The sequence below is a fragment of the Camellia sinensis genome, chromosome 7 (assembly GCF_055761805.1).
Source record: "Camellia sinensis isolate YWXY chromosome 7, ASM5576180v1, whole genome shotgun sequence".
NCBI lineage: Eukaryota > Viridiplantae > Streptophyta > Magnoliopsida > Ericales > Theaceae > Camellia > Camellia sinensis.
In genome coordinates, this window is record NC_138967.1 from 3,264,061 (window position 1) to 3,336,149 (window position 72,089).

Here is a 72,089-nt window from a genome sequence, read left to right on the forward strand (position 1 = left end):
ATTCTTTAAATTTTTCAAAAGCATCACTTTTATTTTTTTAATAAATATACGTTTGTGTATTTTGAAAAATAATCAATAAAAGTGATAAAATATCGGTTACCACCACGAGTTAAAATTCCTTCAAACTCACACAAATTAGTATGAAATAATTTTAGCAATTCAGTATTTTTCTCAACACTTTTGTGAGGCCTCTTAGTAATTTTTGTTTTACTGCAAACTTCACATTTCTCAAATTTTTTGGTCACTTTAGGAATTAATCCTAAACTACTCATGATTCCTACATATTTACTATTAATATGACACAAGCGAGCATGCCAAAAATTAATAGAAGACAACATATAAACCGAATTGGTAGATGGTTTATTAATCTCAACATTCAATTTGAACATCCCATCACAAGCATAACCCTTACCCACAAAAATACCCTTCTTAGTAATCACATATTGATCAGATTTTATAGTTTGTTTAAAGCCAGGCTTATTCAACAAATAACTTGACATCAAATTCTTCCTCATGGACGGTGTATAAAGCACATCTTTTAAAGTAAGCACACGTCCAAAGGTGAACTTAAGTTTAACCTCACCACTCCCAAGTATCTTGGTTTGACTAGAGTCACCAAGAATAATTGTTTTCTCATCATCAAAGGCAGTATACACCTTGAACCAAGCTTTATCATAACAAACATGTCTATTAGCACCAGAATCTGCCCACTAACCATCCACATAATTAACCATGCAAACCCCTGTAATCATCATCACAAATGGCTCCTGGATAATATTAGCCTTTGGGGCAGGTGCACGTTTTTGGAATTTGCAAGTTCAAGCAATATTTCCACTTTTGCCACAGACAAAGCATGTAAAATTTTAAAAGAGTTAACTGTGAGTTAACTGTGAAAAAGAAAAAAAACAAAACAAAGCCGAAAAAAAAAGCTTAAAAGAGTTAACTGTGAAAAAAAAAAAAACCAAACTTTTTCAATGTAATCTAAGTCTAAATAATTGCACACATTTTATACTTCACAATTTTTTATATATATAAAAAAAAATTTGAATATAAACTTATACTATATGTTTTTTTTTTCCCCAAAGGAACATGGTTCAGAAACATTTCACAGAAATATAGAGAGATAAAATTATACTTTTTTTTAGAGAGAGAAGCAAAAATCACCCATACCCATAACTCAGCAATCAACGGTTTTGATGTCCACCGGTGTCGCCACCACCGCCAACGCCAGTCCCAGACTACACACCGCCGCCCATCGCCGCCACGTTGGAGATTTCATGGATTGTGAGGAATCATCAGATTGTTATTTGTTAAACGGAGTAGATTACGATTACGATTACGATTACGATTACGATTACGATTACGACCACAATGACCACCGGGTGATTTGGTACTTATGGTTGCTGAGGAGGATGGAGGTGATGAGGGGGTTAGCGATTGCACAGTGTTTGGTTTCGGGGAGGAATGTGGGCCGTACGATCTTCGCGGCGTTGATGATGATGGTGGTGGTTTCAGTGTTTGTGACAGGTCTCGGATGTGTGTGTATAATCCATACAAAAATTTCAATTTACAATGTAATGTATATATATAATCCATACAAAAAGTTCTCATACATACATGATTCGAAGAAATTTAAAGCATACTTCTCGCAAACAATTACATCAAACAGCCTAAACTTGTATTCCCTTGGGTACAAGCGCCATCGAGATTAAGATGGTGTGCTTCAACGGCCATGGAAACTGATTTCTTCTTCTTGGTTATCTCTACTCTTTCTTTTTCCCCTTTTCTCTTTTCTTTCTGTGTAGTTTGGGTTTGGAGACAGAGAAGAAGGGGAGGAGAGAAAGGAGTGAAGAGAGGGAAATGAACAAAAGCATGCAATAGAGGTGGCAAAGCGGTATGGTGGGGTTGAAAGAAGATGGAAGTTGAAAGAAGTTATTGAACATGGGAAGTTATATTTTGTGAGTTAATAATTTATGATTTTATCCTTAATTATACATTGATATGAGTTTAAAAATAGTATAATTATTGAAGAAGTTAAGGTTATTTTAGGAAAATTAGTAAAAAATTATGAGTGGATGGCTTCAAGACACCAAAGTAGTTGTTGGCTTTTAATAATAGTATAGATATATATTTGTTAGAAGAAGAAAAATATTTGTTCCCATGTTTGAATGTGTGGACATATATACATATATCTATTAAACAAATTTAGAAATTAATTTAATTGGATTTTTTTTTCTTTGTTAGAAATCAAAATATGTTTGCATGTGTTTATATATATATATATATATATGCATTTGTTCGTATATATGAGATTTGAAAAATCAATTGAACCGGATATTGCTTTGTTTGAATTTGGGTATTGCTTTTTCTCAACAAAACACTTGAGGACATTATGGGCATTTCAACATATATCCTTGATGACATCAGCAATTTCTATTAGTTGTGTGAACGCTAGTTAAAAAATGAAATTTTTTTGATATTGTCAGTTAAAGTAGGAGAGATTTCTGTAATTAATGAAATCACAGAGAAGACCCTTGTATTTGTTAGAAAACTTAGGAAGGTAAGTATAATTTACCCTTTTTTCTTGTAAATTAAACAACTCATTCCCTTCTTCCTCATCTTTTGTTCGTCTCTTTCTCTCTGCCCATGTCACTCAGTTTCATCTCTCTTAGATTGTTTTTCCTCTTAGTTTGTTTGTAACACAAATATTGAGTTTAGATGTGGGACTATTTAGGGTGAGGAGAGTTATAGATTTTATCAAATTTTACCTACCTTATTTTTTGGAATTTTAATGCGCATTCATTTAGAGATTTATGGAGCAATTTCAAATTATCAAAGTGATGGTGACGGAGGAGATTATTTTGAGGTAATTCTGGTGGAATATAATATGCTTCTCTAAATCTCTTTGCTTAGAGTTCTATTTTAATTATTCCCAACTTGCAATCCTTTTAATTATTGTGATCATTGATAAATTCTATGAAATTATTTATTATTGATTCGTTGATTATTCTGGTCATTCGATAAAATTCTGCGAAAATATTTTGTGTTAAAAATGGTGATTTGTTTGACCGAATGACGTGAAAATGCTTCGTATATGGATCGAGTGAACCCTACCAATAAGCTTGAACCAATATGCCTGGATAAGCGGTTGTGTTTGAGTGAGGTAGGTGAGGCCGGTCACTGATCATGTACTAAGTAGAACTGGGTATTTGGTTCTAGATTAATTATCATAAGTAAGATTATTTGTTTGAGTAGTTTGGTAAATTACTTGGTATTATCGAATCGTTGGTGCAATGTTATAAATTGTTGATTTATTTTATATTCGAGTCTTGTATTCCTGTCATATTGTATACTTTCACAATTAATTTATTTTTTAAGTGCGGAGCAAATTTTAGTGACAATTGAAACAATAAATGAATTATTGAGTTAGAGATTTTGGACCCCACCATTATTATTATATTTGGAGATTTGTATAAATTATATTTTGAGGACATTTGTGTGTAATTTGTTTTTTTTTTTTCTGTGGAGAAAATTTGTATGTTTTTTAGGGTTGATTTAATGTATTTAACAGCCCGAAAAGTAGGGCGTTACAAAATGGTATGAAAACGTAGGGGTTATATGGGTTTGTCAGGGTAGCTGATATTTGGAAGGGGAAAAAAAGTAGTCAGGTATTTCGAGATTAAAAAAAATGATTGGTATTAAAAAAAAAAAAATTATTGTTTATATTAGAGTGCTTAGTGAAAACATGTTATTCGAAGATTTAGTCGTTATCAAATTTTGGAAGTATTAAGATTTGGAATTTTGAGGACGAAATTAATTTAAAGGGGATAGATTGTAAAATTTTATATTTTTGAGATATTAATATTTTAGTAAGAAGAATTATTAGTTTGTTATAATAGTTTAGTGGTGAAATTTTTAAATGAAAATTTAATTTATTTCTTTATATATATTTGATCTTTTTATATTTATTTCATTGTTATTCATCTTTTTTAAAAATAAATTTGATCTCATTTTCCATCATTCTTTCGGTGGATAATAAATAATAAAAAATAAAAATAAAACATGGCCGACAACTGCCAGGCCAAATACCACCCATGTGCTCTATTCTTTTTATTTTTATTTTTATTTTATTTTTCTTCCTTGCTTTTCCTTTTACCATTTCCTTCTTTTCTATACTTTTTCTTCCCCTTTCAATTATTTTATTTATTTATTTGTTTTCTTTTATTTTGTAGACACATCCATGTACCATTTTCTTTCGTTTTTCTTTTTCAATTCTTTTCATTCTTTTCAAACCAAACCGAACTCATACACATGCCACATCCTTTCACCTACTCCATTTCTCTTCTTCCTTTTTCGTATAAATTGAACCACTCATTTCTTTCTTCCTCATCTTTTGTTCGGTTCTCTCTCTCTCTCTCTCTCTCTGTTACTCAGTTTCATCTCTCTCTCTCATATTGTTTTCCCTCTTAGTGTGTTTATAACACAAATATTGAGTTTAGATATGACAGTATTTAGAGTGAGAGTTTATAATTTTACAAAAGAGAAAATTTTTATATTTTATTAAATTTTACCTATCTTATGCCTTTAAATTTTAATCTACATTCATTTGGAGATTTATGGAGCAATTTCAAATTATCAAAGTGATGGTGACGGAAGATATTATTTTGAGATAATTCGGGTGGTATGTAATATACTTCCCTAAATCTCTTTGCAAAGTGTTCTATTTTAATTATTTCCAACTTGTAGTCATTTTGATTATTGTGATCATTAATAAATTCTATGAAATTATTTATTCTTGATTCATTGATTATTCTGGTCATTTGATAAAATTTTGTGAAGATATTTTATGCTAAAAATGATGATTTATTTGACTGAATGACGTGAAAATATTCAGTACATGGATTAAGTTAGTGGACCCTGCCAATAAGCTTGAATCAATATGCCCAGATAAATGGTTGGATGAAGTGGGTGAGGATGGTCACTGGTCATGTACTGAGTAGGACCGGAAATTTGACCTTGGATAAATTATCATAAGTGAGATTATTTGTTTGAGTAGTTTGGTAAATTACTTGGTGTTATCGAATCGTTGGTGCAATGTTATAAATTATTGATTTATTCTGTATCCGAGTTTTGTATTCTTGTTGTATTGTATACTTCCTTAATTAATTTATTTTTCAGGTGCGGAACAAATTTTAGTGGCGATTGAAGCAATAAATGAATTATTGAGTTAGAGATTTTGGGCCACACAACTATTATTATATTTAGAGATTTGTATAAATTATATTTTGGGGACATTTGTGTGTAATTTTTTTTTTTTGAGTGAAAATTTGTATATTTTTTAGGTTGATTTAATGTATTTAACGGCCCAAAAAATGGGGCGTTACACTTAGTCTTGCCAATAAAATTATACGAGGATTAGATATATTGAAGAAGTACTCGTAGAATTATAGAATTAGATAATTTAAATAATAGCACTTAAGCATAAATACTAATAGAACAAAATATTACATTAATTAAGTTATAAAAAGAAATTAGTGTTAAAACTCAACGACAATCAATTAGAAATTATAAACCAAATCCAACATATAATGAAAAATCTAAAAATTCCCTAGATGTTGATTTGTGATTATGTATCAATTTTAAGCAATAAATAACAATCTCAATCAAACAATCAAGACAAATCGACACAATGATTTTACGTGGGAAAATCACAATTGGAGCACCTCCAATTGTGATAAAAAAACCACAGGTAAAAGCCACAAAATAATCCATTAAGAAGACATAAAGGAATTACACAAATATACTTTCAATTACTTAGCGAATCCACGCCCGAAGCCCGTCTTCACCTTGGAATTATCTTATACAACGTTGAATCCACAACGCGAATCCACAATGATGAGCCACTCCGAAATCCACCAAAGCTTCTAGCCCAAATTCTTCGGAATTCACCGAAAAACAACTCTCTTTTGTATTGAACGAAACAAACAATCCTTTGATGTATGCTTTTCAAACCATGAGTTAAACTCAAATAAACATTAAAGAAACTAGGAAAGAAGCTCCAGATTAAAACCCTATTACCCAAGAACAAGATCTGAAAGCCGTACCCTAAAATCTTGCGCAAGTGAGTTGCGAACCCTAACATGGCATGGGAAGGTATTTCGGCTCTTATCGGTGTAGGCGATATAAGGTTGGTGGTGCGGGTGTCACAACATAGACCGTTCCCTTGGGGCAGACCGTGATATCACGACTCGGGTATGTAACCCTGGTGCATGGGCATCATTGGTGGTTATTGTAACAACCCTCACTCCATCTTGGTCATGCTCACATGCAATTATATGTTTTCGTCTTGTTAAACTTGCATTTCGAATCTTGTCTTGTTTTGCTTAAGTGCTGTTTGCTTTGCTTTGCTTTGCTTTGTTTGTTGCTTGGTGTGTGTAGCCGAGGTCATCCTAAGCCGAGGTCACCTTTGAGCCTCTTATGCCTAGGACCATCTTGGGATCACCTTGGCTGACCTTCACCTTCACCCTGGCATATTGGCTGAGATGTCATTATCTAGGCCGAGGTGTTCATCACCAAGGTCGAAATGTGTATTATCTAGGCCGAAACGTTATCCCGGCACCTAGTGATCTTGTCCCTGGATTAGTATGACCTAGACCGAGGTGTGGCACATCTAGGTCGAGGTATGGCACAGCCAAGTCAAGTGTTGTCCTTCCTAGCCGAGATCATTGTACTTGCCGAAGCTCTGTCCTTAGCCGAGATTGTTACTTGCCAGAGTACCCTTGCCATCTAGCTTGTTGAACACGCTTTGTCATAGTCTTGTCTTGTCTTTCAATCATCTTTTTGAGGAGAGCCAACCAACCGTTGCCACGTGTGCGAGCTGAGTGTTAAATCAGCCGGCAGAGAGAGAAATGTATCATTTGTTATATGTCTTTGTTCTTGAGGAGAGAGAAGCTCTAGAAGAGGGAGAAGGAGTTCTTAGAGAGGGAATAGATTTCCAAGCTTGATCTTTGGGTGCTTGAACCGTTAGATTTGAGTTTTGAGATTAGAATCTTAATCTACTCTTGTTGTTCTTATTGATCATCTAGCTGCACTGCATGATCGAACCTGATTAGCAAGCCATGCATCCATTTAAAGTTGGATTTAGAAAGAGAAAGTGGTATTCGTGTGTTCTTGAAGAAAAAGCCTTGTTTGATCCGGAAGTTTGCATTAAGATTCATGGTTTTGCATTTGTTTTCATAAAATCTTCGAGTATGGGTACCCAGGTCCATGTTTTTTGAATTCATAGCATGAAATCTCAGATTTTGTAATGATAAGTTATGATCTTTATATCCATGTTCTTCATGTTCTTCAAGAAAGGGAAACCCAGATTTTCCCGACTTCATTTCCTTGAATGTGGCCATCGGGGCCACACCTCGGCAAGGAGGTGTGGGACCTCGGCCAAGACCTGGTTGGTGCCCAGCAAGTTTTCCCCGGGATGAGAAACAGTGTTTTGTTTTGGTTCGACTTAGTTTTGAAGGAATGCCAAGATCATTTGCATTCATGTAAAGCTTGTTTGAAAGTGCATTCAATAGACTTTACCATGTGTTTGTAGGACTTGGACTCTCGCTTGACCTTGACATTTGAAGAACTATGTGAGTGGTATCTTTAATAAAGCTATGTTATAATGTTTTGATAAGCCTTGCTTTGCTTTATTTTGAAAAGTATTTAATCAAGCATGAATGATTATCCCTGTTTTGTGTACCAAGTATAAGTTTTGTATGCCAAGTATAAGTTTTGTTTGGATGACACTCTTGAAAGTCCGTACGTGCTAGAGGACTATAAGCATTTGTAGCACAACTTTTGAAAGTCCGTACGTGCTAGGGGACTATAAGCATTTGTAGCACAAGTCCTTACGTGCTAGAGGACTCTAAGCTTTTGTAGCACCTTTGTTAATTTCATCCCTTGAAACTTGAAAGTCTTGAAAGACTTTGATTGATGAAGCTTGAAAGATTTGTTAGATGAACTTGTTTTGTCTTTGATTTTATGCAAGATATAATGTGTATCGCTTTGATAAAGATCTCGGATATTATTCATGCAAACCCTTTATTACTTGTACCATTCACTGAGTATCCAAGCTCACCCTCTCTATATATATGTAGGTGATGAGCAGGACGGCGGTGGCGCCTAGATGTGCTTTGCAACTTGTTTTGGATTCGCATTTTGTAACATCTTGAAGATCATGCTTCTTAACTTGTAATTCATTGCGTTTTGTATATGATGGCTTGAGAAGCCTTTTGGTCAAGATGTGTTTTGTATTTCATTTTATTGTATCCAAGTTGTAAGACCTTGACAAGATGTATGACATTTCATTCAATCTATGCACAGCTCTTATGGACTAGTAGATTTAAATTTATTGCTTCTGCACATGTTAGCCCCATATGTATACTCTGATTGTGTGTGAATCCTTGTAAGTTGGCCTTTGGTAATCTCGGATTACTGGCCATCATGGCACCATTCTACTAGGGGCGGAATGGGGTCGTGACAGATTGGTATCAGAGCACAAGTTCCTTATAGTACGCTATTCACACACCTTGAGCCCTAAAGAGCATAGGATTTCCCTTAGAATGATGTTAGGATTGCATCATATTGCTTGCTACGTGACAAGGTGTGCATCATCTCGGAATGATCATTGTTGCTTGTATACATGTCTATTTGCCCATTTTGTTTTAAAGTCATATTTTGCATACTCTTAGCATCATGAGAAGAGGTAGACCTCCAGTTGGGCGAGATCATCCCGAGGACAGATTGGACAGACTAGAGAGATTGGTCGAAGGTTTGGTTCGAGAGTTGAGACAACCTAGACCACAAGACACTAGTACTACCTCTACTGAAGCCGAGCATACAAACGGCCGACATGCAGTTGCGCCTCCACCTCCTCCGGTACCACAAGTGCCCCCACAGCCAGCCTTGTATGGGGACGACATGATAGCTTTGATCAGAGAGTTTAAGAAAATGAAACCGCCGAGATTCTCTGGGGGCATAGAGCCGATGAAAGCCGAAGCGTGGGTCTTGGAAATGGAAAAACTGTTTGAGATTTTTCCTAGCACCGACGCCCAGAAGGTGTCATTGGCTGCGTTCACATTAGACGGCGATGCACGAAGATGGTAGATGATGACCCGAGAAAGCAATCTAGGTCTGACTTGGGCCAGATTTTTGGAGCTGTTTTACAACAAGCACTTTCCCCTTAGCGTTCGAGATCGCAAGACTACAGAGTTCCAGACTCTAACACAAGGCAACAGAACAGTGACAGAATATGACTGTGCTTTTACCGAGTTGGCGAGATATGCGCCTCACATGGTCGATGATGAATATAGAAAAGCCAGGAAGTTTGAAAGTGAGCTTCGTGGGCCGATACAAGATCGAGTTAACATGCTTAATATGCTGACCTACGCCGGAGTGTTGGACAAGGCCATCTTGGCAGAGGCCAACTTGAACCGATTTCAAAACTCGGGAGAAAATCCGAGAAAGAGGTAGAACTATGACAATCGCCGAGTACCGTTCAATGCCAAGAGGAAGGCAAGTATGGGTAACTCTAGCAACTCGAATTAGGAAGGTAATGCTAAGCCGACGTGTTCTAGCTGTGGGAAGCCACATTTCGGGGTTTGTCGTTGGGCGTCGGGGGCTTGTTTTGAATGTGGTGAAATAGGTCATCGTGTGAAAGACTGTCCCAAGGCAAAAACTAGTGATAACAAGAAAGATGGGAATACCTCGGGTTCCACATAAAAAGGTAATGTCGGGAAAGGACAGATGAGACAGGGCAAAGTTTTACATTGGTACCAGGGGACACTCAGAATGCTGAGACAGTAGTGTCAGGTACACTCTCGATTTGTTCTCAAGATGCATACATATTGATTGATTCGGGTTCTACACACTCATTTGTCTTTGTTAAGTTTGCTGAAAAGTTAAGTAGAGAACTAGAACCCCTTGATTATGTGTTATCTGTGTCTACTCCATCTGGAAGAACCATGATTGTTGCATCCATTTATAGAGCATGTGTTGTTGTAATTGACAATGTCGAACTGTTAGTTGATTTGATGCCGTTGAACATGACTCCTTTTGATGTTATACTGGGAATGGATTGGTTAGTAGCGAATCATGCATCCATTAATTGTGTTTCTAAGAGTGTAACATTGAGAGCCCCAAATCAAGCCGAGGTTACGTTTCAGGGTCAAGGAGTAGTATCCCCACCTTACTTGATCTCATCTATGAAAGCTTATAAGTTAATCCAAAAGGGGTGTCAAGGTTATTTGTGTAGTGTATTAGGTAATCGGGATGGAAATGTTAAATTGGCTGACGTCCCAATTGTTAATGAATTCCCTAACGTCTCTCCAAATGACTTGCTTGGCCACTTAGTTGATAGAGAAGTAGAATTTACTATCGACATTATGTCGGGAACCCAGCCTATCTCCAAAACACCCTATAGGATGGCCCCCGCCGAGCTTAAGGAATTGAAACTGCAATTACAAGAACTGTTGAATAAGGGTTTTATCAGGCCGAGCACTTCACCTTGGGGAGCGCCAGTTCTATTTGTTAAGAAGAAGGATGGTACACTTCGTCTTTGTATTGATTACCGAGAGCTGAACAAGGTGACCATCAAGAATAAGTACCCATTGCCGAGGATCGATGATTTGCTTGATCAACTCCAAGGAGCACAAGTCTTTTCTAAGGTTGATCTTAGGTCGGGCTACCATCAACTTAAGGTTAGAGCCGTGGATGTTGAGAAGACTGCTTTTCGAACAAGATATGGCCACTACGAATTCTTGGTAATGCCTTTTGGAGTGACTAATGCGCCTGCAGCGTTTATGGATTTGATGAACAGAATCTTTAAGTCGTACTTAGATGAGTTTGTAGTTGTTTTTATCGATGATATATTGATCTATTCTAAGAGTAAAAGTGAGCATGAGAATCATTTGAGACTTACCTTGCAAGTGTTGAGAGACCGGAAATTGTATGCTAAGTTCAACAAGTGTGAGTTTTGGCTTTCTAGTATCTCATTTCTGGGTCATGTAATTGATGAAAGGGGCATTTCAGTTGATCTTAGTAAGATTGAAGCCGTTGTGAATTGGCCGAGGCCGACCAATGTATCCGAGATTCGTAGTTTTCTGGGTTTGGCAGGTTATTACAGAAAGTTTGTAAAGGATTTCTCAAGGATTGCAATTCCATTGACACAGTTGACTAAGAAGGAAACGACATACGAATGGACTGAAGTTAGGGAATTAGCCTTCCAGGAATTGAAGACGAGGTTAGTTACAGCACCAGTCCTTGTACTACCGACAGGTAATGAGGAATTTCAAATCTATAGTGATGCTTCGCATAAGGGTTTGGGTTGTGTATTAATGCAAGGGGGTAAGGTTATAGCATATGCGTCTCGTCAGTTGAAACCTCATGAAAAGAATTATCCTACCCATGATTTAGAGCTAGCAGCCGTGGTGTTTGCTTTGAAGATTTGGCGTCATTACTTGTATGGGGCTTCTTGCCAAGTTTTCACAGATCATCAGAGTTTAAAGTACTTATTCATTCAAAAGGAGTTAAATTTGAGGCAGAGAAGATGGCTTGAGTTACTAAAAGACTACGACATGCAAATTCAGTATCACCCAGGTAAAGCAAACCCAGTAGTCGATGCACTGAGCAGGAAATCAGTTGGAAGTCTGGCATGCTTAGCCATGATTTCAGTGTAGCCGACCGTTATTGAGGAAGTGAAGGCCAGACAGATGGAAGACGGATTCTTCAAGAGAGTTGCCGATGAGATTATCAATAAGCCGAGGTCAGGGTACACTATTGAAAATCAAGTACTTAAGTTTGAAGGAAGATTGTACGTGGCTGACGTTCCAAAGTTGAAAAGGAAGATTCTGTAGCAATCTCATGGTTCCAGATTTGCTGTTCATCCAAGGAACACTAAGATGTATCAAGATGTGAAACAAACTTTTTGGTGGCCGAATATGAAAAGAGAAATAGCCGAGTTCGTATCCTAGTGTTTTCATTGTTAGCAAGTGAAAGTAGAACACCAGAGGCCAGCAGGACTACTTCGACCTTTGCCGATTCCTGAGTGGAAATGGGAACACATCTCCATGGACTTTGTGGTTGGTTTGCCGAAGACACAAAAAGGCATGGATTCAATTTGGGTGGTCATTGATAGATTAACTAAGTCAGCACACTTCTTGCCTGCTAAGACTACGTTTAATGCCGACCGACTTGCTGTGTTGTACGTGAATGAGATTGTTAGACTTCATGGAGTGTCGATATCCATCGTATCAGACCGAGATCCGAAGTTCGTTTCCAGATTTTGGCAGAGTTTGCAAAAAGCTTTAGGAGCCGAGTTGAGGTTTAGCACAACTTTTCATCCCCAGACCGATGGGCAAGCTGAGAGAACAATTCAGACGCTTGAAGATATGCTTAGACTATGTGTGTTAGACTTCAAAGGAGATTGGGAAGTACATTTGCCACTAGTGAAATTCGCCTACAACAACAGTTATCAAAGAAGCATTGGCATGGCGCCGTATGAAGCTTTGTATGGAAGGAAGTGCAGATCGCCGATATGTTGGACGAGGTAGGAGATAAAGCTTTGATTGGTCCCGAGTTAGTTCAAGTGACCACTGAGAAGATTAAGCTTATTCAACAGAGAATCAGAACTGCTCAGAGTTGACAAAAGAGTTATGCCAACCAGAGAAGAAAGCAGTTAGAATTTGAAGTAGGGGATCATGTATTCCTGAAGGTTTCGCCGATGAAAAGAGTTTCAAGATTTGGGAAGAAGGGTAAACTAGCATCTCGTTATATTGGGCCTTTTGAAATCCTTGAGAAGGTTAACCCCATGGCTTACAGACTTGCTTTGCCGCCAAAGTTAAGCCAAGTCCACAATGTGTTTCATATTTCGATGTTGAGAAAATATATTCGGGATCCACTGCACGTGATTGATCATTCTGGGATTGTGGTTAATGAAGAATTAGGCTATGAAGAGAAGCCGATGTGTATTATTGATAGGCAAGTGAAACGGTTGAGGAATAAATCAATATCGATGGTGAAAATTGAATGGAAAGAGCATTACAGCAAGGATGCTACATGGGAATTAGAGGACGAGATGAAAGTCCGATATCCGGAATTGTTTTCGGGACAAAGTAACTCAAGTTTGGGGACCAAACTTCTTTAAGGGGGGTAGGATGTAACAACCCTCCCTCCATCTTGGTCATGCTCACATGCAATTATATGTTTTCGTCTTGTTAAACTTGCATTTCGAATCTTGTCTTGTTTTGCTTAAGTGCTGTTTGCTTTGCTTTGTTTGTTGCTTGGTGTGTGTAGCCAAGGCCATCCTAAGTCTAGGTCACCTTTGAGCCTCTTATGCCTAGGACCATCTTGGGATCACCTTGGCTGACCTTCACCTTCACCCTGTCATGTTAGCCGAGATGTCATTATCTAGGCCGAGGTGTTCATCACCAAGGCCGAGATGTGTATTATCTAGGCCGAAATGTTATCCATGCACCTAGTGATCTTGTCCTTGGATTGGTATGACCTAGACCGAGGTATGGCACATCTAGGCCGAGGTGTGGCACAGCCAAGTCAAGTGTTGTCCTTCATAGTCGAGATCATTGTACTTGCCGACGCTTTGTCCTTAGCCGAGATTGTTACTTGCCGGAGTACCCTTGCCATCTAGCTTGTTGAACACGCTTTGTCATGTCTTGTCTTGTCTTTCAATCACCTTTTTGAGGAAAGCCAACCAACCGTTGCCACGTGTCCGAGCTGAGTGTTAAATCAGCCGGCAGAGAGAGAAATGTATCATTTGTTATATGTCTTTGTTCTTAAGGAGAGAGAAGCTCTAGAAGAGGGAGAAGGAGTTCTTAGAGAGGGAATAGATTTCCAAGCTTGATCTTTGGGTGCTTGAACCGTTAGATTTGAGTTTTGAGGTTAGAATCTTAATCTACTCTTGTTGTTCTTATTGATCATCTAGCTGCATTGCATGATCGAACCTGATTGGCAAGCCATGCATCGATGTAAAGTTGGATTTAGAAAGAGAAAGTGGTATTCATGTGTTCTTGAAGAAAAAGCCTTGTTTGATCCAGAAATTTGCATTAAGATTCATGTTTTTGCGTTTGTTTTCATAAAGTCTTCGAGTATGGGTACCCAGGTCCATGTTTTTTGAATTCATAGCATGAAATCTCAGATTTTGTAATGATAAGTTATGATCTTTACATCCATGTTCTTCATGTTCACGTTCTTCATGTTCTTCAAGAAAGAGAAATCCAGATTTTTCCGACTTCATTTCCTTGAATGTGGCCATCAGGGCCACACCTCGGCAAGGAGGTGTGGGACCTCGGCCAAGACCTGGTTGGTGCCCAGCAAGTTTTCCCCGAAATGAGAAACAGTGTTTTGTTTTGGTTCGACTTAGTTTTGAAGGAATGTCGAGATCATTTGCATTCATGTAAAGCTTGTTTGAAAGTGCATTCAATAGACTTTACCATGTGTTTGTAGGACTTGGACTCTCGCTTGACCTTGACGTTTGAAGAACTATGTGAGTGGTATCTTTAATAAAGCTATGTTATAATGTTTTGATAAGTCTTGCTTTGCTTTGTTTTGAAAAGTATTTAATCAAGCATGAATGATTATCCCTGTTTTGTGTGCCAAGTATAAGTTTTGTATGCCAAGTATAAGTTTTGTTTGGATGACACTCTTGAAAGTCCGTACGTGCTAGAGGACTATAAGCATTTGTAGCACAACCTTTGAAAGTCCGTACGTGCTAGGGGACTATAAGCATTTGTAGCACAACCTTTGAAAGACTGTTTGTGCTAGGGGACTATAAGCATTTGTAGCACAACCTTTGAAAGTCCGTACGTGCTAGGGGACTATAAGCATTTGTAGCACAAGTCCTTACGTGCTAGAGGACTCTAAGCTTTTGTAACACTTTTGTTAATGTCATCCCTTGAAACTTGAAAGCCTTGAAAGACTTTGATTGATGAAGCTTGAAAGATTTGTTAGATGAACTTGTTTTGTCTTTGATTTTATGCAAGATATAATGTGTATCGCTTTGATAAAGATCTCGGATATTATTCATGCAAACCCTTTATTACTTGTACCATTTACTGAGTATCCAAGCTCACCCTCTCTCTATATATATAGGTGATGAGCAGGACGGCGGTGACGCTTAGATGTGCTTTGCAACTTGTTTTGGATTCGCATTTTGTAGCATCTTGAAGATCATGCTTCTTAGCTTGTAATTCATTGTGTTTTGTATATGATGGCTTGAGAATCCTTTTGGTCAAGATGTGTTTTGTATTTCATTTTATTGTATCCAAGTTGTAAGACCTTGATAAGATGTATGACATTTCATTCGATCTATGCCCAGCTCTTATGGACTAGTAGATTTAAATTTATTGCTTCCGCACATGTTAGCCCCATATGTATACTCTGATTGTGTGTGAATCCTTATAAGTTGGCCTTTGGTAATCTCGGATTACTGGCCATCATGGCACCATCCTACTAGGGACGGATTGGGGTCGTGACAGTTATTGTAAGTAACATTTAAATATTTGACCAAGGGGGAGTCGGAATTGCCCGTGGCCATTGCTTAGCGGTTGGGTGGAAATAGTGCTCCGCGAGGAGTTACTTAAATTTATCCGATAGGCTAAATCTATGAAAATTTAAAAAGAAAGGTGGACATATTCCTTATGATGAAATACTGTTTCCCTTTGTTATATTTTTTTTATTTGATTTATTATTATCTATTGTTATTATTTCAACTGATAACATTCCTTTTGTGCTTACTAAATGTTACTTGTTATTTTGTTACTACACATTATTCATAAATTGTGAGTATTATTATCGGGGTGGGTATTTTGGGTTGTAGTATCTTATTGAGCTTGTCGCTCATTAGCATGCTCGTTGCCCTGGCGTTTCATGTCAGGTACCGAAGAAACCGAAAGAAACATCGAGGTGTTGGAAGGCAACATTCAGCCCTGATTAGCTTGAAGCGTGCCAAAGTTCCATGAACCATTTTTCTGAGTTTTCTAGTTTTTCTCTAGTTTTCTTTTTATATTTGTGTCATTTCGGTTATGTACTAAGACTAAGTTGTGATGTAAGAACTTTAAATTCTGGGTTGTTAGTTAATGGATGTTAGTAATATTGGTGGCAATATTGATTTTAAGTTTCTAAATCTTATTATGATGTCCTTAAATTCGGGGCGTCACAACATGGTATTAGAGCTTAGGTCTAGATACCTTTGAGTCCTTGGGTAGACTTAAGCACACGTCTCTTACTGCGTTTCGAGGAGTAGTGTCATGTGTTAGAAGGAATAGAATTATGTGACTCATAGTTTATGAGAGCTTTATGCTAATCATAGTAACTATCCTATATGTTCTCTCAAATTTAAAGAGAATCGTTACAAACGTTTGAATAATACCATCCTTTCTCAATTACCCTTGCCATTACTACGATATGGAGATTTTATAGTTTCAAATCGATCAAAAATTGATTTATGTATATGGTTTATTTTGAAAAGTAGATTACAAATTAATTTTTTGGTTTTATTTATTTATTTTTTTTAAAAAAGTAAAAAATAGAAAAAAATAATGTAATTTAAAAAGTTAAAAATCCAATAAGCTGTCTGTGTTCACAAGGAAGTCAGGGATAGGGATGGGGAAAGTGGTGGCATATTGGGTTCAGTAGTGGTGATTTTTGGTCATGTTCGTGGATTTTACTTGAGATTTATCAAATTTATATGGAGGGAGCGTTTTGTATATATTGAGATAAGCATAAAGTAATCCGAACATCCAATAAATAATAAAAAAATATTGTACATGTGAATGTAGATAAAAGTGCTTTTGGAAAGTTAGAAAAAAGCAATTTTTTGCTTTTTTATATTTTCATTGGAAGGGATAAATAAGCCGAATGTACAATTATCGAAATACCCCCACTTTTTAAGGATAAAATGGTAATTTCACAAATGTACATAAGGGTAATATGAGAATTTCATAATTTTCATTAGGATAAATCACAAATACACCCCATGAGGTTTGTTTAAAGTACAAATTGGTTCTTGTGATTTAGAAAATTACGAATATCCCTTTGTAAGAATTTTTTATTTAACAGAATTAATTGAAAAAATAAAATTCATAATTGCTCTCTTATGCAATAATAAAATTACCTAAATTATTAATTAAAACAAATTTCTAACATTATTAAAAACTGTTAATTGACTTGATAATTTATTAATAAAAGAAGTGATTTGGTATGAAATTAAAAACCTCAGGAGATGAAATATAATTTCCAGAACCACAAGAGGTGATTCGTATTTTAATCAAATCTTAGGAGATGTATTTGTAATTTACCCTTTTCGTTAATGATGTGACACCATATTATAATACTTTTCAAAAAAAAAAATCACAAATGCATTTTTTTTAAATCAAAAAAGAAACACAAAAAAAAAAAAAAACAAAAAACAAAAAACAAAACAAAACAAAAAAACAAAAAAGGAATTTTTTCCATCGTCCCAAAACAAGCAGGAAATTATGTTTCCGTACACTTTAACTCAATACGCATCTTTTCTTTAAATTTTTTAATTACATTTCTATCCTTCAATCAAATTACCAACTCACTCTTCCATTTCTCCCTTCATCTCTCTTTCTCAACTCAACCCTATCCTTTGCCATTTCCGATCACCAGCAGTCACCTCGCTCCTTTCGATCATCACCACCTTCATAGCATTCCTCTCCTCTTGCCTAGCATCCATTACATAGACCGTTTTGGAGTTATGCTGCTCAGATGCTGGTACCATGACTTTTAGAGAGAGAGAGATGAGAGAAAGAATTAAGAGTTTAGATAGAGAGAAACAGAGTGGTGAGCTGGGTTCTCTCTTTCTCTATCTCTCTCGCCATCACAATTCATTCCCCACCATCACGATTCATTCTAGCCAAGGGTTTTCAGATCTTCATTGGTGGCGGGGAAATGCAGCACGAGTTGTAGTGAGGAAATGCGACTTGTGGTGAGGTGGTCGATGGAGGAGTGGCTGTAACAACCCAAATTTTTAATTATTCTTTAAAATTTATACTAATATTATTTAATCACAGTTGGGAAAATATACGATTTATTATGTATTATTATGTGTAATTTTGTAAAACAATGTAATTAGTATGAAATTTTGGGGTCAAAGTGTAAATATAAAACGAAAATTGCTACCTTCAATTTGGAGAAGACATCTGGCCTTGCCAGATGTCACTCATGCATTAGTTTTTTTTTTTTTTTTTTGGTGAATAAGACATAAAATAAAACAGAAAAATTACAAAATTACAAATTTACAAGGGGCATGCCCCAAGCCCTACCATAACTATACAAACCACCAACACAAACAAAACAAATGAAAAACATAACTAACACACAGACTAAGGCTATGTACCCAACACTATGTAGCCAACAATAAGAAGCAATCACTAGCCATCCATATCAAAACAAGGCAGCCACGTAACAGCACCTGTACCCAAACAGCTGTTCAAACACCATGTCCACAGTGGATAAGAGACCTAAACAGGATTCAGCAACCAATTGCCAACACCACAAAAATCGGCAGCAGCAATTGGACATCAAATACATCAAAATATAACACAAAAACACTGCACCAGCAGCCCTATTCACCCTACCAACCCAAGCAAAAAGAAAATAAAACCCCCTACACAGCCTGTAGAAGTAGGAAATAGAGCAAAAAACTAGAGTAACAACGACACCATAAAACGGAAAGAAGTGAAGACAACTAGGAAAACCCATACAAGTTACTTGATAAGGCGCAAGTTACAGCCACCACCAAGTAACATGTTCAAATCCATGTGAATCAGTTGAAATAAACCTCATAGAAGGGCGCAACTTGCATCCACCATCACTCCACCAAACCTGAATCAAGTAACCATGACCAATAGTTGTCCATAGATAAGCAACATCAAGACAGTCCATGTAATTAGAAATCAACAGAAAAAGCAAGGAAACTATATAGAAGCTCTCAACACTCAACCCCATATAATGATATCACTCCACTCCAATATTATCCTCACTGCACTTAACCCACAACTCACAAGCTCTGTATTAATATAGTAAGCTCCCTTAACTTGCCTACCTATATATATAGGTGTGGTGGTGAGTCGTGGTAAAGGAAAAAGAAAGGTGGTATTGCCTTAGGCAAGCAACGTGGTAACCATCCTGCAACGTGGGAGGTCTACCAATAGGGTAATTATAGTAGCTACGGTAAGAAGCTTGGTATAAATGGGAGCAAGGAAAAAGAAGACTGATAAAGTAAAATAGGCCGAGGTGAAAAAGCCATAGCATAAGTAGAAGAAATTTATATTAGGGTGAGTTTTATTATACTTTGAGTTATCATAAAATGTTTATAAATTATATTAGTATTTTTAATTATGTTATTTATTTTATGAACTTTATTTTATATAATAAGGAAAACTCATGGATATAACTGTTTATTAAAATGTGTTTTGAATAATTATATTTTATAAGTATCACTACGGAGGTCCCACGCCTTGGGAGACTTAAATAACCATCGGCCCTCTAGTTAGTCACTTTGTGACCCTCTGTCTAACATGGATCCACTGACCCTCTGATTTCTGGTGTGGAGCAAAGTACTATACGGAGCTAAATGCTACACTATTTTGGGAGCCACCTCTAGAGTTCGTATGAGCCATCTCTTGAGTTCATACATCTATTCTATTCCGTTATGTACCGTAGTTATGATTATTTTGTTTATATGATTTCTGTATTATATGTCAAATGATTTCCGTATTATATATTATGTATTTTCATATCAAACTCTGTTCAGCGCAATAATTATCCATGGTGATTTTTATACCCTCATACTCTCAGTATAATATTTCTCACTCTACCATGTGCTTATAGTTGTTTACCACTTTCAGGTGATATGTCATGACCAGTGCGTGGAGTAGGCACAAAGCACTTTGTAGACATAATTCAATTCTGACAATTTAATTAAACAGAAGCTCCAATGTATATTTTTTTTATTATTAAATAAAATTTTGGGTACCTTTTATTTTACTCTACTACTCTATTAATTTTTCAGAATCTCAATTATTATCTTGTTGCGATGCCGAACCTTTGGGTACCGGGTTTGGGTCGTGACAGTGGCGGCGAGGGTGTGAAGGCTAAGATCAACTGGGTTCTTCGCAAATCCGATCTAAGGGTGGCGATGGAGAAGAGGAAGCAGTGACGGGAAGGAGAGAAGGTTGGGAAGGGGCGGCGACTGTGGAAGGTTGAGAGAGACTGAGAAGGGAACGACGCCGGTGGGAGGCAGTGGTTGCCGACAATGGTTAGGATTAGGATTTGTTGGAGAAGATGAGGGTAATTTAGTATTATCTAAAAATTATTGATATGTATTGAAACAAAATTAATAGTTTTAATTTGTGTATGGTGTAAACTGATTAAATGGTTTATATTAAAATAACTAGGTGAATGTATTTAGTAACAATATTATATGGGTAAATTGACAAAATTATTCATAGAATGGAAGGTAAAAGGACTAATTTATTCTTTCCCTGTTAGTGAATTTTGACAGATAAGTTGAATTGAAATCTATTTGAAAGTACAAAATTTAAAATGATAAAATTAAGAAACTGAAGTTTGATTTGTTATTGGATCAAACTCTAAGATCTTTTTCCTTCGTAATTTTGCGTAAACTTTTTGAATTGGTGAAAGCTAAAAAGCAAGGAAGTTTTTTTTTTTTGTCATTTCAAAATAACCACTAAAGCAAATAAACAACTTTTTTTATTTTTCTTAAAAAAGAAAAATCATTGCAGCTAAGGAAACTGCAACAATCCCCAATTTATTCAAAGCCGTTATGATTCGATATGTTGCCTTGCAAGTCACCTCATTTTCAAATCCTATTCAAAATGAGACATTCATGAATCATAGTTGTATAATATGTTATAAAATTTAGTGTAAATTATAAATGCACCTTCTGAGATTTATTTAAAATACGAATTGTCTTATTTGGTTTGAACAATTACAAATATCTTCATGTCATAATTTTTTATTTAACAGAATTAATTGAAAAAGTGAAATTTCTGACTGTTCACCTATACAATAATAAAATTATCTGAATTATTAATTGAAATAAAATTTTAATATTATTAAAAACTGTTAATTAACTTGATAATTTATTAATAAAATGACTTATTTGTTATGAAATTAAAAATCTTAGGAGATATAGTGTAATTTTTAGAACCACAGAGGTAATTTGTAATATAAGTAAACATCAAGGGGTGTATTTGTAATTTATCCTAAAATTTATTAATGGACTCACTTTTAAAAAGTAATTAGTTCATCCAACAATTTTGGAAAAAAAATATAAATAGATAGGAGTTTAAAAAAACTATTACAAATCAATGATAAATTTTATAAATATTAATAATAAATTTTTTTCATCAATTTGTAATTATTTTTTCAAACTCCCTTTGATCTGTATTTTCCCCAACTATTTTCAATCTTTAAATCCCTGTTTCTAAAATTACTTTTGAGTTTTTTTGGTCTTTAACGATTTTTTAATATTTTAATTAAGGGTAAATTACAAATACACCCCCTGAGGTTTCCTTAAAATACAAATTGCTCCCTATGGTTTGAAAAATTACAAATACTTCTCTGTCAGAATTTTTTGTTTAACAAAATTAATTGAAAAAGTGAAATTTCTGACTGTTCACCTATACGATAATAAAATTATTTGAATTACTAATTGAAATAAAATTTTAACATTATTAAAAACTATTAATTAACTTGTTGATTTATTAATAAAATGACCTATTTGTTATGAAATTAGAAACCTTAGGGGGCATAATGTAATTTCTAGAATCACAGGGGGTAATTTGTAATTTAAGTAAACCTCAGGGGGTGTGTTTGTATTTTACCCTTTAATTAAATATTTTATTTATATATCTAATTTAAATACTTAAAAAGTAAAATATTTGTAAAGAATTCTATAAAAAAAATTACTAATACAGAAATATTAGAATTTTTTTTTTGGTATTGTTTGTATTTTTTATATTTAGTGAATTTTTTTATAATTTTTTTCACAAATATTTTACTTTTCAGTAAATTACACTCACCTCCCCTGAAGTTGGGAGAAAATATAGTTAGCCCCACAATTTAACATAATTATAGCGATCTCTCTCGAAATTTTAATTCACATAACATTTAAGTTTTTTTTCATTATTAATTCATGAGTCGTATAGATTAAAATATGATGTTATCATATATTTTTTACTAAAATGAATTTTTACCTTTATTTATTTTTGTGTCTACTTACCATCTGCATTGGTTTTGATAATTTTAACTAGGATTGGGTAAACATCCAACCGCTCCGCTTAACTAGCCTAACCCGATTCAACCTGACTTTAAATGTTCAGTTTCAATACAACAGATGGATGAATGCGGGTCTAGAAATTTCATAAAAAATTGAGTTTTGGTTGAGTGGCGAATATACAACTTTCAATTCATCAAACCCAACCCGACTTGCATGGAAGTAAGAATTCTTCATAAATATTGGCCAACTAGGTAAGAATTCTTAGTTGGCCACCTTGCCTTCCTTAGGGCTTAGTCCCAAGAAGGTCATGGGTTCAATTCCCTTTAGGGGAGTTGAATTAGGATGGCGAGATTTTCTTCCATAGGTGCTAATCTAATAACTAACAATTAACATTTGTCGATCAAAAAAAAAAATAAAAAAAATATTGATATATTTACCTATTATTTATTTGTTCAATAAATAAAGTATTAAAACTTGAAAGAGATGTTTTTACTTTTCAGAAAAGTTGAACCCTCACTCCTCATTGTTCAGTTAAAAAAATTAAGATTTTTTGTAAAATAAGATTTGTTTAGTAAAAAAATTAGGATTTGTTCAGGTCACCAATTTGATCTGTATAGTCGTCAGATACTGATGGAATTTTCTCATCCCAAACCCCATTTAGTCAGGTAGCAGATGACATGCAACCCGCACAAATCAGACTTGCGAGCATCCCTAATTTTAACCTTACTAAAAAAATATCAATGTAATTATGTCAAACTTGTGAAGTTAATATTATTTTTGTCCAACCTCAGAGGAGGTGAGTATAATTTATTTTTTACTTTTTAAATGTATTAAACCCTAAAGGATCTAAAATAAATACTAAACATAAAACTAAAAAATAAAAAATAAAAAACTCAAAAAAAAAAAAAATTGTGAGTTTCAAAACTAAAGTGATTGGATTTTGAAAGGAAACTAGAGGTGAACCCATGGTATGTATGAGATGTGAAAAAATTAATAATGTATTTTTATATAAAATAATATAGATAGTTTTGTATGTAAATTACAAAAATAAAAAAGTTTGAGACTTATAGTTTAAGTCCCACAATTCTACAAGCCTCCTTGTTAGAGTTGCAAGCTTGTGCAGGTTAAATTTGAGCAACCCAATTTCAACCTGAATTTCTTTAAGGATTGAGCAACATATTTTTTAAATTTGGTGAGTATTTGGGCTTAGTTCTATAGAATGGCTATCAGATCAACGATGTTGTATGGGACGAAATGTTAGGTAACTAAGAAACAACATGTAGGTAGGATAAGTGTTGCAGAGATGAGGATGCAAAGGTATATGTGTTGCAAGACTAGAAAAAACAGAATCAAGAATGAATATATTCGAGAATGGATAGGAGTTACATTGATAGAAGAGAAGTTAAGGGAGAATAGGTTGAGATGATTTGGTCATATTCAACGGAGACCAATAGAGGTGGTAGTGAAGAGATATGATGTAGTGACGGTAGATGGAAAGGTTAGGGAACGGGGTATACCTAAATTGACGTTGGCTAGCGTAGTAAATGGAGATATGAATCTACTTAATTTGAATAACATAATGACCTTAGATAGAGTCGAGTAGAGGAAAATGATTCATGTATCCAACCCCCATTTAATGGGATTTAAGGCTTAGTCTGATTTGGTTTTGAGTATTTGGGCTTAAATTCATAAATCTGAATCAAATTTGAGCGGGTTTCAACAAAAAATATCAAACAACCTGAACAATTCAAAATCCCAATTATATATATGAACATAAAAAAAAAATTTAAATATAAATTATCATGTGGAACCATCAATTTTTTTAATAGAAAATTTAAGTTTTACCAATTATAACTTTTAATAAAAAAAAAAAAATCTTTATTTGGTTCTAACAAGTCACTTTTTAGCTATTTAAGTTAAAAAAATATTTTTACTTTTGATTTTAATTTGCTTAATTGACAAATGACAAAAAAATTCAACAAGATTTATCATGATTGGCAAGTGCTAAAAAACACAAATATATTCTTAATAGGATCATTTTCATGATGAGAGAGATAAATTTCGAGTATGAGTTAAACCATTACAAATTTATCAATGAGTTATAAGGGAAAATTGTAATTAATATTTATTGACAATAATTAAAAAAAATATTGAAAATGAAAGAAAAGTTTGTGAGGTGAAATTTTAATTTATATATTTGTTATTGTCAATAAATAATTTTTTTCAATTTCATAATTTTGGTTGAAATTTGAAGGAGATATCTTAAAGGGGAAAGATTAAGTGATAATTAATGAAAACTACTAACATATTTTAACAATATTTCGCAATTATATATAGTATAAATAAATTTAGAAATATGATTTAATTTTCTTATACATGTCAAGAATTAACAGATTTTAATATATTAATTAAACAATTAATAATTATATTTACAATAAAAGAATTAATAGTTACATGACATGTGTTTTTCATATTTTATAAATTTAAAAAATCTAAGAAAATAGAGCTTTTAGAGCTTAAAGACCCAATAATATTTTGCAATTATATGTCGTATAAATAGATAAGTTAGTCAATAGCGTTTTTTTTAAATTATTTTTTAATTAAAGAATTCACAAATTTAGGTGGAAGTCTTCACAATGCTTCCCACAAAAATTTAAAATATAGTATAGATATAGATATATTATAAATTTAATTTTTTATAATTAGAGCAATGACAATAGTTTCCTTAATTGTGTGGGTTTTTATTTTGGGAGGGGATGAGAGAGATTTCCTTATTAGATGTGTAAGTTTTTTTTTTTAAAAAGGAATGTAATAAATTATGGACATATATATTTGGTAAGAGTTTTAATATTTCAATTTCAATTTCAATTTTTATTAGTCAATGAAAAATATTCCTCACTCATAATATTTTCATTACTGCTATGCATTAATAGATTAGCATACTTATTTCAGCTATCACGGATAAGTGTAAAACAAATAAATGGAATAATAATAGGAAAAATAGTGCATGAATGGGCCCAAACAAAATTATGTGCATACTATTAAAATAGAAATGACAAATAAAAACTATATTAAATTAAAATAGAAATGATAAATAAAAACTATATTAAATTCAAACAAATCAACAAAAATAAAATCTAATGCATCCAAGACAAATAATATTAAACTAGGGTAAATTACACTAGTACTCTTGAAATTTGGTCCGATTACATTTCATTTCTTGATGTTTTGAAAATTACATTTCTATTCTTGTGATTAATAGTCTCATTTCACAACTCCCTGCTTATATAAAATGTAATAACTCCTGATAGAAAAATAGGAGAAATTACAATAAAAATAAAATAAAACAAATTAAAGGAAAAAAATAGAGAAAATAAAGCAAAGTAAGAAAATAGCGAGTGTTTGAGTTCAATATTTTCATTATGTTTAAATAATTATAATAACAGAGGATCAATATAATTTTTTAAACATCAAAAAATACTATATATTAAATCTAAACTTCAAAAGGTGTGAGTGTAATTTACCCATTAAACTGTGTGCATCTGTTATTAAAGTGGTGCATCCCTTTAAAATTCTAATCGACTTTTGCGATTGACACTGATGGATGCAAGCATATAGCATGCCTCACTACAACACTAACAAAAAAATTTAAATTTTAAAGACTAAAATTTGGAGATAAAATTACCTTTTAAAAATTAAATATTTTTATTATGAAAAGTGTCATTATATTTTTAGTAATAAAAATTAGATATTAGTAATAAATTATTATCCTTTTGGGAAGGAATTTTTTATCTCAAAAAATAAATCATTTTGAGATCAAATTATTTTGTCTCTAAAAGTCTATTTATTAATTACATTTTCAAAATTTTATCGCTAAAAATCTTATTTTTGACTTTTTGAAACGGCCTTTTAAAATACGAACAGATCATTCAGTAATCAAACAGATAGAAATGCAATTCAAATAATACACTCATGTAAACAGATTAGGATTTCATTCTAATCAATTACTTATCATGCTCAATCATAGTTTAATACTAATTAGAGGTGAGGGTTGTCACATTATATGTCTACTGTATATTTTGACGTCACACGTATCTTTATTAAAGTTTATGAATAACTGTTTCATGCATGTCTTCACAGCTCAATAGACTATGTATATTTCTATTTATTGCTTCCGCAGCCCCTAATTTCATGTTATTTTATTAAGAGGCCTTCGGTAATCCAAGGGTTACTGGCTGGTTACGACACTAAACCTATAGAGGCGGATTTGGGTTGTGACAATTATAAATACATTATTTGAGATTTACTTAAAATACGAATTGTCCTATGTGATTTGAAAAATTACAAATACCTTCTTATCAGAATTTTTTATTTAACAAAATTAATTGAAAAAAATGATATTTCTGACTTTTCACCTGGCAATAATAAAATTATCTGAATTATTAATTGAAATAAAATTTTAACATTATTAAAAACTGTTAATTAACTTGATGATTTATTAATAAAATGACCTATTTGTTATGAAATTAGAAACCTTAGGGCCATAATGTAATTTCTAGAACTACAAGGGATAATTTATAATATAAGTAAACCTTAAGGGGTGTATTCGTAATTTATCCTAAAATTTATTAATGGCCTCACTTTTAAAAAGTAATTAGTTCATCAAACTATAGAAACCTATCTTAGAAATTATTATTATTATTATTATTATTATTTTTTGATAAAACTTGTATCATAAATTAATTTTCTTACTTATAGATCACTATCTTAACAATTAAAATTATATAATGAAAAAACTTTAGCAAAAACAATAAAAACAAGCCAATTTTTGTAAGTTTTTTTTATTAATATAAAATTTGGCTTATTTTTATTTTAGTAAATTTTTTTTTTCCAAAATTAACTCTATTTTTTATTTTATTTTTTAGAATAATCTAGTCAAGACTACCTAAAAAAAAAATTGACTAAAAAATGAATAAATATGAATCAAGAAAGTTTTTTAGTTTCAATAATGATGAACTTCAATTTTTACAATGTGCATTGATTGTATTTATTGGTATAGATTGATGTTGCAGAGGCAAAGATGAAGGGTGAGATCGGCTCGAAGCAACGAGAAGGGCTAACAACACAAAATGCAGCGAAAATTGACGCAGAGACGAAGATTATAGCGACAAAGAGGCAAGGACAGCTGGGGAGGTGGAATCGGCTAAGGCGGTGGCATTGAGGGAGGCTGAGTTGCAGAGCGCGGTGGAAGAGAAGAACGCTTTGACTCAGTTGGAGAAGCTCAAGGCTGAGAATTTGAGCAAGGCTAGCGTGGAGTATGAAATTAAGGTAATTTAATTTAATGTTTTGATTTTATGTTTAATGCAGTTTAATGTTTGATTTGGTATGATTAATGTGATTTGATGCAATTTTATGTTAGGGGTTTTTAGAAAAAAATTTACAATTTTTTATGAGAGATTTATTGGAAAATCCTCTATTCCAAATCTTCTCCATAAATCTTCCCCAATTCCAAATCTTCTCCATAAAAATTCTTTTTCATACGCCTAACACTCTCTCTCTCATTTTTTCGTTCTCTCTGGAAATCAATCAAACCATGTATTTCATCGCCGGCCCATCAGAGGTCCTCGCCGTCACCGGCTGCGGAATCCCAGACATCAAGCTCGCCAAAAAGACGTGGATATGGCCGGGCCAAAAGTTCACCCGAGTCGACATCTCACCAGTCAACTACACCTTCGAAGTGCAGGCTATGAGCGCAGAGAAACTCCCATTCATATTTCCTGCTGTCTTCACGATTGGCCCCAGGGTCGACTGTGAAGAGAGCATGTTGAAGTACGTAAAGCTCATATCCCCACACGGCATGCACTCGAACCACGTCACGGAGCTTGTGCAGGGAGTCATCGAGGCCGAGACTCGAGTTCTTGCTGCCTCGATGACTATGGAGCAGATCTTTAAGGGGACTAAGGAGTTTAAGAAGGAGGTTTTTGATAAGGTTCAACTTGAACTTGATCAGTTTGGGCTTCATATCTATATTGCAAATGTTAAGCAGTTGGATGATGTGAGAGGACAAGAAAATGTTTCTTGTTATTATCCCTTCTAATTGAATAGTTGGGTTGGGATGCATGCCTTTTCATCAATAAATGCTTGTACTTGCTCTTTTTATTAATAAAAGTTTCCTTTTTTTTTTTTTTGATCAAAAAAAAAAATAAAAAAAATAAAAAAAAATAAATAGTTGAGTTGGAATGCATGCCTAATAATTTATTTTCAGTAATTACCAAATGCATTGTCAAAAAAAAAAAGCAGGTAAAAGATCAATTTCCAAAGGATAGCTATCAAATCAGCCAAATTACTTGAATTTTATTAATGTTGGAATCGTTAAAACTTGTTTAAAATTTAATTTCTTATATAAATAATTTAAAATTTGAATATATTTTGAAACACTTTTTAATTTGGCTTGTAAAATGACCTGAGCCTAAATATTATATATTTAGCTTTCTAAATTTATTAGTCTATTAATTTATAATTTTATATGTTTTTATGTATTTTTATATATTTTAGATGTTTGTATATAAATTAATGTAAGAAAATATATTTTAAATATTTTATACATTATTATATTAAAAAGTGCACACTAATTTACTGTACAGCAAAACTTCACCTACTCCATCACCCCTCTTATTTCGTTTTGTTTGTTTCTCCAGAGAATTGCCTATAAATGGAGGCAACAATCAAGGCAAAGTTACACAACAAACACAACAGCAACGAAAGGCTGAGGAAAAAGAAAGAAAGAAAAGATAAGAAAAGAAAATAAAAGAAAGAGAAAGGGAGGGTAGGAAAGTTTAGAGTGTATGTATTTTAGAGTGGTTGTTAAATTGGTATGAGGAACTAATTTCTTTATCTTAAAGTTAAGATAAAACTCGGATCAAGTAATTATGGTAGTTTATATTTAGTTTTGTAGAATTTTAATCGATTTGGGTACTGTTATATAATTTAAATTTTTGTGCAAATAATATTTTATCAAATTATGTGTTCACTGGTCATGGATACAATTGTTTTCACTGTTTGTGTATTGAAATTGTTAGATGAGTCATACCTAGTAAGACAGGTCATGCATCAGTAGTCTAGTTTAGTTTGGTGGTGACGGTCCATGTTAAGTGAAGATAATTCATGACTTTTTTATTTTAAAATACAAAATCTTTTAAGTGATATGTCCCAACCAAGACACATTGTAGTACCCATCTCAATAATTTTTTACAATTTAAATACAACAACCCCAATTACAAGGTTAGTAGTGGATTCTAAACCCTAAGGTTTCCTTTTTCTTACCTTCCATTTCCAAAACCAAAATCTTTAAATTAGAAACAACTTACCCAAGTCTTTGTGATTCAACACCCGTTCTCAACTGCTATTCTACTTAGTAGTAGTTGTTATCGGTTTTTATTCATTTTATTTTGATGTGCAAACAACACCTACCAATTTTTGGCGCCGTTGTCAGGACTGCTGGTAAGTTCTTTAATTCAGAGATTTCAATTAGTTTTTTTTTTTATTTATTTTTTATTTTTTTATGTAGGTGAATTAAAATTAAATAAATAATATAAAAAAACACCAAAAATAATAAAATAAACAAATATATATATAAATTTGCTACCGTGACACATAAAGGAGATACCCATGTTGGACATATAATTTATGGAATATTTACCTTTGCTCGACATTGGTGGATTACCTCAGCTGGACATGTAACTTGGAGGATATATATATATATATATATATAAAACCGCTAACTTCTAACAACTAACATTTACTTACTGCGATTTACTTTATCACATTTATTTATTTATTTTATTTTATTTTTGGGAGGTCTTATACCCTTTTTATTTTTATCGCACTTTAATTTACTGTAATTATCTTGTAAAGTTTTGTTCTATTTTTCTTACTAATTTGCAAGTTTTTGTGCGTTTTTGTATTTATTAAAATAAATAAATAAATAAAAAAGAGTCTGTGAGTGTGGTGTATGCATGGTCATCGTTCTTGTCTTCCAAAATTATGGTATGATCCTGAACTAGAGCAGACCCTTAGAAATCTTCAGAAATCTAAATCGACTTTGACAATAGTTGAAGCAGCAGTAGACCAACCAAGGTCACTGAAGGCACATTTTACCCCTACCACTAATGTCTCATCATCTTGCATCCAATTATCAATTACCGAAGCAACCCATTATGAGATTAAGCCTAGTAACATTTAAATGCTTTCATCCTTTCACGGACTTAGTAATGAGGATCCCTATAAACATCTTAGTGAGTTTTTAGAGACCTATTCTACAAAGAAACTTCAAAACTTTTCCGATGAGGCCCAAGTTGAGACTATTTGCCTTTTCACTTAAGGATAAGGCCAAACCAATTAGATAAGACATGCCATCAACAATTTCTCTCAAATTGATAGTGACCACTTCCATGAGACTTGGGAAAGGTTTCGGGATTTACTTCATTAGTGTCTTCATCATCAAATAGCCCAGTGGCAACTTGTTCACATTTTCTATTTTGGTTTGATAACTCAGCATGTGGTGGGACGTTTATGACTAAGAGTGATGTAGAGACATGGGAGTTGTTTGAAAATCTGAGAGAAAATTCCCTACACCATGCGTCTGCCTCTCGACATGAGAAGCTACCAACCCTTAATGGTACGAAGCAAGGTTGTAAGGCCCTTGAAAATTTTAATTTCTTAAAAGTCCCTTACTTTTAAATTATTTCCTTAAAGTCCCTCAGTTTCTTAATTAATTGTAACCCTAGGATCAAAATACATGCGCCAACAAAAAATCGCAAACCCTAATTGATTTCGGAAACTTAGAAATAATTTCTAATACTCTAATTAACTCCCTAAATATGAAATTACCACTTGGAAACCCTAGGCTTTTCCGGTCTTTATCACGTTCGTCGGTTGATCGCGTTTTTGTTCGAAACAAGAAATCCAAACCGAATTAGACTCTCTAACCCCAATTTAATTTAATTCTACACTAAAATAAATGTTCTAATTCAAAAATTTAACCCAATACCCTCATAGTTTTCTTAAATCACATTTTAACCCCAAACTAGTACCATTACACACACATATACATATATATACTTGTACCTTTCTTAAATAAATAATTTTATACACAAATATCTTCATATCTATATATAAAATCAACAAAAATCTCCCCAAATCTAGCACATGGCCAGCCACCCTAGCATATACACTTGTTGTGTACTTTTGGAGACAACATTGCATGATTCATGAAGGAAAATTTGACCTTGGTATCATAATTCAAGGAAAGTTGTCTTGTACTTGTAACTATCTTGGTTCTACTTAAGACTAACCCTAACTAGATCATGCCTTAATACATGATTAGGCTCCCAAATGATCCTTCATTCCATTACATTCCAACTAAATACATCTCAATTCCATTCCATTCCAACCAATGGGTATTTTGGACCTTTTACAACAATTTTATTATAAAAACATCACCACCCTCCACATGTTACACATCTCATACACTCACACAGCTACACATTCAGTTGAGAGAAAGAAAGAAGAGGAAGAGAGTGAACTTTAGTAGTAGAGAAGAGGAAAAGAAGAGACAATTGTGCAAACACTTCACTAGGCAATCAAGTAAGCCACAACACAACTCTCTCTTTCATTTTCCTTTTTCAAATACATGTTATCAAAAGTTTAAAATGGTATTTTCAGATGTGTTCTAATTGTATTCTTATTTTAAAAATGAAAGGAGTTGAGCCTTGATTTTACCCTTCTTGTATTTCTCTTAATCAGTATAAGACTACATTTTTCCATATCAAACTCTCAAAATTTCCAAAGGCACACCTTCACCTTAAATTTCTAAGTTTAATACATATTATTTAGCAAGTTTTCATCACAAGATGAAGGGTGAGATCGGTTTGAAGCAACGAGAAGGGCTAACAACACAAAATGCAGCGAAAATTGACGCAGAGATGAAGATTATAGCGACAAAGAGGCAAAGAGAAGGAAAGGAGGAAGTAAAAGTGAAGACAGAGGTACAAATATTTGAGAACCAAAAGGCGGCTGACGTGGCGGAGGCGAATGCTGAGTTGGCAATGAAGAAGGCGGGGTGGGCCCAGTTGGCCCAGCTGGCGGAGGTGGAATTGGCTAAGGCGGTGGCATTGAGGGAGGCTGAGTTGCAGAGGGCGGTGGAAGAGAAGAACGCTTTGACTCAGTTGGAGAAGCTCAAGGCTGAGAATTTGAGCAAGGCTAGTGTGGAGTATGAAATTAAGGTAATTTAATTTAATGTTTTAATTTTATGTTTAATGCAGTTTAATGTTTGATTTAGTATGATTAATGTGATTTGATGCAATTTTATGTTAGGGGTTTTTAGAAAAAAATTTGAAATTTTTTATGGGAGATTTATTGGTGTGGGAGCCGAATAATAGCAAAATCAGAAGGTGCGTACCTTAAAAGACTGATATTAATCGGTTGTATCCTACGAGAATGGGAAGACGAATATAATACATGTGCCGAATAAGTGTAGATCCTTAGAGCTGAATAAGAGAAAGGACAATGATTAAAAAGTAGGCCCTGGCCCCGAGGATCAAAAGGAACAGGTATAAATACAAGAACAATGGATTGAGAAAGGTATGTAAGAATCACTTCACTTAACTTAGTAAACAAGCTATCCTGACTGTCTGAACTGACTTGTCCGTCGGAGTGCTAATTCCGGCACCCCCGACCAGAGTGTTTGTATCTTTTTAGGTGACTAGCTGAGGATCACTAGCGTCTCCCAGGATTTGAAGAGTATTTTCAAACCACTTCTCCACAATTGGCGCCGTCTATGGGAATACTCAAATACATCCATGGCAGGCGTGACTGAAGATCCTCCGATAGCCACTGACGAGACCTCACAGAGAGATGACCTCACTCCAGCAAATATGCTCGAAAAGGAAACCATCGCTGCAAGACGCACCTTGAACTTCGACTCACCAACGACATCAGTGCAAAAAACAATGCAAGCGATCATGGAACAAGCAAAGCAGAATGAACAAAGGCTGGAGAACATGATCGCTGAAAATGAACGTCTCTGTCAAGATTTGGCCCTTGAAGTAGCAAAATCCAGAGAAGCTGTGCGCCAAGATCCCGAACGACCTCCGAGGGCAGGTGGACAACGACCTCGAGCCCGACCAAAGGATACCGATAGCGACTCCAACTCATTACCCACAGAGCTCAACAAGAAGGGACGATCCAAAACTTCCAGCTCCTCCGAAAAGAGTCTACATACAAGGAACAAGCGCAGAAGAAGCAGTTCAGACGAAGAGGACCAACACGATCCTTTTGTTCCACGGATTGCAAGGGCGGCCCTGCCGAAGAAGTTCAAAGCTCCGTCATTCACTCTTTACGACGAAAAATCAGACCCCACTGATCATATCCGTCACTACAAGTAGGCCATAACATTGCATGCAAACAGTGAAGCCCTCATGTGCCGAATATTCCCCAGTAGCCTGGGGCCATTAGCTGTCAGGTGGTATTACAAGCTGGAGTCGGCTTCGATCAAAAGCTTCCATCAATTACAGAAATCCTTCGGGGCCAGGTTTATCACCAACGAGGTACAGCCGAAATAGGCCGACTCTCTCTGGGCTATGCAGATCCAGTCAGGAGAAATGCTCAGAGCGTATTCGGCGTGCTATTAGGAGTGCTTCAACCTTGTCGGCGACGCTTGCAACGACTCCATGGCCATCACCGCCTTCAAAATGGGACTACATCCTGACAGTGCTCTTCGCAGTTCCCTGACCAGAAGACCCCCCAAAACAGTCTGGGCGTTGATGAAGAAAATTGAAGAGTATTGCAAAGTGGAAGATGATGCCTTGAGAATAAAAGATGGACAAATGTCCAACAAAACGGCCCCCCTTGAAATTGCTCAACCAATAAGTTCCGTGCCACCTCCGAGCCTTGAGCCACGGCAACATGCTAAATGAGACAAAAGGCGGGACTCTCACCGATCAAGCGATCAATGCTCCCACCAGATGAATGAACAACTGCAAGTCGACAGCAGGCGCTCGAGGCGTGCTGACAAAAAGTACACAGAGTTGTTAGAACCAATCATTGCAATAATGACCAAAGTCCAACACCTTCCATTCTTCAAATGGCCGTCAAAGATGGTGGGGCCACCCGACACACGAAGAAGGGATAGGCGGTGTGAGTATCACAAACATCACGACCACGAAACCGAGAGTTGTTACGCATTAAAGGATCACCTAGAAGAACTGGTGCAAGACGGCCGACTGCAACAGTACGTGAGAAAGGGAAAGCCAATCAAGGCATTAGCCTTGAGGCAGGACTCATCTTCACTTGGCGTGATCCATATAATCTACAGCCTGCTTGCATCCCCAACCGTGCACACAATTCAATCGCATCCAATCCCCCAAAAGCAACGTATTCTGACCGAATGGCCCAGAGAAGCTCCGACAATTACTTTCAATGACTCCGATCTTAGCGGCACAACAGCCTCCCACATCGATCCATTGGTCATCAAATTACGCGTAAATCGGTTCACCATTGCACGCATTCTCATAGACCCAGGGAGTACTTCAGAGGTTATGTATTACAAAACTTTCATCAAACTCAGCTTCAACGAGTCAGATCTGTCTCCGGCGCCTCACACATTGATCGGCTTTAATACGAATCCTGAGTACCCGTTAGGGAAGATCATACTACCTGTTTGAGCGGGCTCCAGAATGGTCGAAGTAGAATTCCTGGTCGTAAAGCTCCCTTCGCCGTATAATGTCATCATGGGGCGAACCTGGTTACATATTATGAAGGCAGTTCCAAGCACTTATCATCAGCTTGTGCGCTTCCCGACAGCCCATGGCATTGAAGAAATCCGTGGCTCCCCACAATCAGCACAAGCAGAGATTTTATGAAAACCCTATCACTGACCCGACCTGTGGGCTTTGATACTTGTATATATATCACTTCTGCAATGCAAATCATTTTTCTTCGTCGCTCAATTCATTTCTCAAACCCCATTGTAGCGCTCGTCATGTCGACGATTCAAAGCCCCCCTTTGGTGCATGACACCTTAGGGCCGATTAAGTCTCCGGATTCGGAGCGCCCTTCGTGGATATCACGATTGGCCACATTAAGTCTCTGGATTCGGAGCCCCTTTTGGTGCTTGACACCTTAGGGCCGATTAAGCTTCCGGATTCGGAGCCCCCTTTGGTGCATTACACCTTAGGGCCGATTAAGCCTCCGGATTCAGAGCCCCTTTTGGTGCATGACACCTTAGGGCCGATTAAGCCTTCGGATTCGGAGCCCCTTTAGTGCATGACACCTTAGGGCTGATTAAGCCTCCGGATTCGGAGCGCCCTTCATGGATATCACGATTGGCCACATTAAGTCTCTAGATTCGGAGCCCCCTTTGGTGCATGACACCTTAGGGCAAATTAAGCCTTCGGATTCAGAGCCCTTTTGGTGCATGACACCTTAGGGCCGATTAAGACTCCGGATTCGGAGCGCCCTTCGTAGATATCATGATTGGCCACATTAAGTCTCCGGATTCGGAGGGCCTTTGGTGCATGACACCTTAGGGCCGATTAAGCCTCTGAATTCAGAGCCCCCTTTGGTGCATGGCACCTTAGGGCCGATTAAGCCTCCGGATTCGGAGCCCCTTTGGTGCATGACACCTTAGGGCCGATTAAGCCTCCGGATTCGGAGCCCCTTTTGGTGCATGACACTTTAGGGCCGATTAAGCCTCCGGATTCGGAGCTCCCTTTGGTGCATGACACCTTAGGGCCGATTAAGTCTCCGGATTCGGAGCCCCTTTGGTGCATGACACCTTAGGGCCGATTAAGACTCCGGATTCGGAGCGCCCTTCGTGGATATCACGATTGGCCACATTAAGTCTTCGGATTCGGAGCCCCCTTTGGTACATGACACCTTAGGGCCGATTAAGTCTCCGTATTCGGAGTACCCTTCGGCACGAACAAAACAAAACAAAACAAAACAAAACACGCCAACATCTGAAATAAGGTGCTTAACTAAGCATATAAAAAATTCAGAAGAAGACACAAATGTTTGAAATAAAACTTTTTATTTGATCAAACAGTTGTTACATAAACGCAACCCGCATTTGAGCATTACAATACCCATTTTCAACCTTAAAAGCTAAAAAGGGGAAAAGACGCATTGGTAAAGCGGCAGCGCCGAATCAACTCCCGTCACCCGGAAGTCCTCCACGATTTGCAATGCTTTGAGCCAACTGTGCCCAAGCCCATGACTTGCGCATTGCTAAACTTCCCCTGATACCATTGACAATGTCAAGGCAAAGATCCAGGACAAGGAAGGATAAACCCAATGGTCGTTGCCTTTCCTTTCGGGGTGATCTGCTTCGACGACTTGAAGACTCATGCCAACTTTTGGATGCCCTACCTCCCATACGGATGGGTCCTCTGCCGCGCTCCATTGCAACACCAAGCTCGGCTGAACTCCAAGCCTCTCTAACTAACATCCCCACTTATCTTACCTCACAAAATAAGTGATTGTTTATCTGCGTGAAGTGCCCACTCCTTTTATTTTCAATACTGGCAGCGATCTCGAGGCCCCAATCCTGAGGCGATTTCATTAATGCTAAACTCCATGAGACAAATGTCGGTTGACATTCGCCACGGCCTAGTTATCCAAACGACTTTTTGAAGCACATGCACTGGCCAAAAATCTAGGCCCCGAGCCGAGTCAAATATGCCGCAGCCACTTTACTCACTGGTTTTCAACTTCCTCAAGTTACAATGGCCTCATTCAGGAATAAACGTCTATCACGTATGGGTCGACCTTGCCTATAAACCGGCGTATCATTGGACACTTAACAGATACTCGGACCAATCAACATTTATACATTCATTCAAACATGTATACAACAAAACGAAACACGTACATGCCGAATACGAACTGCAACGAAATATTTATAATAGAACGTTTCTATTTAATCAAACAAACAATAAATTACATAGTTTTGAACGTGGTCTGCGTTTCAACCTTACAATAGGTATATTTATATTGCGTCACCCTCATCCTCACTCTTCTCGACTTCAAAAGCAGAAAACAGAAAATGTTTACTGTGGTAGAGTGGCGATGCCGAATCAATGCCCGACGCTCGAAGAGCTTCCGCGGCTTGAGATGCCTTGATCCAACCGTGCCTAAATCCATGATTTTCACATCGGCAAACTTCTTCGGCAAGTTTCTCCTTGGTCTTTTCGATTCCAACTTTTCGGCCTTCATGAAAACCATTTTCATAGGCCCTCCGCTTCGCGGTCTCCATTGCGAACATACTCGCCGTCTCACAATCGGCAAGCGCGGTACTGATGAGTCGACTGGTAACCCTTTCTTCCACGATTGGGTTTCCCTGCCCGGCGGGTTGTGCCTGAGCCGCCTTGGTCTTCCTTAACTCGCGCTCAGCCACTTCCGCGCGAGCCTCCAAACTTCGAATACGTTCCTCATTCTTCTCCATTTCTCGGCGGGCAGCGCGCAGTCGCATGCCGATTTCATAGGCAGTGTAAAGCCCTTTCACTGCCCCGTGAATGCCTTCACGAAATACTTCGTAGTCCTGTCGACCTACCATCGATTGCTGAACCTCAGGAGGAAAAATTTGTCGAGCAAACTCGACCGCTACATTTGGGTCTCGAACGATCGAGTCCGCCTCTGTCATGGGTCTATTCCCCACAAATACTGCAAAGCTTAATGGGCACGGATTCGCGTCAGATCCCCTCTCGACTCAAGGTTGAGGAGATCTGCCCTGCGACTGCTTGTCCCCCTTAGGTGACTTGCTTCGACGTCGAGGAGACTGACACCTCTCTTGATCCCTGGAACTCCTACTCCCTGTGCGCGAAGGGTCACTACCTCGATTCATGTCTCCACCTAGCTCAACTAGCGTCCTCGCTTCCCCTCTGCTGTTAAAGAAAAGTCTATTCGACATTCACACGATACCTTCAAAAGCTGGAGTCAGTGGCTTACTGTGCTCATAAAAGTTGTACTTTTAATCATTTGTCCTTTACAGAGGCAGCACCCTCGAGGCAATCTCATTAATTGTGAAAACCTCAATCGCCCGGCGCCGATTGGATTGACCCGCCTGGGGTAAGGGCAGATAGATTTATCAATATATTCGGCTTAAGTGCTCCAGCCGGCCCATTAATCGACTTCAAAACTCATGAGTGATCATGCACCGCTTGGGGCAAGGGCAGATAGATTTATCAATATATTCGGCTTAAGTGATCGAATATATTCGGCTTAAGTGCTCCAGCTGGCCCATGAATCGACCTCAAAACTCCTGAGTTCGTCTCATCCGGGGCCCGAATGATCATGCACCGCCTGGGGCAAGGGCAGATGGATTTATCAATATATTCGGCTCAAGTGCTCTAGCCGACCCATGAATCGACTTCAAAACTCCTAAGTGATCACGCACCGCCTGGGGCAAGGGTAGATAGATTTATCAATATATTCAGCTCAAGTGCTCCAGCCGGCCCATGAATCGACTTCAAAACTCCTGAGTGATCATGCACCGCCTGGGGCAAGGGCAGATAGATTGATCAAATATATTCGGCTTAAGTGATCTAGCCGGCCCATGAATCGACTTCAAAACTCCTGAGTTCGTCTTATTCGGCGCCCGAATGATCATGCACTGCCTGGGGCAAGGGCAGATTAATCAATCTATTCAGATTAAGTGCCCCAGCCGGCCCATGAATCGGTTCACCAGCGTAATACCCACAAACTATTCGGCATACGAATGATAATTCAATATTGCCAAGATATTCAATCGTAGAAAGCTCAACAGAGTAATCATTTTATCTAAAGTAGTGAAAGTTTGGCATACGAATGATAAGTCAATATTGCCAAGATATTCAATCGTAGGAAGCTCAACAGAGTAATCATTTTATCTAAAGTAGTGAAAGGCAAAAATTCTTCACCAACATAACATCACAAACTGTGCATAAGTAGTAGTGAAACGACAAGGTAATTTTCATTAATAAATTAAGCACAGGCAGTAACCAATTTATACATGAAAACTACTCGGAACCACCAAAAGTCCTTAAAACAAAAACACACATCAAAAGGGAAAGCATTTCATAAAATTCGAATGACTCCCAGATCAATCCTCGGGCTCAGACTCAAGTGGCTCAACGTCCACCTGCTCATACGGAATTGGCAAGGCCAATGTAACCCCAGCGGCATCAAGGGCCTTAAGCCACCCATGTTTGAATCCCTGATTCTCAAACTTAGGGACTTCATCTACGTATTCCTTGAAGGCGGGGCCTTTTCCTGCTTCAAATGCGGCAGAAGCCTCAGATTCTTCCTTTTCCTTGGCCGCCTTCAACTCCGCTAACTCAGTCTCCACATTGTTAAGCGCCTCCTCGGCTAGCCTAAGCAATTCTTTGCTCCCGTTCGCCCCTATCTTCGGCATCAGAACAGAGATGATTGGCAGTCCAAGCCCTTTCTACTTCGGCTTAGGCTCGCACAGTCTCCATTGCGGCTCTCATCATCTTAAACTCGGCCCTGCTCTTTTGATTGCCCACTTCTAACTGCAAACGGTCAATTCTCTCAAGGGCATCGTGTAGGCGACAGCCCAAGTCGGCGATCCTGCTGACCATCTGCAAAACGAGTTGGGATCGTTAGATGCCATAGGCAACCAAAATCAAAACAAGTCAAGTTCACCTACCAAAAGGGCCGACTGAGCAGATAGGGCTACGGCCACCAAATCCGGCACGGCATGAAAGGATGCCTTATCAGCTGGTAGGGAGACTGAAGCCGCCAGGCTCAAAGCTACCGCTGGGTCGGTAATGATGGATGCGTCAGAGGAAATCGGCATGTCTCTGATCTTTGGCTGAACAATGAAAGGAACAACCACGTTTGACTCTTCTATGCGAGGCCTTTTGTTAGCAGGACTATCTTCCGAACCGGCCCATCTGTCGGCGCTACGCTTCTTGCCCCGCTCTTCCGGAATCAACCGTTCTTCAATGACTGGTTGTTCAACCTCTTTTGCCATTTCGGCCGTAACAATCTGAGCCGGCTCTTGAATAACGGGTTCGAAAGACTCAATCAAGGCAGGTCCAGAACGGGCGGCCTCGGCTTTTTTTCGGGCGGCCATTCGCTCGGCATTTTTCTTTCGAGCCATCTGCGTGAGATTTTCCCCAGCCATACCTTCAAAAAAATCGCCGGGTAGGTCTCCCAAACTTCCAAAAATATCTCCAGAAGAAAACTCTGCCCGACCTGAAGTGGACGGCGAGGTAGGCTGACGAAGTCTGGCTGCCTTAAACGCCGAGTTTAGGGCCTCGTCAACCTCTTCGGCCTCCTCAGCGAACTCTCTGGCTGGTTTGGCGACTACCTCTATCACCGGCTCCACGTCTTGCCTCGAATCAGATGCTTCGAGACCAACTTGCCTAAGGTTCATGAAGCTAGGGAAGATAAGAGCCGCAAGGTGTTAATCGCCGGATGGAATTAGAATGTTGTCAGCGGCCGAAAAAGTAGTATAAGTAGGCTCATATCGAAGAAGTATGTGGGTCACTCTCCCTTGCTTCTGTACGTTTGGACGGCCGAAGTATCCGAGTGCAGTCGCAATCTGCGCAAGGACTACGTCGTCAGTAGAAACCAGAATCTTCTTCAATTTACTGCCTGTAAAGACAAAGGGTTAAACATGGAGAGAAGGCCGAGTGAAAGAAAAGTTTAATAAAAGCAAGGAGACACACGGCAACCTGGTTCAGCCCTCCGTCTGGGAATAGGGTCTAGGTGACCCTCGCTTTTGCCAAATTCCAAGTTCCCTCGGACATTGACCATTACGTCGTCCACACGCTTACCAGAACTGGCAAGCATGGTTACCGAATGATGGTCAGTATCCTTGGCCCTAAGAAAGTACCGCCCAAGCTGACCGGAAGATTTGGCTAAAGCATAGTAGTGCCGAATGGCCGGAATGCTAAGATCGATCCTGAGGCGCCGGTTTAACTCTACGATCCCCATTACGATTCAAAAAAAGTTCACGTTGGGCTGAGAAGGAATCAGACCCCAATGGCGGAGGACGGCCCTAAGGAATGGATGTAGGGGAAAATGGACCCCGCCCTCTACAATGGATAGGTGAGGAAAGACGATTGAATTTCGATCCTCTCTCTCCATATCCAGAGTATTGTCCGTCACTAGAGACAGATGAACATCGTCGAGATGGAAAAGTGTCGCCAGAATCCGGAAACACGACCCTCAGAAAGGAGGTCTTTCAAGTGTTTAGCCATTTTTGCGGGGAATCAAGGGTTCGCCAAAATTAAAATAACAAACAGAAAGTAGGATTGCAAAGAAAAGAGAAGAAGACTTACGAGGAGCAAGGGAGACGAGGGTAGACGGAGACGAGTTGCAGCAAATGCGAGTCAGAGAAGGGATACCCGCTGGCGGTCCAAGAGTCTCGAATACTCGACGAAATGTGCACTCAAAAGGACTGAAATTTCAAATCGCAATAAATGCGAGACGCACGAATGAGGCGGGAAAGTGTAATGATAACCTTAAAGGTGTGCGCATTCTGACATCTGTATTGGGGTACGTGAAGCCGCCTGACCTATTTTGACTTTTCCAATTCAAGACCAAACACGCCGATTAACTACCGTCAATGGGGAGTTCGGGGGGCAATTGTGGGAGTCGAATAATGGCAAAATCAGAAGGTGCGTACCTTAGAAGACTGATATTAATCGGCTGTATCCTACGAGAATGGGAAGCCGAATATAATACATGTGTCGAATAAGTGTAGATCCCTAGAGTCGAATAAGAGAAAGGACAATGATTAAAAAGTAGGCCCTGGCCCCGAGGATCAAAAGGAACAGGTATAAATACAGGAACAATGGATTGAGAAAGGTATGTAAGAATCACTTCACTTAACTTAGTAAACAAGCTATCCTGAGTGTCTGAATTGACTTGTCCGTCGGAGTGCTAATTTCGGCACCCCCGACCGGAGTGTTTGTATCTTTTCAGGTGACTAGCTGAGGATCACTAGCGTCTCACAGGATCTGAAGAGTATTTCCAAACCACTTCTCCACAATTGGAAAATCCTTTTTTAAGTGTTTGTATTTTAATTAATCCATAAGATATTCTTATATTCCAATAAGTCCTATTATTTGAACATTTGATCAACAAAATCCTAATTCTCATATTTAAAGTATTTTATGGATATTTTTACCCTTACAAATATTTTTTGAATGGTTAGCAATTTGGTGTGTGAAGGTTCACATTGATAGTGTAAATATTCACATTGACAAGTTAGCATTCACACCACATTGACGGTGTGAACATTCACTATTTTTGAACATTTTTTCAAAATTAACTCTATTTTTTATTAACTCTATTTTTTGAACATTCACTATTTATTCATTCACATTGATGGTGTAAAAATTAACTCTATTTTTTCACTATTTTTGAACATTCAGTATTATTTGAACATTTTTTTCAAAATTAACTCTATTTTTTATGGGCCATTTACATACAAGTCCTATTTTGTGAACTTATAATCCAATAGGTCCTAGATAAAATTATTTGCTCCTTCAAGTCCCATTAATTTTTAATAGACCAATTTACCCTTCCAAACCTGAATTTGGGAATTAGATGGTCATCTTCCAACCATCGCCTCATCTGCCTCAGTCCCTCTCCTCTCACCTCCGATCACTTCCCCTCCGTCCATTGACAACGAGCAAACCGATGCTGATGGCAAAGAACATAAGCGACGCAACAACCTCAACCTCATAGCAATGTTGAAATTGCCAACAATAGAAGATCCAGATACGTCAAGACGACGTAGCAGAGCTCGATTTACTTCAATCCATCGCAATATGCTTCGATGGTCACGGTGGCAGTCAGAGGTGTGCATCGATATGGTGTAACACATACTCTACTCTCACTCACGCTTGAAAATCGATGAAGGTACCATCAAACAACGTAGCAGAGTTTCGATCTACTTCGATCCATCTCGATATGCTTCGATCGGTGATGGTGGGAGTCGAAGATGTGCTTAGATTCTATAATCGCAACACAAAACAAGCCACGATGTGGTGAATTCATTTTGTTTGATTTAGTTGTGATTTCAGGTTTGTGGCCAATTCTTGCCTGTAATAATTCCATTCAAATGCTGTAGCAAATGAATCGATTTTCGATAATGAATTTAGATGCCCCTGTTATTTTATGGTATGCTTACAGTCGTGCCTACAGATATGAAAAAAGCTCAATTGAGAATGGCTAAAGAAATTGAGAATATTCTCAGTTTATAATATTCTCAATTTTAATCATGAAAAAAAAACCCAATTCAGCAATCTAATGTGTCAGGTTCGCAGAATTATCTTTATTTTCAATCCCATACTTTTCTCAGAAGCTAAACAGAAATTTCTTAGTTTTGATAATTATATACTGAAATCATTCTCTGTTTTGAAAATTGAGAACATTCTCAGTTTTGAAATTGAGAACATTCTCAGTTTTGGGATTAAAGGGAAAAACGTCTTTTTACCTATAAATGGGACTTATTGGTTCAAAAACTTTTTGACAGCACCTAAACTACCACCAAATATGTAGACAGGACTTTTTGATAATTAACTCATTTTTTATTTTATTTTTTAGAATAATCCAGTCAAGACTACCTAAAAAAATTTGACTAAAAAATGAATAAATATGAATCAAGAAAGTTTTTTAGTTTCAATAATGATGAACTTCAATTTTTACAATGTGCATTGATTGTATTTTTTGGTATAGATTCACGACAAAAAATTTGCTTTTTTGCGATGGCAACTGGCTTTTAGCGACGGCAAGAGGGGGGTCGCAACAAAGGGGGTTTCTAAAGGCCTTTAGCGACGGTGTAACGCCGTCGCAAAATATAGGCGACGACAAAAATGGCTTTTAGCAACGGCAAAATACTGTCGGCAATAATGCGTAGAAATCTAAAGTTTTTGAGATGGCACTGTGGTGCCGTCACTAAAATGGTTATGTGCGACGGCAAAATACCGTCGCTAAATGGTTATTTGAGACCGCAAACATGCCGTCTCTAAAGCTATTATTTGCAACGGTGAAGAATACCGTCACTAAAGGCCTTTAATTTCAACTAATTAATAATGCCAATATCTTTTGCGATGGCTATACTACCGCCGCAAAAAACCTGGTTCTAATTTTTTTTTTGAGACAGTGTGGTGCCGTCTCAAAAAAAAAAAAACTGCAATAAAATTATTAAAAATAAGAAAATTACCTGTGTTAAATGAAAATAACTAAAAAAAAAAAACCCGATAATTACATAATAATATAAAAATTTCTGTATATAAATAAAAATTCATCCATAATTAAAGTATTCTTCCATTCATAACAACACATCAGCAAAATTATCCCACCACATAATGTTGTATAATATATACATAATGTTGTTCACAAATCTAAATAACGTAAATCAAAAATAAAAGTTTTCGTCATAATTCTTCCGTGGGTTACAAAAACAAAAGTTGGTCGCAATCTTCAAACGCCTGCATTCCACAAGAAGAATACTGCTACTCAGGAAATATCTGAAAATAAAAAATAAAAATAATTAATAACAATATAATTATGTGTTAATATTTTAATTACAAAAAAACATAAAAAAATTAACTACTATATAATTACAAAGATAGTTAAGTAAATAATTTTGGCTAGACAGAAATCCGACCCCAACTCCCAAACTGGGAACCTGATTCGAGCCCTGTCTTCTCCCACAAATCTCTCGTGCCTAGGCGGTCGTGTGTGCCAAGTTTCGTGCTAAATCGACGTCGTTTGGTGATTTTGGGGTGTCAACACCTCGAATTCAAGTTTCTTAAGGAACTAGTTTGCCTAGACCGAAATACAGCTCTAACTCCCAAATCGGGAACCCGATTCGAGCCCCGTCTTCTCCCACAAGTCTCTCATGCCTAGGCGGTCGTGTGTGCCAATTTTCGTGCCAATCCGACCCCTTTTGGGGGCATCAACACCTTGAATTCAAGTTTCTTAAGAAACTAGTTTGCCTAGAACGAAATACGGCTCTAACTCCCAAACCGGGAACCCGATTGGAGTACCGTCTTTTCCTACAAGTCTCTCGTGCCTAGGCAGTCATGTGTGCCAAGTTTCGTGCCAATCCGACCCCGTTTGGTGATTTTGGGGCGTCAATACCTCGAATTCAAGTTTCTTAGGGAACTAGTTTGCCTAGAGGGATATCCAACTCTAACTCCTAAACCGAGAACCCGATTGGAGTCCCGTCTTCTCCCACAAGTTTTTCGTGCCTAGGCGGTCCTGTGTGCCAAGTTTCGTGCCAATCCGACCCTATTTGGTGATTTTGGGGTGTCAACACTTCGAATTCAAGTTTCCTAAGGAACTAGTTTGCCTGGAGGGATATCCGACTCTAACTCCCAAACCGGGAACCCGATTGGTGTCCCGTCTTCTCCCACAAGTCTCTTGTTCCTAAGCGGTCGTGTGTGCTAAGTTTGTGCCAATCCGATCCCATTTGGTGATTTTGGGGCGTCAACACCTCGAATTCAAATTACTTAAGGAACTAGTTTGCCTGGATCGAAATACGGCTCTAACTCCCAAACCGGGAACCCGATTGGAGTCCTGTCTTCTCCCACAAGTCTCTCGTGCCTAGGCGGTCGTGTGTGCCAAGTTTCGTGCCAATCCGATCCCGTTTGGTGATTTTTGGGCGTCAACACCTCGAATTCAAGTTTCTTAAAGAACTAGTTTGCCCAGAGTGAAATCCGTCTCTAACTCCTAATCCGGAAACCTAATTTGAGTCCCATCTTCTCCCACAAGTCTCTTAGCTTAGAATGCAAAGAATGCAAAGATATATTTTAGCTTAGAATGTAAAGATACATTTTATACATGATCTTTTGGTGGTGGTGTATATGGATTCTCGTCTTCTGCAGATTCCCTAAATGCTCGGTGGCCACTCGATGCATCAGGAGCCTATGATAGCCAATGCATAATGTGTTAATCATATTCGAATTTTATACATAATGTTGTGTGAAAATTTAACTATTAAACAATTTAATTTATATCGAACCTGTCTGTTGGGATCCATACTTGCCCCCTGTGACACAAAGGCCATCATCTCAGCTCTCAGCTGCTGTAAATGTGTAGAGAACTCTGCTCGCATCTCCTCCTTCAGCTCCTCCCTCAGCTCCTCCCTCAACTCATCCCTTAGCTCCGTACGAACCTGCTGGGTGATCTGAACAATAGTCGATGGCTGGGGTGTTGATTGTGATGGCCCAGCACCGTCTTTATACACTGCTCTCCGAGGCACAATTCTGACAATATCCATGTCCGTCATGACCTATCAACTCATGGAAAATGGCATTTCTAGCCTCCAAAGTCCGAAAATCCTCTGGTAGCATAGAGAGTTGGCCATTAAACTCATCCTGTATTGAATAAGACATATAAGTATATGCCAAATTAAGATGGTTGACACACAAAAAATAAAAAATAAACTTTAAATACAATCAAAGGTGTTTGGAAACTACCAAGATCTGGATAACCTCTAGGTCATCTGCTCTACGTGTCATAAGCCAAACATTCAATTTATCAGTAGACTCCCCCTTATTGGTCATCTACATTTTTTTAGAAATATGAAAATTAGAATCCAAATAATTTGCAAATATACAATGTTTATTTATATACAAAAATAAAACAATAAAATATAAACCTCATGTTGTATCTGAGCGAAATTAGTACGCCCTGTGATATGAGCTATGCCGTAAGCTCGCCGATTTTTAACGTTCCTAGTTGCAATTTTCTATAACAGGTTCAACAAATGTAAGTATATAAATATGATTTGTCTGTTTACATATCATACATATAACTTATTTGTATACCTCAGCATCAAAAGTACGCCAATACTCCACAAGTTCTTCCCACTAGCTTGGCACAATGTGCAAAGGAACATCATCCTTCAGATTAGGATCAGAACTTCTAGGCTTGAAATACTTAGACTTAATCTTATTCTTGTGATCCTTCCATATGCTGTTACAGTTTTTCATGCAGATTAGAGTGTACTCCTCTGGACATATATTCAAATTGTCCTATAAAACACAATTTCAAAGTTTAAATAATAATAACACAATTTTGGAATTTAAATTTTTGGACAAAAATATACTTTTACCTTCACATCCTTCCAGATAGCATCAAGAATATCATCAGGCACAGTGTTCCAGTCAAGAAAAGTAAGAGGACTAATGTTACCTTTTCGCACAATAATGCCAAGTTGAGTAGTTAACTTAGACACGTTATCCCCTATTAGACAGTAATTTTCATCAAATTGTATGTCCAACTTTGTACCAGTACCCCACTCCCTAATGCCCTTGGCACATCCTCTACCACACCTACTCGAGGTTGATGAAGAACTAACATGACCTGCGAGATACAATAAGAATAAACAATATGCAATGATAATAAACAAATACAAATTTAAATAATGTCAATACAAATCAATTTCTTATACCTGAGGTAGGCTGTGAAGAAGTCGAAGGGTCTGAAAAATACAATGAAAATAAACAAGTTATATGTAATGAGAACAAATAAATATATATTTAAATAATTTTCATACAAATCAAAGCAAATTTATATACTTGCGGATGGCTCATAAGCCGATGACTCTAGTCGAGATGATAGCTGCTGCGGTGCCACTGATGGTGGATGCTCCAATGGTAGGCGTGGAGGCTGAGTAGATGATAGCTACTGTGGTCCCACTGATGGTGGTCGATGCGGTGGCACTAATGGTGCTCGCTGTGATGCCTCCTCTAATGGTGGTGCCACTAATAGTGGTCGCTGCAGTAGCTGGTCAGATAGTGGTGGCACTAATGGCCCTTTTGATGGTGGCCGATGTGATGCCTCCTCTGATGGTGGTGTCGTTGATGTCGTCTTACGTACCACATCGGACATCATGCGTAGGGGATGATCAGGATTCCTCTTCCTTGCCATAATAATCTGCAAGTGCCGTGACATTAATTGACATTAGAAATGTAGAGAATGATTTTGAATCAACTATAATATGATATTAATTGAACTAATACAATTACAAAGACAAAGTAAATTAAGAAACTGAACATTAACTACAACCTTGGCCTGAATTTAATTAATAATGTTTATTAAATATTAGTCTATTTCCACATCAAGTGTTTCTCCTTCTGCGGCTTCCCTCACCCAACCAACTTCTTCATCACGGAGCATTATGTTTTCTTCTAATTGTTGGCTCATAAATTGCGCGATTTCTGGATCAGTCGAATTCAAATCAAATAAACCTCTTTGAGACATCTTCACCACTACTTGCCAGTCTGGTTCTAATGGGTCTGCAACATACCAAACTTGCTCTGCTTGGGATGCTAAGATGAAAGGTTCATTGGTAATTCGATCATCTAGGTACAACAAATTATTGAAGTTGACCAATATGAAATTGAAGACATCTTGTATCTTCCCGTGAATGTTGTCAATCTAATCACACTTAAACAACACATGCTTCTTCTTATTGGAATATCGAATCTCAACAACATCGGTCAATTGTCCATAATAGTACACAGACCCCACACGAGGATTCTTGTCTTTCCGACTAGCATAACTTATGGTATCTGCCTTCAAAGCTACATCATAATTTTGTGTGGCTCGACGGTCATCCATGGCCTTTACTCAATACCGAAACCCATTCATTATATACCCGTTGAACATCCTTGCCAGGTTATGAGGACCATTTGCCAATACAATAATCTCTTCAGAAAATATGACATCACTAGTCCTTCGCAAAGTTTAAACCTATTTTAAAAAAATAAAAATTATAAAATTTAAAATGTAGTTCGACTTAGGTAAATAGAATCTCTAGATTTAAATACATACATGTTCCTTGAACCAAATGTGAAAAGTTTCAAAGTGTTCACGCCGAAGCTGATGATCGTCAACACGAGGCATTTTGACCTTAAGTTCTTCAAAGTGTTTGTTGTGTAGATTGAAATTTTATCCCCCAAAAAAAAAACATTTGGTTCAAAATTCAATGAAACATAATAAAATATTGAGTGAGTGACATAACTTACATTATAAATAGTTGAACCGCGGATGTATTGAATAAGACATACCGATGAGTTTGTACCCAAGAAGTATTATCAAGATAAAAGCTTGTGCTTTCACCAACAGCACGACCCAGATTATCATCACCACTGTAGTTCCTCACGGGTCGATTAGATTTGGTTTCCACATTATTGAGATATTGTGCACAAAAATTCATGCATTCTTCCATAAGATATCCTTTAGCAATTGAACCTTCTGGATGAGCTCTATTACGCACATATTGCTTCAAAGTAAGAAGATACCTCTCAATTGGATACATCCATCAAAATTGAATCGCTCCACCCAATAATGCTTCATCAGCTAGATGAATAGGCAAGTGCTCCATTATATCAAAAAAGTAGGAGGAAATATTTTCTCTAGATGACAAAGTGTTACGGTGATACGATCTTGAATATATTGCAAATCCCTCGCACGATTCGCTTTGGAACACAATTGTCTAAAGAAATTGCTCAATTCAATCAAAGGTTCAATTAAATTCTTCGGTAACAATTTTCGAATTGCCAATGGAATTAGTTGTTGCATCAGAATATGACTATCGTGGCTCTTAAGACCCCCAATACTTTTATCATGTAAGCGCACGCGACGCGATATATTGGATGAATACCCGTCGGGAACTCTAACTTCCTTCAATACTTTCAAGAACAAATCTTTCTCATCCTTGGTCATCGTGAATTGTGCGGGTGGTAAATAAGCTTTATTCGATCCTCTTAACTGCAAATGTAGGGGTTTTTTAATATTCATTTCTTGTAAATCACGCCGAGCATTAACACCATCCTTCGATTTTCCTGCAACCCCTAATACTGTCCACAACACATTGTCACAAACATTCTTCTCTATATGTATCACATCGAGGTTGTGTCTTATTAGATTGTGCTCCCAATATGGCAGTTCATAGAAGATACTCTTTTTCTTCTAGCTATGGGTGCAATGTCCAGCTTTCTCCTTTTCTACTTGTCTCATATGCCTCTCCTTAAGGTCATTCCTCTTGTATTGGGTTAAAATACCCGCAGATTCTAATTGTAGCAGCATCGCAGTTCCAGACAACAATTTGGGTTTGAATCTGACTTCCCGACTACCACCAAATGATACTTTATCCTTTCGGAATTTATGGCCACTAGGTAAAAATCTGCGATGACCCAAGTATGATTGTTTCCTACTATGCTTCAACCAACATGATGTAGTTTCCCTATTGCAACAAGGACATGCATATTCACCTTTAGTGCTCCATCCTGACAAGTTTGCATATGCAGGAAAATCACAAATTGTCCACAGTAAAGCTGCATGCATTTGAAACATTTGATTTGTTGATGCATCAAATATAGAGGCATCGTCATTCCATAATTCTTTTAACTCCTCAATCAATAGTTGCATATACACATCAATCTTGTCACTAGGTTCTTTCGGGCCATCAATAAGCACAAATAAAATTAGAAATGGCTGTTTCATGCACATCCATGGCGGCAAGTTGTATGGAATGAGTACAACAGGCCAAGTGCTATGAACTATGTTCATCGTCCTGAATGGGTTAAAACCATCAGATGCTAAGCCAAGCCTTACACTTCTACAATCATTACTAAAGTCAATATTCCGATGATCAAAATCTTTCCATGCAAGGGAGTCTGCAAGATGCCTAAAGACACCGTCATTGGTTCGTTCCTCTGCATGCCATCTCATTAACTTAGCCGTCTTGGATGACATAAACAACCTCTGCAACCTTGGCTTTAAAGGAAAATGCCTCATTTGTTTTGCAGCTATTCGTTTGCCACCGTTGTGAGGACCATTTAAACCACCATCACCATTTGATTTCCATCTTGAACTGTTGCATATGAAACATTTATCAAGATTGGCATCCTCGTTTCGAAACAACATGCAACTGTTGGGACATGCATCCCACGTCTCATACGTGAAGCCCAAATCTGTTGTGACCTTTTGAGCTTTATAATATGAGTCCAGGAGTTTGACACCCAACAGGAACGCCTCATTCAATAACTCAAGCAACATGTCAACAGACTTGTCTGTCCACTGATTAAGCACCTTCAGATGTAGAAGTCAAACAATGAATGACAAAGATGTGAACTTCTGACAACCCGGATACAATTCACTTTGTGCATTTTGAAGAAGTTTGAAATACTTTGCAGTCTCTGCATTTGGACTGAGCTGGGGTTCAGATGCATGGGCATCAGGCCCCTGTGGTTCATTACCCTCAACACTTGTACCGGCATGTGGATTTCCCATAGCCCCTTGTATCATTCCAACCATATCGTCCCCAATGTCTAAATTAGCCAATGTTTCATTCTCTCGATTACCATGTAGAGATACGTAAGATTCCTCATGATTAATCCAATGTTTGTACTTTTTTAAAAATCCATTCAAAATCAGATGCTCCCGTACACCCTCTCGTACAAGATGGTATCGATTCTCACATTTTCTACACGGACAACTAATCATCGAACCTTCAACCCTATTGGTGTAGGCAAACACAAGGAATTGATTAATCCCATTAATGTATTCCCTTGACATCCTATTTGGAAAATCAATCCAACTCTTATCCATCATCTGTACTTCCCTCAAATGCACACTTCACTTCTTTTGTAATCTTCTCAACAATATATATAAATATATTTAAATGCCAATCATTTTCCACATGCATATGTGTTTCCCACTATTAATTTGCTTCAGGCAAACTTACTGGGAGATATACATCACACATGCAAACAAATATGCCCTAGAAAAAAATATAATTACAACAAATGTAAGAGTCATAATGAGATGTAAGGGTAAAAATATAATTACAAGACATAATATCACATATTAATTATCCTAAGGGAAGAGGGGATTGGTAGCTAAACCTGCTAGTTGTAAATTTGTGAACTGGTACCACTTATGTGCTGTTATATAGATAGCTGTTATATAGATATGGCTTTAATAAGTTCTTTTCTTTTGTTATGGTTGTGGTTTGGCAGCGAGTTTACCTATAGGCTGTGTTGGATCCTGAATTTGAGTAGGGATTTATGAAAGGAAAAGAAGAAAAAAAAAACTTTTATTTCTTATATGGAAGGTGTATGTATATGTATGTAGTTTGTGGCAATTTGGGATACAAGTCTGGGGGTGTAATTTGCTTTGTATTCACAATGAGATGTCTCTCATTTTTATTCTATTGATTGAATTAACCACTTGCCTCAAGACAAACCATAGTGTAGCTTATGAAAAATACTAGCACTAAATAATTTTTTCACTTATTTTTTTATCATTGAATACAAAGGCATGCATCGTACATGTGTTTAAAAATGCGAACTCTAATATCTTTATATGTTATGATAAAAAAAATTTGACAAAATATCTTTATCAAATTAGTAGCGAGGGAGAGAGTGGCGTCCGATGTGAATCTCTTTTATCAAATTAATAGCTTTAACTTAGGCACCAACCAAGAATGTCCTTTTCAACCTAGCTCTGTGAATATCTTCCCTAAAGACAAAAGAATGGTACCTAGGTTTTTTTTCCTCTTACATTTTTTTTTAAATCATTCAATTGCTTACTCAAGATCCAACTCTAATGACATATTAAATTTTTTAGACATCAAACCCTAACTATATAGACCAATTTATGTGGCTTAGAGAGACGTTGGCTAAATCTTTCATGCATGTGGTCCAGTAGACAACCCAAAGTCTTCCATAATGCATAATTTGGAAAAGTATACAGTCCAAGGCTTTACATGTAACAAGAGACTCCTTTCAATGCAATTCAAAATAACAGCTTTGCAAACTAAATTAAATAAGATTCATAAAGTTTTTCAAGTTGGAATTTTTTTTCATTTCATGCCACTTTTATTTATTCAAAGCTATATTGCACATAAATGAGCATGTTAAAACCTCATCTTCTAAAATTAGAATATCCCTTAAAGGCAAAGAAGGCAATGATGACATTGGGAATGATAATATGCAAGATTGTAAAACCAACAAGTATAAAATAAAATTCATTCTCTATTGTCCTATGTGGCTTGCGGTGAAGTGGTTTGGAAATACTCTTCTGATCCTGGGGGATGCTCGTGATCCTCAGCTAGTCACCTGAAAAGGAATAAAACACTCCGGTCGGGGTTGCCGGAATTAGCACTCCGACGGACTAGTCAGTCTCTGCACTCAAGATTACTTGTATTTTAAGTTAAGCGAAATGGTTCTCACATACCTCTTTCTGGCTGATGTTCTTCTATTTATATCTTTTCTTTCTTGGGCCTCGGGCCTGGAGCCACCCTTAGTTTGCCATTCGGCTTCTCTTGAAGCAAACTGCTTTTCACTCGGCCCCCCAACCCAACTGGCCTTTTGACCGAATAGGGTAGGATTTGAATATGCGGGACGAAGCTGAATAATATGTTTATATTCCAACTCTCCAAATTCAACCATTCGGTCTCTTTACGATCCCTATTATTCGGTCCCCACATGGCTAAATAACTGTACTGATTCTAATAAAAAATTCACTTTAAAAAGATAATATCAAGTTTGAAAACTTAATTGGTATTATTCTATGGATTCACATGCTCCAATTAATAAAACACCACTGCAACTCTTTCGCTAGCAGTTTATCTGATATTATAAAAATGGACTATTTGTACTTCAAGAGCAATCTTTCAGTAAAGGAATGAGAGAGATATTGTAATACATATTTACTCGTGGGTTCAATAGCCAAATGATAATAGACAAGCCAAATGGTACCATCAACAAAGAGGAAGTGCTTGAAATTGTAGTACTTAGTTTTACATTTGAAATACCATTTACATAAATGACCATTCATGTATTTGGTTTTTAATTTGCCTTGGTCTATAAGAAACGGCTCCACTAAGTAAATAAATAACTCCATGATCTATTGGTTTGAAGCCACTTCAACAAAATTTTGAAAAGCATTTTTACATCTAACCCACTCCACTCCAAAAAATTCAAGTTTTGTTTTCTTACTAACTTCCATAGTTTTTTTTTTTTAATTATTGGACCCAATATTTGACATTGTGCTGTAATCTTTCATCAACTTCTTTGCACATTAGAACCAAGTACATTTATTGGAATAGATATATCATTTCTTTCACATAATTTGTAGAACTTGAATATTTTAATGTCTACAAAGTTAGCCCATTAACCAAGAGTTCATGCAACCCACTCGTAGGTTAGAGGTCCGATTATCATTTATTAGAATAGATATATCATTGTTATGTTTCTTGGATTTGAGGCAAGAGTTACTCCAATCAACAGTGCAGAGGTACGAGTAAAAAGCACAAGAACAAAAACTTACTTTATGAATGGTCATTCACAGTCGCTCACAGTCGCTCGTCACTCGTCGTTCACAGTCGTTGCTACTCGTTACTCTGGCGAAGGCCGTCGTTCACCCTCGTCACTCTGTGAAGGCCATCGTTCACCATTATTTTGATTTTGAATGATTTTGATTTGAGGATTTTGGGGATTTTGGTTCTAATAGTTGGATCAATGGATTGGGCAACAGTACATTAGGTTGGGATTTTGGGGATTTTAGGGATTTCGGTTTCAGATGGATTTTGATTTGAGGATTTTGGGGATTTTAGGGACTTTGACCGCGAATGGGATAGAAATAGCGGGATGTCAAATATTCATTTTTTTGCGATGGCATATTTCAACCATCGCAAATGATCATAATTAACAAATGAAACGACGTCGTTTTACCCATAGTTTTTTGTGATGGGCTTCTGCCGTCACAGATGGTCCACCATTTGCGACAGTAACTTCTTACCGTCTCTAAATAATACATTTTGCGACGGTATACCATGCATCGCCAATGTTCCTGCAATTTTCTTTTACAATCATTAGCGACGGAAGTCAGCCCTGTCGCAAAAGGCCATTTTTTCTCGACAGCAAATACACGCTGTCTCAAAAGACTTTTTTGGCGACGACAACTATACTGCGTCGCAAAAAATAATTTTTGCGACGGTAGTCACCCAGTCGCAAAAACCTCTGTGTTATTTGCTAGGTTTTCTTGTAGTGATTGATGTTGCAGAGGCAAAGATGAAGGGTGAGATCGGCTCGAAGCAACGAGAAGAGCTAACAACACAAAATGCAGCGGAAATTGTCGCAAAGACAAAGATTATAGCGACAAAGAGGCAAGGAGAGGGAAAGGAGGAAGTAAAAGTGAAGACAGAGGTACAAATATTTAAGAACCAAAAGGCGGCTGATGTGGCGGACGCGAATGCTGAGTTGGCAACGAAGAAGGCGGGGTGGGCCCAGTTGGCCCAGCTGGCGGAGGTGAATCGGCTAAGGCGGTGGCATTGAGGGAGGCTGAGTTGTAGAGGGCGGTAGAAGAGAAGAACGCTTTGACTCAGTTGGAGAAGCTCAAGGCTGAGAATTTGAGCAAGGCTAGCGTGGAGTATGAAATTAAGGTAATTTAATTTAATGTTTTGATTTTATGTTTAATGCAGTTTAATGTTTGATTTAGTATGATTAATGTGATTTGATGCAATTTTATGTTAGGGGTTTTTAGGAAAAAAATTGAAATTTTTTATGGGAGATTTATTGGAAAATTTTTTTTCAAGTGTTTGTATTTTAATTAATCCATAAGATATTCTTATATTCCAATAAGTCTTATTATTTGAACATTTAATCTACAAAATCCTAATTCTCATATTTAAAGTATTTTATGGATATTTTTACCCTTACAAATATTTTTTGAACGGTTAGCAATTTGGTGTGTGAAGGTTCACATTGATACTGTAAATATTCACATTGACAAGTTAACATTCAAACCACATTGATAGTGTAAAAAATAAATTTCGTATGTTGGGTAAGGGTATTTCTTATGTTGAGAAAGTCGCTTAGTTCCACAAAAACTCAAATTTCGCATCCACACACGTCTATAAATCAATCAAACAAACACATCCTCTATTCCAAATCTTCTCCATAAATCTTCCCCTATTCCAAATCTTCTCCATAAAAATTCTTCTTCATACACCTAACACTCTCTCTCTCTCATTTTTTCGTTCTCTCTAGAAATCAATCAAACCATGTATTTCATCGCCGGCCCATCAGAAACTCCCATTCATACTTCTTGCTGTCTTCACGATCGACCCTAGGGTCGACTGTGAAGAGAGCATGTTGAAGTACGCAAAGCTCATATCCCTACACGACATGCTCTCGAACCACATCACGGAGCTTGTGCAGGGAGTCATCGAGGGTGAGACTTGAGTTCTCGTTGCCTCGATAACTATGGAGTAGATCTTTAAGGGGACTAAGGAGTTTAAAAAGGAGGTTTTTGATAAGGTTCAACTTGAACTTGATCAGTTTGGGCTTCATATTTATAATGCTAATGTCAAGCAGTTGGATGAGGTAAGAGGACATGAGTATGTTTCTTATTATTATCCCTTCTAATAAAAGGACAAGTTGTATGTTAGGGGAAATTGAATAGTTGAGTTGGGCTAACGTGATTTTGCTTCCTCCTTGGTGCTAACCTAGCTGGGATTGTGGAGAGATAGCTTTGATGTTTTTGCACTTTCCTGTTTTTCATGTATTTTGGTGTTGTACTTGCTCTTTTCATCAATAAAAGTTTCGTTTTTCTTTGCTGATCAAAAAAAAAAAAAATTGCGTTGGAATGCATGCCTAATAATTTGATGAAATCATCCTCGCAATTAAAAATTAATTGAGAATGTTTCCACACCTTAATGTTCACCTACTTATAATTAGGCTCTTTGGCCTGATAATTGTGTAGCAACACGCTGTGATGTGAGTTGGTAAATTCAAAATTTGATACCTTTTGTGTTTACTTATGGCTTTGATTTTATTTTTAAGTCAATTATTAGTTATTAAATTAACTCTTGGTACTTATGCCCACTTTAGTTCTTATCCTCAGTTTATGAGTCTTACGCAATTATATGGCAATGACAATTTTGCAATTATAAAACACAACTATATGTGTTTCGTTAAAGGACTACTGATCATCACATAATTCTGTATAAATTTTTTGTGTACAAAATCATTTTGTTGCTAAGGATTTGAAACTGATCAAAAGGTACAAGAAGCAAATTCAGAGCTGTACAAGAAGCAAATTCAGAGCTGTACAAGAAGCAGATAGAAGCAGAAGTAGTTCTCTTCGACGAGCAGAAAAAGGTAGAAGCACAGAAAGTAGGCGCCGATGCAGCCTTCTACACTTGCCAACAGGTGGCAGACAGCGAGCTCTACTTGAAGAAAAAAAAAGATGAAGGCATCGCCGCCGTGGCAGAAGCCCAAGGCTTTTACTTGAGGAATCTCCTTAAAGAAGCCAATGGAAACTACGCGGCGGTCGGTGACTATATGATGATCAATAGTGGTATGTTCCAAGAGATAGCCAAGACTAACGCGCAAGCGGTGCAGCGGCTGCAACTCAAAATCAGTGTCTGGTCAGGTGCTAATAATGGTGGCGGTGAAGGTGGTGCTGGTGGCGGTGGAATGAAGGATGTTGCCGGAGTTTATAGCATGTTGCCGTCGTTGCTTCAGACTGTGCATGAGCAGACTGGGATGTTGCCACTAGCATGGTTGGGCACGTTGCCTAGTTCAAGTTAATTTATACCTCTTCTACACTGATTTTAGGTTCTCTAAGGTTTTCAAAACTTTATTCAGTCTATATGGTCTTTTTGCTTTATATTTTGAGGGATAGGTACATAAAAGTATACTGTAAATTTAAGTAATTCCTCAAGTAAAAGCCTTGGGCTTCTGCCACTGCGGCGATGCCTTCAGCTTCTTTTTTCTTCAAGTAGAGCTCGCCGTCAGCCACGTGTTGGCAAGTGCAGAAGGCTGCATCGGCGCGTGCTTTCTGTGCTTCTGCCTTTTTTTGCTCATCGAAGAGAACTGCTTCTACTTCTTTCTGCTTCTTGTACAGCTCTGAATTTGCTTCTTGTACCTTTTGATCAGTTTCAAATCCTTAGCAACAAAATAATTTTGTACACAAAAAATTTATACAGAATTATGTGACGATCAGTAGTCCTTTAATGAAACACATATAGTTGTGTTTTATAATTGCAAAATTGTCATTGCCATATAATTGCGTAAGACTCATAAACTAAGGATAAGTACCAAGAGTTAATTTAATAACTAATAATTGACTTAAAAATAAAATCAAAGCCATAAGTAAACACAAAAGGTATCAAATTTTGAATTTACCAACTCACATCATAGCGTGTTGCTACACAATTATCAGGCCAAAGAGCCTAATTATAAGTAGGTGAACATTAAGGTGTGGAAACATTCTCAATTAATTTTTAATTGCGACGATGATTTCATCAAATTATTAGGCATGCATTCCAACGTAACTATTTTATTTTTTTTATTTTTTTGATCAGCAAAGAAAAAGGAAACTTTTATTGATGAAAAGAGCAAGTACAAGCACCAAAATACATGAAAAAAGAGGAAAGTGCAAAAACATCAAAGCTATCTTTACACAATCCCAGCTAGGTTGGCACCAAGGAGGAAGCACAATCACGTTAGCCCAACTCAACTATTCAATTTCCCCTAACATACAACTTGTCCTTTTATTAGAAGGGATAATAATAAGAAACATACTCATGTCCTCTCACATCATCCAACTGCTTAACATTTGTATTATAAATATGAAGCCCAAACTGTTCAAGTTCAAGTTGAACCTTATCGAAAACCTCCTTCTTAAACTCCTTAGTCCCCTTAAAGATCTACTTCATAGTCATCGAGGCAGCGAGAACTCGAGTCTCGCCCTCGATGACTCCATGCACAAGCTCCGTGACGTTGTTCGAGAGCATGTCGTGTGGGGATATGAGCTTTGCGTACTTCAACATGCTCTCTTCACAGTTGACCCTGGGGCCGATCGTGAAGACAGCATGAAGTATGAATGGGAGTTTCTCTGTGCTCATAGCCTAAACTTCGAAGGTGTAGTTGACTGGTGAGATGTTAACTCGGGTGAACTTTTGGCCCGGCCATATCCACGTCTTTTTGGCAAGCTTGATGTCTGGGATTCCGTAGTCGGTGACGGCGAGGACCTCTAATGGGCCAGCGATGAAATACATGGTTTGATTGATTTCTAGAGAGAATGAAAAAATGAGAGAGAGAGAGAGAGAGAGAGAGAGAGAGTGAGAGAGAGAGAGAGAGAGTGTGTGTGTGTGTGTGTGTGTTAGGCGTATGAAAAAGAATTTTTATGGAGAAGATTTGGAATAGGGGAAGATTTATGGAGATGATTTGGAATAGAGGATGTGTTTGTTTTCTTTATTTATAGATGTGTGTGGATGCGAAATTTGAGTTTTTGTGGAACTAAGCGACTTTCTCAACATAAGAAATACCCTTACCCAACATACGAAATTTATTTTTTACACTATCAATGTGGTGTGAATGTTAACTTGTCAATGTGAATATTTACACTATCAATGTGAACCTTCACACACCAAATTGCTAACCGTTCAAAAAATATTTGTAAGGGTAAAAATATCCATAAAATACTTTAAATATGAGAATTAGGATTTTGTAGATTAAATGTTCAAATAATAAGACTTATTGGAATATAAGAATATCTTATGGATTAAATAAAATACAAACACTTGAAAAAGGATTTTCCAATAAATCTCCCATGTTAGAAGCTGCAAGATCACTACTTGTAGGATCTAAAAGTTGTTCTTCTTCATGTGGTGAGATCTAAAATATCACCTACCCTTTTTGCTTAAAGGGCGATCCAATTATCTGTGGCGACCTTGACTACAAACTTTTCTGTGAATTATTATTATTATTTTTATATAAATAAATTAACTTAACAATATGACGTTAAGAAGAAGAGAAGACAGATATGAAGGCTGCAAAAGGTCATTTGTTTCAAGAAATTAAAAACCTGCAATGCTCCCATGCCTGCATTTCCAAGAGTCCACATGGATGGCGCTGCTGCTAATGCATTAGCTAATGCTTTTCTGCACATAGAGAAGAACCAAATATCAAAAAATTCAAAACAATCATATCAAAATTCAAAAAAGAAATTAATAACCTGAAGCGGAAAAAAAAATTAATAAAATCAAAATTCAGATCTACTCTTTCATAAGATACTCTTTCATATCAAAATTCAAGTTTCTTATTAATTCAAAAAATAAATGTCCTAGTTTCTTATCATCCTGAAGGCACGATGCAACTAATGATGAGATTAATAAATGAAAATAAAATTTGTTGCTAAAAACAGTGATGATAATATTAATTTAAAAGAAAATCGTAAACTAAAAATATATTGAACAATTTAATTCCTAATAGAAGCCAAACATCATATTAAAAAATATTAATGAGTTAACATTGTGCACTGAAATACTATGAACAACAACTGATAAAAAATTTTAAAAAAAAATCAAATAACTCCAACTATCCATTTGGTTTGCTCAGATGAACACACCATGAAATTAGATCAAGGGACTGGAATTTAAAAAACAAAAAATAAAAAAAATAATTAAAAAAAAAACCCACCGTGAATGGAGTAATCATGATCATTAAATATTTTTTGAAAACAAAATTAATGGTCAAACAAATACAAATTCAACCCAATAAAAACAAAGAAAAATAAATAAAATAAAATCCACTACACCTAGTATATCAGAAACATAAGAAAAGGTAAAACAATAAAACAAGGACCACAACAACATCCATCCAGCAATGTAACTGAAGAGAGTGAATATCCTCTGTCCAAAAAAGAAAAGAAAAAAGCAAACAATACAGCTGTGCAAAAATAAAAAATAAAATAAAATAATTTAAAAAGTTGAGTGTACCTTTGTAGAATCCACCCCTCCTTTAGTCCCACAGGTCTGTGAGCTTTGGATCTAATGAATAAATGGAGAAGATGACCATGGAGCTTTTAGGGTATTCTTTACGCTGTTTCCACCATTGTTGTGGGACAAGAAATTCATCAAAAAAGGGAAAAATAGAACTTGAAAGATAAAATACATATTCTCACACACATAAATAAGCACAAACCTAGTGATTACAAACTTTCTTCCCAAGTTTTTGAATTAATTTTTATGAACACAAACACAAATGCAACATAAGTGACAAAATTGGAGCTGATACGTACAAACAAATCTGGCAATTTTATCACTTCAAACAACTCAAACGCAGATTAATAAAGCTTAACACATATCAAGATACAGAAACAGAAACGATGATAAACAAAAAAATCAATTTAAACCCACAAGACCTCAATTCCACCAACAAACAACAATTTATCCAACTAAAATTAAAAAAAAAAAATTAAAGCATATATATATATATATATATCTATATCTATATCTATATACATCACATTCAAACAAATGGGTTGAGTTTGAAATGCAATAGAATCAAGATGAAATCAAACCCATTTTCAGATATCAAACCCATTTCAAAAAACCAATTCCATATGCACAAAATCACAAAAATTGACCCTTCAAATGAAATGTTGAAAAAGTCAGACATGACACTATTGTACATACTCACCCAAAAAATGACACTGTTGTACAAAGAATAAACATTTCAAGAAATGGTGATAGAAATCTTTGGATTTGAGGCTTGTTTTGATCTCTTATCCTGATCCAAAGTATACCACTTTTCCTATTTTTATTGTTATTGACATGTTTTTTTTACAAAAATAGTTATCTGTTTTAAGAGTCTTACACCCAAGACTATGTAGCCCAATTTGTGATCTAGCAAACCTTGGAGTATACAAAATCTAAGGTAAATTTACATGATCATTTCTGCAAACAAAACATACCACATGGAGGATGACTCAACCAAAGCAAATTAGCTCCACCACTTGATCTAAAATCTTTTTTTGTATGTATCTATGCCCCAATCCACAGAATATACTCTATACTAACTATTATACAAAATGTGTTATTAATTAGTTAATAAAAACAAATAATCAAAAAGAGAAACAATCAGTGTTGATTATTGTCATTGTTCTCTTCAAACCCTTTGCACACAATAAAAACATCATTTGACAATTTTTTTTTTAAAAAAATAAAATAAATAAACCAATAATTTCTGCCATAGTTCTAATTAGGCAACCACCAAACAATAAACCATGAACCACAAAATAGGCAACCACCAAACAATAAACCAGAAACAGAAACGATGATAAACAAAAACATCGATTTAAACCATTACCTCAAGTCCACCAACAAACATGGAGGATGACTCAACCAGAGCAAGTTGGCTCCACCAATTGATCTCAAATCTTCTTTGTATGTATCTATGCCCCAATCCACAGAATTTGAAGTTAATTTCTACTAAAATGAAAATGTGTATGAGAATATAAGTTGAAGAGTTTTCCGAAGAGAGAGAATGGACAAAAATAATGCATTAGCTAATGCTTTTCTATACATAGAGAAGAAACTAATAAAATCAAAATAAAATTAATATTTTCTAATAATTTAGAGATGTCCGTGTAAATAACTCATATATTATCATATACTATGTAGCCCAATTTGTGATCTAGCAAACCTTGAAGTATACAAAAACATGATCATTTCTGCAAACAAAACAGACCACATGGAGGATGACTCAACCAGAGCAAGTTGGCTCTACCACTTGATCTAAAATCTTCTTTGTATGTATCTATGCCCCAATCCACATAATATACTCTATACTAACTATTATACAAAATGTGTTATTAATCAGTCAATAAAAACAAATAATAAAAAAGAGAAACAATCAGTGTTGATTATTGTCATTGTTCTCTTCAAACCCTTTGCACACAATAAAAACATCATTTGACAAAATTTTAAAAAAAAAAACCCAATACTTTCTACCATAGTTCTAATTAGGCAACCACCAAACAATAAACCAGAAACAAAAACGATGATAAACAAAAACATCGATTTAAACCATTACCTCAATTCCACCAACAAACATCGATTTACTTGAAGCATAGAGAAGCATAGAGAGAAAGAGAGAGAGAGAGAGAGAGAGAGAGAGAGAGAGAGAGAGGGAGAGAGGTACTGGAGAGCTTCCATGGGGGTTCGAAGTAGAGAGAGAAAAAGAAAACAGCAACGTCAATGTAGAATTTGAGGAAGTTGATGATGATGACGGTGGTTGTGGTGGTGGAAACCCTAGCCTTCGGTGACCCAATCGAAGCACAGTGTCGCGATTCATAATCAGAAACCCTACCTTGCGAGTGGGAGGGTTGCAACTTGAAGCCACAAAGAGAGAAGGGGGGAGAGGCAGAAATTGAGCGCAAGAGGGAGGGTAGAAAAGAAGAACAGAGAGGGAGAGAGAGACAAAGAGGGAATGGGAGGAGATGTGTAACAGAGAGGGAGAGGGAGAGAGAGAGAGAGATAAAAAGGGAATGGGGAAGGAGACGTGGGTAGGTGGGAGAGGGAGAGAGTGTTTGAGCGGGAAGAAAATTGATGCCAACCGTGAGATATTAATTAGGATTGATCTGAGCCCTTAAAATGAAATGTATCTGTGATATTAATTAGAAAATATTGTTCTAATGCTATGTCCTACGAAGAACAAAATATTTATCTTAAAATTAGAATAAATAACACAAAGAACAAAGAGATTATCATTATGTTTAGGGACCAAGTTTAAAACATTAACCAGCTTTTAGGAAGAGTTGTCTCAATTTACGGGCGATACTACATTTTCTCCTAGCAAAGGAACAATAAGGAGGATATGCTCCTAGTAGTACTTGATCTACCCACTTGGAGTAAATGATCTTTGACAAAATCCTAGAATCCAAAAATCAACTCAAGAAAAGCAACTAACTTCAAGCAACTGACTCCGTCCTATTGTCAAGCTACCAATTGGCCACATAAATATTATATTTAGTACAACTCTCTACATGAGAACCCCAAAATCATAAAGAAATAACAAACATCACATGAAATAAAATGATCAAATTAGAGATTAAAATCCCTAATGTTTATATGTAATGACAAATTAGATTGATAATGCATATGGTTGGAAACAAAGAGTTAAAAAAAAAAGGAAACAAAAATAGAAATTAGTATAGAGCTTATCTTAGCTTCGTGTCGTCGGTTGATCTCACTCTACTTGTCTGCACACATACACTATCACACATTGGTTTCTCTTTTTAATAGACAATGGCATTGTCAAATGAGAAAAAATAATAATGAAAATGAGTAAGCTTAACAATGTATCAATCGGGGACCCAATTACCATGGGTCCATTACCGCCATGGGTCTTCTCAATTATTGTAACTAATGCTTTCCTTTCAGCAAAACCAACTAAAATTTAAGTGTGAGAGTGCAACCTAACAAACAATCAAAGTAAAATACCTTTTCGAAGTCTAGTTGAAGATTGACAACAGTTGAGTACCAAGTAGGCATCACTCTAAGCCAATCTACTACCACCTATTGGTACCAAAATATATTGATTCCAGACTTAAAAAAACAAAAACAAAAAGAAGAAGAAGAAGCTACCAAAAGGAACAGTTAAGAAACAACATCACTACTCTAGAAGTGATAAAGAAAAGAACATGATCATAACTTCATATTAGATACTAACCTTATTGAATACCCAAATTTCACCATTAACAGTTGATTTTGGTACACCATGTCCATTATAATGGAAGAGAACTCTATCAGAATTGGCATTCAAGCTCATAATGTGCCTACTTACATGTCATGAAGAATAAGTTAAAACATTATTTGATATTAAATTTATACATAGAAATAATAATAAAAAAATCTCACTTTGAGTTGTCATCATTTATATTGGAAGAAGTAAAATGACATAAATACTTTCATAACATTAAACCTTTACTCATAAGAAATAAATCTAAGTGACTCTAGCCATCATCAAATGCACAACCAATTTGACAACCGGTGCCACAACTTGAAAAGAAAATTAAACAGAGAATAAAAAGACACATGTTATGTAGTCAATTGTAGACCACAAAAAATTCAACAGGTCAAAGTAGATACACCCATAAAACAAACATTTCAAACTTATATCATAAATTAAAACCCATTTCATAAATCAAAAGCTTTTCAAAACCGTAGGAAATCAACACCCATTTCCAATTAAAGAATCAAACCCATTTCATAAATCAAAACCATGTCAGAAATCAAACTGAAAATAAAAAATTCATTTTTGAAATCAAAATCCATTTAAAAAATGAAACCCATTTCATGGAAAAAAACTTATTTCAAAAATTAAAACTCATTTCTCATTTCAAAATCAAACCCATGTCAGAAGCTAAACTATAAATAGAAATCCACACAATGACCAACCTAACCAAACACCCACAGATGTCAAAAAGGTTTATGGTTTAAAATTGATGAATTGCAATTTCAACACCAATGCACAATTCACAAAAATAAATGATCTGAGATTCAACAAAATGAAAAAATTTCCAAAAAATATTCAGATTCAACTTTACAAACCCATAAAAGTATCCAGATTCAAGTAATTAGAAACAACCAAACCCACAAAAATATCATGAATTGCAAAGGTTGAAAGTTCTAGATTCAAGCACAAACCAAAAAAAAACCCCAATTTTAATTCATATTTCCAGCCACTTTTCTTTTCTCTCCACAAATCACTCTCCAAATCCAAGATTCAAGCACAAACCAAAAAAAAAAAAAAAATCCAATTTTAATTTTTCTAATTATTCCACTACCTTCAATTTCTAAAACTCCCAAAACTTTTGCATAAATACACATATGTAAACAAAAAACAAATCCTAATGGGTTATGCAACTCCACAATCCCCACAACACATATCTATCAATATGTATACCAAACAATCAAAATACATAAATACACAATCAAAATTGGTTACTCATACATAAATACCAAACAATCAAAATACACAAGCATACATTCAAATACCCTATGAGAGATTGATCTGATTCAGTGAGGGAAAAAACTAAGAACTTAACTAATTAAAATACCTGTTTGAGATCTCTTTGAATATTGACAACGACGGAGTATCGATCTTTCTAGAGACGGTGGTGGTCCAACGAAATCTTCCCTTTTGCAATGGCTCCTTTCGAAATCTCTCCTATGGCTGAAAAGGTTGTGTCGATTGTGATGGAATAGGGAGTTTGGCCTGCCATTGTTGATGAAGATTGAAATGGCAGAAAGGGGGAGGAAGGAAAAGAGAAATTGAAGAGAGTAATAGGGGGTCTAGGGTTGAGTCTTTGGCAAGGGTTGGGCTTTGATAGGGAATTGAAGAGAGAGAATGAAAGAGTTGTTGTTCAAATTATAAAATTAAATAAATAGATTTATGAAAAAATCAAAATTATATATATACCAAGAACACATGCTGAGAATTACAACTAAATTACAACAGAAATACACAATACAATAAAATGGTAAAGAAAGCAAATCGAAGCCTGCACGGTAGCAGTTTCCTTAAAACAGATTTCATCGCCTCACAGGTCGCGTGCTTAAGGAATCCCAGCGTCTGTCTCCCAGGATACGACGGTCAAAACCAGCTACAGCAGAAGCACTCTTTGTCTAGCTTAGCGAACAAAAACAGTGGCAGTACTCTCTCACAGTAGGAACTTTCTGCAAACTGACTTGTAAAATGGAAGCAAAAATTTCTATATAGAGACTTGATAGGAGGGTCTCAATTTATACATGTATAGGGGAGAGAGGAAGAGCCTCCAGCCTTTATGGCTGGTCATTAAAGCACCATAAACCAAGATTCATAACCCCTTTCCAAAAAGATGAAAAGTTTGGATGCCCAATGGGTTCACACCCTTTAGCCAAAAAAAATGATTTAAATACTCTTTAAAATCCTATTCATGAATCTAACATTATGAGGCAATTTCTTGGAAATTTCTTATTCAAATCTCAATGGTTTTTTGCCCACTTGGACCCAAAACAATAAATGGTTGTGATCCACTTTAATATTTAATTAAAGTCACCACACTTTAATATTAAATTAAAGTCACAAAAAACATTTTTTTCCAACAAAAGTATTGGCTGAATCAGAGCGAGGGAGGAAGAACAAACGAATAGGGACTATGGTTGAGTATCCCACACAGGATGGGCTCTGATGGAGGTATAGAGGGAGAGAGATTTTCTTCAATTTACAAAGAGTGGGTGGGAAATGAAGAAATCTCAACCGTTGAAGTTTAGATGGGACAATCTGACCCATTGATACAAAATGTATCTCTTAGACATTTTAAGACATTTTCAAAAACCCTTGTGCCATATTATATAGATATAATAAAATATATTTTAAATATTTTATACATTATTATATTAAAAAGTACACACTAATTTACTGTACAGCAAAACTTCACCTACTCCACCTCTCTTACTTCGTTTTGTTTGTTTCTCCAAAGAATTGCCTATAAATGGAGGCAACAATCAAGGCAAAGTTACACAACAAACACAAGAGCAACGAAAGGCTGAGGAAAAACAAAGAAAGAAAAGAAAAGAAAGAGAAAGGGAGAGGAGGAAAGTTTAGAGTGTATAACTACCAATAAATCTTAATAGTTAGACTTAATTCTCATCAAATCTTATTGAAAATAAGTCATAATAAAATTGTCGCTAAAAATAATTTTTTGTGACCATTTTTTATACATGTCACTAAAAATTGATAATTAGTCTCTTTTTTTTTGTCATGATTTTTATAAATTGTCGCTAAAACTTACAATTAGTGACTTTTTTTGACAAACTTTTTCTATAAAACCTTTTAGATAATAAGTCCACTTATTAGGACCTACACGTAAGTACCCCTAAATAAAAATTGATAACAACTACTACTACGTAGAATAGCAGTTAAGAATGGGGTCGAACCACAGATATTAGGGTAAGTTGTTTCTAATTTAAAGATTTTGATTTTGGAAATGGAAAGTGAGAAAAAGAAAATCTTAGAATTTAGAATCCACTATTAATTTTGTAATTGAGAGTTGTTGTATTTAGATTGTAGAAAATCATTAAGGTGGGTATTACTATAGGTCTTGGTTGGGACATCACTTAAAAGATTTTGTGTATTAAAATAAAAAAGTCACGAATCATCTTCCTTTAGCACAGACCTTCACCACTAAACTAAACTAAACTACTACTGACGCACAACCCATCGTACTAGGTATTAGGGGTGAGCAGCGGATATTTCGATTCGTCCAAACTGACTAAACTAAATTGATCCGATCCGCCGCATTTTGGATGGGTGATGACGAGTGGACTGTTGCAGATTGATTTTTTTCAATTCGCCTAGTTTTGGACAGATGATGGATTTGAGGTTTCTTTGGCCGTAATTGAACAACCAAACTGTGAGCACTCCTAATAATTTGTAAAATTTTGTGTTTTCAATTTATTTAGATATTCTGTTTATATTTTCAGTTAAAAAAGAGTTTAGATATTTTGTTGTATTTTCAATTTGGAAATCCTTTTATCAAATGGCAAGTGTTGATATTTGGTATTTTTGTGTGGAAAATATAAGGCTTAATGTTGTCATTTTAAAAAAAAAATCAAATTAAATAGTTTTTGAATAAAAAAAATAATGAAAAAGTTTTGATAATGCATGATTTTCTTATATGTATTTATTAGGGAAACTTAGTCTAAGGTCGTCCATCTCCCTTTTTAGTAATAGAAGAGATCTACAATATTATTTTATGATGTCTACGGCCCCTCAACCCCACACCCATGTATCACAGAGAAATTTGATTTTCTCAAATCAAATTGGCCTCTCTCTCTCTCTCTTCCTCTCTTTGCTCTTCCTCTTTGTTAACGAAGAAAGCATTGAACTTGTCAATCTTCTCCTCTAATAGCCTCACAAAATCAATCACCTCCTTCGTCACAACCTTCTCCACTCTGCCGTCATGCATTGTTTGTGTCCGTCACCATGATAGGGCACTCATACGCATCAATTTAAAAGCCCGTGTAGGTGGCCACAAATGGTGAGTTGGTCCTGTTTGTCTTCACTCAGCCTCTTTGCGTTGCCCAATCTTATGCATTCCAAATCGAGTTGAACACTCATTGCTTGGTCCTTCGAGAATGGTATGCCTATGTGTTCCAAGTTTGAGTATTATCACTGCTTTTTAGACCCATATGAGAGAGAGAGAGAGAGAGAGAGAGAGAGAGATGAGAGAGAGGGACTTACACAACTTGGCATTCGTTCCAGAGAATGAAGTAGGAGAAGTCCTTGGTGGGATAGGACTAAAGGAATCAGTCTTGAGGGGATAAAAAATAGTCCGTCGATTTGGTATCGGTTCATCATCTTCTTCTTCTTTTTTCTCTCTCTCTCTCTCTCTCTATATATATATATATATATGCATAACTTGTATACATATTTTTCTTCCTATCTCTATGTTATATATACGATAGAGATAGCGATTTATTAATCAGCTTTTCTCGATGTTGCCAATAAAGATCTACACCACTATTTTATTCTTCAATTGTTATAGGTAAGTGAAATCAAAAACATAAAAATAGAGATTTCATCACAGAAGCAAATGTATGTATTTAATCTATTTGTAATTAAATGTATGTAAATGCCAATTGCAATGATCAAGATGATTTTGGTGGTTGTGTCAGCCATTGTTGCTATTGAAAGAGCTTGAATTGAATTGCAATGGTTATATTGAAATGGATTTAATGTGAGTTTTAAAGGGATTTTCTCTAGTTCGGTCAAAAATACAGAGAAAATTTTGATCTAGAGAAAGTTCTCTCAACCACAATAACAAACAACATTGAACCCAGTACTAAGAGAAATTCTCTAGTCTTTCCAAAATTTCTCTGGATTAGAATTTTCTCTGGATGTGGAAATTGTATGAATTTTCTCTGGAGTTTTGGTTTTGTATTACTGGTTTTGGATTTTTGGGTTTAATTTTCTTTGTGTTGTTCAATTTTCTCTAATTTGAACTCAGAGAAATTTGAATTTTCTCTGGTTTAAACCTAGAGAAATTGTTTGGAAAGTTCAAAATTTCTCTAGAGAGAATTTTTCTGGGAAGAATTTCTCTGCATTAAAATTTCTCTGGATCAATGTTGAGGGACTTTAGACATTATGAAAATATAAATGTCCTTTATGGTACAAAATCTTAATATTAGGGACCCTAAAAAAAACTATTTATTATTGGTATTTGACAATTTACTTTATAATCTTTTGGTTATGTTGAGTTGGATTGTTATCAAAACAAAAAAAATGTTGTCTAGTTGTATTATGTTCAAAATTTATAAAAGTTTAAACCGCTAAACCAGTTCGCATCTATCCGTCAATTCGCCAGTCCGCTCAATCTGCATCCGTCAATCCAGCAGACAGATGCAGATTGATTTTTTCCAATTTGCCAATCCGGCAAATGGATGGCGAATTAAAGGTTCTCCGACTGCAACCGAACCACGAATACCACTACTAGGTGTGACTCATTTAATAATTTTAATATATAAGCAGTAAAAACAATTGTATAACATGTATTCATAACCAGTGAACACATAATTTGATAAAACATTATTTGCACAAAAATTTGAATTATATAACAATACCTAAATCAATTAAAATTCTACAAAACTAAATATAAACTACCCCAATTACTTGATCAAAATTTCATCATAACCTTAAGATAAAGAATTTAGTTCCTCATACTAATTTAAGACTCTAAGGGGTTGTTTGGGATGTCCTAAATAAATGCACTTTTTGTATTTTTGGACTAAAAAGTTGAGAAAAAAAATATGGAGGTTTGGGTTAACTTTTTGACTTTTTACGAATAAATGTGTAATAAAATATTATTAGAACAACAAAAATGACTATTTTACCCTTCATACTGACACAGCTGGATGAAGAGAAAGTGACTTCCTTGTTTTCCGTGCATGTCAAGCGGAGGTTGCAATTGTTCCATTATTGTCTGAAAATTGGAAACGAGTGGAACACGGACGCACAGTGTTCCACTTTTACGAAATATAACTTTTTTATTTTTTTTTCCTTATTTCGTTTGAGTTGTTATTGTAGGTCTGCTCTGTATTTTTGGGAATTCATATCATAACATGTGAATAAAAAAAGATAAACCACGTACCTGCCCAGTCATGATTTTTTTTTTTTTTGTATGTTTTTGTTTTTTTTCTGACCAATGGCTAGAAATAATTTTTTTATGCCAGGTTGAGAACAAATTATTATAAAAGATATTGCAAAAACTTCCCCCATGTTTATATATGTTAATTAGTGGACATACTTCCTTTAAAAATACATTTTGTTGAAAATGTCTACGCTCCGAAAGACATGAAACTATTAAAACCAAACGTGTTTACAAATATGAATCTCAGTTACAAATATTAACAACCTTCAACCAATATTCTTGTATTTCCAATTCGCCCCTACCGGTGCGCTTGCCGTACGAGTTCATTCGTAATGTTCGCTCTTACAACGGCCATTGTAGGGTCGGAGTCCCCTTACTCCATCACATCAGTAACCTGTGTGTATTCGTCGTGGTCGGGCATTTGGGAGGCCACGTAATCGTCACTGTCTGGGATAGCCATCGTGACCTCATCAAGTTCGCTATGTCGGCGTATGAAGTTATGTAACGCCATCGACGCACATACAAACGTAACCCGATTAGAAAAACTTAACTTCTGCATATTTCGCAATGCCCCCCACCTAGACTTCTAGGCACCGAATGTCCGCTCGATACAACTATGCAGTGACGAATGTGCCTTGTTGAACATTTCGAACTGATTCTGCGGTGTTCGATTTCGATGGGCATTTTGGTGATACCTATACCCCTTGTAGGGGGCTAGGTACCCTATCTTGTTGCT

At 36.3% G+C, this 72,089-nt stretch overlaps 1 long non-coding RNA gene, 1 other non-coding gene and 1 pseudogene across 2 annotated transcripts; 2 read left to right on the plus strand and 1 right to left on the minus strand.

The window, feature by feature from the left end:
* The first annotated feature begins 2,124 nt into the window (after window positions 1-2,124).
* Window positions 2,125-5,424, plus strand: LOC145796454 (uncharacterized). The gene is made up of 2 exons (XR_014336863.1): window positions 2,125-4,681; window positions 5,179-5,424. It is a non-coding gene; the product is annotated as an uncharacterized LOC145796454 (long non-coding RNA).
* A 22,397-nt stretch (window positions 5,425-27,821) lies between these two features.
* On the plus strand, window positions 27,822-57,960 carry LOC114317919 (flotillin-like protein 4 pseudogene; annotated as a pseudogene).
* On the minus strand, window positions 30,724-30,829 carry LOC114317926 (small nucleolar RNA R71). Its single transcript, XR_003648813.1, has one exon. It is a non-coding gene; the product is annotated as a small nucleolar RNA R71 (small nucleolar RNA).
* Window positions 57,961-72,089: the final 14,129 nt, after the last annotated feature.